Source organism: Salvelinus alpinus, chromosome 16 (genome assembly GCF_045679555.1).
Source record: "Salvelinus alpinus chromosome 16, SLU_Salpinus.1, whole genome shotgun sequence".
Taxonomy (NCBI): Eukaryota; Metazoa; Chordata; class Actinopteri; order Salmoniformes; family Salmonidae; genus Salvelinus; species Salvelinus alpinus.
In genome coordinates this window covers 1,701,530-1,773,618 of record NC_092101.1, presented here as the reverse complement: position 1 = coordinate 1,773,618, position 72,089 = coordinate 1,701,530, and the positions used below count along the sequence as shown (strand labels likewise).

At 42.5% G+C, this 72,089-nt stretch overlaps 1 protein-coding gene across 4 annotated transcripts; it reads right to left on the bottom strand.

Annotated features, from left to right (window-relative positions):
- Positions 1–14,715: 14,715 nt before the first annotated feature.
- On the bottom strand, positions 14,716–58,599 carry mcoln2 (mucolipin TRP cation channel 2). Of its 4 annotated transcripts, none has more exons than XM_071344469.1 (14): positions 58,467–58,599; positions 57,454–57,607; positions 56,799–56,972; positions 56,051–56,204; positions 54,817–54,895; positions 47,733–47,829; positions 47,522–47,621; positions 42,650–42,762; positions 39,158–39,307; positions 38,239–38,340; positions 37,775–37,897; positions 34,167–34,373; positions 29,726–29,865; positions 14,716–16,164 (listed from the first exon to the last, which is right to left on the bottom strand). In XM_071344469.1, the coding sequence occupies exons 2-14, from the start codon at positions 57,598–57,600 to the stop codon at positions 16,128–16,130; spliced, it is 1,623 nt and encodes a 540-aa protein (XP_071200570.1). In that variant the 5' UTR covers positions 57,601–57,607; positions 58,467–58,599; the 3' UTR covers positions 14,716–16,127. The 4 variants fall into 4 exon arrangements, with proteins under 4 accessions (XP_071200570.1, XP_071200568.1, XP_071200569.1 ...); XM_071344467.1 differs by having other exon boundaries at positions 58,337–58,487; XM_071344468.1 differs by lacking the exon at positions 58,467–58,599 and adding an exon at positions 57,797–57,907.
- Positions 58,600–72,089: the final 13,490 nt, after the last annotated feature.

The window sequence follows — 72,089 nt, the reverse complement described above, 5'->3', positions numbered from 1 at the left end:
TAGCCCAGTAGACTGATCTAGCGTCCATGACACTGAAGTAGTGTGCTCCCGCTAGCTTGTGTGTGATGCCATCTAGCGTCGGTAAAGGATAATGGGGGCGTTTGATAGCCTTGTTCAAGGGTCGAGACATACTCGGAGCTTGCCTGTGCGTGATTTCTCCACCACCACTAACGCGTTTACCCAGTCAGTCGGTTCTGTAACCTTGGTGACTTATGTCAGATTGCTCCATGCTCTCCAACTCTTTCTTCAGACGGCACGGAGAGCAAGCGGAATCTTTCTCGGTGGGTAGACCACAGGGGTTGCGTCTGGGTCAAGGTGAATGGTACATTCTCCTGGGAATAATCCTATTCCTGTAAAAACATCAGCAAACTCCTCCAGTACATTGTCTGTCTCTACTGGCGCTGTCACTGATAAAACTAGCTTGATGAGGTCCATGTCTAAACATGCTTTAAGACCTAGCACTGCAGGTGCTCTAGTGTCAACAACATAAAAGTCCAACATCATGTCACTTTCGTTGTATTTGCATTTGAAAGTGCATGTGCCTTTTACTGGGAGCTGTTCACCACCATAACCAGTCAGTCTGCGCGTGACCACCATAACCAGTCAGTCTGCGCGTGGTGGGCTGTAGCTCGCACTCAGATGTCAAGCTGCAGTATTATTCAGAGGAATAATGTTTACTTGTGTGTCTAGTTTGAACTTTAGCTTTGTGCCTTGTGTTCCTATCTCAATGTCAGCAAAGGCTTGCTCTGTCTCTGATATTTGACTTTTCTGTGTCACTGAATCAATAAACAGTTCATCAGTGTTTGACTCTTTGATTGACATTTCATCTTCACTCACTGTGTGTACTGTTTTTCCACGGTAAGCTCTGCACACTTTTGCAAAGTGATTCCATTTTCCACATTTATTACATTGTTTGCCTTTAGCTGGGCAATTTCCTTGTTCGCCATGCACTTTGTATCCACAATATCCACATGTTTTGGGGCGTTTTGAGTCTGTGTCGCTCTGTTTTGGAGTTATGTCTCTCTCCGTTCTAAAACACGCTCTCTGTGCACCGGAGGTGTGCTTTGATGTCTGCCTTACTGCGTGCACTGCTTGTTCACGTGATGCGCTCATGCTGACACGCGAAATGGTTTTCGTCTGAGCCTGTGCTAGCTCGTGAGATCTGGCTATGTCGATAGCTTTGTCCAGCGTTACCTCAGACCCAACATTCAAAAGTTTCTCTCTCACTCGCGGTGAGTGTATTCCAAATACAATACGGTCCCTGACCATCTCATCCTTGTTTGCATAATCACAGTCTTTCACAAGCAGACGCAGTTCTGTCACAAACTGTTCAAAAGACTCGCTAGCTCCCTGTACTTTCTCATGGAATTTGTACCTAGCGAATATCGTATTGGTCTTCGGCACAACATATGCTTCAAAACGATCGTAGTATGTTTTCAGTACCTTTGATTCAGCCTCGGTAAGTGTCCATGTGTTGTAAATATCTCTCCCTTTTTCACCGATCCAGAGGAGTAGGTAGCTGCACTTTTCCTCTTCTCCTTTTTCCTTCAGAGGACCCGTGAACATGAGCTCCACATGCTGTTTGTACTTACGCCATGCCATTCGACTCCCAGTCCATTCGAGGTGAAGGAACTCCAGAAAAATCCATCTTTTAAGACCTTTTACTCTGACACCATGTCTTGTTTTGCACGCTTTGTACAAAATAATAAAATGCAGTACTACAGGATATTTCTTAACGTAGCTCTTTATTAGCTAGCTATAACTGGCATGTTAACGTATCGCCAACCAGGATCAAACTGACCATCACCTAACCATTTGGGTGGTCTTAACCAATCATAGCACAGTATGATATGGCGGTAAAATGCATCCAATTACAATTCAGTATGTTTACACATATGAATATTACACTCTCCAGTGGGTGTATCAAAACATTCAAAGGCCATTTTCTCAAAAGTGTAGTTGCAAGTTCATGAACTTTCAAAGCAGAATTACTTTCCCATTGTACCTCAACTGTAGTGTATGATATACCATTTTCTAGCTCTGAGTCTCTACTATTATCCAATGTAAAAAACACAATTTCAATTTTTGCTACATAAGACCGATTCGAGCCGGTCGGTCCCATATGTCCTGAGCAAAATATTCAAGTCATTGCATAAAGTAAAAATAGTTATTTTTGTGTGACTAATAAGCCCAAGCTGTAGGCTAGGCCATGATAAACAGTATGTTATACAATATTTCAAATGTATATATAAAACAATAAATCACTACATTGGGGAAAATAAGTAGTGTGTACACCTTGTCACCAGTGTAAAATTCCAAATACACTTTGATGTGCTAAACTGTGTACGCGACCAATACACTTTGATTTGATCACTATTCGAAGCCCCCGTTGCCACAACAATTGAAGTTTAATTTAGAACAACTGACATACAATTCTTTTTTAAATATATAGTCTGCCACCTTGCATACATAATTCACAAATGTAAAAAAAAAAAAGTTTAAAAAAAAGAAATCATTGCAATTTATAGTATCCCATTCCAAACAGTGTTGAACATATCAATACTCTAGATATTAGTATCAAGAACACTAATGGCGAAGCAAAGGGAGCTAGAAAAGGTAGAGGAGCTAGAATAGAAAAGGAGGAAAGGAAAGGGAGATGGCAAGGAAAAGAAAGAAAGGGAGCTAGGATATTGTTGAAACTTTTTTTGTTGAAAGGTGAATGGCTTGCAATGTTTAGCAAATATTTTAATTGGAATTTTTACATTGAAAACAAGTTCATGCCAATAGAGGTAACAGATCCAGGCAAATAGTCCAAAACTGAGAGGTGACTCAAATTAAGCACTGGAGTAAATACTATGTAATTGATCCATCCTCAGTTCTCCTATCACAGCCATTAAACTCGAACTCTTCACAGAAGACACACGCTTTCTACACTTGTAAATACATACACAACAGGTGAAAAAAATCAAGTGTAAAAATGCTTAACGTGTGTGAAATTAAGAAGACAGGCGCTTTATTCACCTGTTCATGCAAAAAGGACATGCGGATGAATCAAGCGTAAAAATGTACCCCAAGCAATTAGAACACTTGAATTTTGTACTTTCAGACGCATGAAATTGTTCCACTGCACACATTTCGAATGCCTTTGTAGTAACGGACACAATTTCATGTGTCTGGAAAGTACCACGTTGTAACCCCTTCCGCGTCAATTTCCGGGAGTTTGACTTTGTTTGAGTCCCATCCTGTTGCGATGAATTGCTTACTCAGGGAGGGAGGATATGTTGCTAAATTTGGATTAAATTGTTAGAATTAGTAAATGCAATTACATAATGTAAATGCTAAAGCAAGGCGTTGGTGAGAAAAATGGAGGAAGAAATAAAAATGTGTGTTTCTACGTAGCATTACAACTACGAAGCTGATGCTGGCTAGCTAGCTTCTTTTCATGTGTATATATCATGGCTGGTTAGCTAGCTAGCAATAGAGTCTTCTGCCTAGCCTAGGCCTGGGCAATTATTTTCCGTGGAGGGCCACAGAATATATTTCTGCTTTCGCGGGCCAGAATCATATTGTGTATGATTATGTTGACAGATATATCTACTGTAAATCACGTCCAGATATGCTTCTTATTTTACTTTTTTACATGCAGAAATAAACCACATCCATGTTCTCCTTTTGTTACGTATTTTCATTATTAAACATGCAATGAACTAAACGAAGGGAAAAGTACACTATGCATTCAGCACCACGGACAGAACTCTTGTTAACGGGTATGCACAAAAACACAAGAAAGAGAGAGCTCAACATTACATTTAAACTACTCAACCAGTGTGAGGAGTGAAGTCTCTGATGGGCATTGACTAGAGCAGTGAAGTCAAGTATAGTTTCTGATGTCGCTATGTGCAGGATTGCTGAGAGGTGAGAGTCAGTAAGAGATGATCTGTGCCTTGACTTGTTATATTTCATCACTGAAAATGTCTGTTCACATACATAGGTTGACCCAAACAGTACAAACATCTTCTGAGGGTGACTCCTAATCTTTGGAAAGTTTTGTTCATCGAGAGAGGCAAAGAACCTCTGTGACATTGTTTTGAATACTTCACCAATCACTGCATCAGACTGAAGATCGATAAGCTCAAGTTGCAGGTGTCATTTTCCAAGTGTCATTTTCCAACACTTTGAGATCCTCAAAACGATGAGAAAACTCACCGTTCAAAGCATGCAGCAGTGATGTATACTTCTCCCACTGGTCATCTGATAGGGAACAGACTAGTAGTGTCGGAAGGTGGGTGAGATTGTTGGCTTCTACTTGGCGGGTCAGGAGGACTAATGTTCCCTTGAAGGCTTTGACAAGGCTGTACATCTGATGTGGAAAAAGGCTCTTCCCTTGTAGTTTGTAATTCAGTTCATTCATGAGGGCCATGATGTCCACGGTGAAGACAAAATCAGCCAACCACTGATTTTGTAGGGGAGATCTGCATGACCCGACACTGTCTCTTCCAACAGTGAGACAAACTGCCTGTGGTTTAAAGATTTTGCTCTTATGAAGTTTACCAATTTAGTGACTATATCCACAACATGGCTCATTTTCAGAACACATTTACAGAGCACCTCCTCCTGAATAATGCAATGCACGAAAATAATTTTCTGATCTGGGTACAGCTCAGCTACTTGATTTTGTATCCTTTTCAAAAGGCCAACGTTTTTTCCTGTCAAGTTTGGGCAACCATCAGTGGTCACACTAGATAACTTTTTGAAACTCAGTCCCAGCTTTGAAACACACTTATTAACCTCCTCCAATATATCTTTCCCAGTGGTTGTGCTCTTCACTGAAGCAAGCTTCTCTGTAATTTAAAGTCTGGGGTTATGCCTCGTAAGAATATCAACAACTGTGCCCTGTCACGTGCATCACTGCTCTCATCCAGGGCCAAGGAGAAAAAAGTGAAATCCTTTACCTTGTCTTTCAACTGTTGTTCCACATTGTCTGCAATGTCCTCAACACACCGTGTCACTGTTTGTCTTGAGCTCTCTTCAGCTCTTTCTTGTCGAGAGCAAAGTTTTGCTGCAGTCAATTAAACATTCTTTAATGAATTCACCCTCAGCAAATGGCTTGTGATGTTTAGCAATTTTGTGGGACAGTACATAGCTAGCTCTCGCAATTCTGTTGTTTGCTGAATGCAGTTTTGTGAAAAGTCCTTGCTGCTTTTGCAATTGAGAAAGCAAGTCTTTCGATGCACTTGCCCTCTGCTCAGAAGACATACAGTTGAAGTCGGAAGTTTACATACACTTATGTTGGAGTCATTAAAACCGGTTTTTAAACCATTCCACAAATTTCTTGTTAACAAACTATAGTTTTGGCAAGTCGGTTAGGACATCTACTTTGTGCATGACACAAGTAATTTTTCCAACAATTGTTTACAGGCAGATTATTTCACTGTATCACAATTCCGGTGGGTCAGACGTTTACACACACTAAAGTGACTGTGCCTTTAAACAGCTTGGAAAATTCCAGAAAATTATGTCATGGATTTAGAAGCTTCTGATAGGCTAATTGACATAATTTGAGTCAATCGGAGGTGTACCTGTGGATGTATTTCAAGGCCTACCTTCAAACTCAGTGCCTCTTTGTTTGACATCAAAAGAAAGACATCAAAGGAAAATCAAAAGAAATCAGCCAAGACCTCAGAAAAAAAGTTGTAGACCTCCACAAGTCTGGTTCATCCTTGGGAGCAATTTCCAAATGCCTGAAGGTACCACATTCATCTGTACAAACAATAGTACGCAAGTATAAACACCATGGGACCACGCAGCCATCATACTGCTTCAGGAAGGAGACGCGTTCTGTCTCCTAGAGATGAACGTACTTGTGCGAAAAGTGCAAATCAATCCAAGAACAACAGCAAAGGACCTTGTGAAGATGCTGGAGGAAACAGGCACAAAAGTATCTATATCCACAGTAAAACGAGTCCTATATCGACATAGCCTGAAAGGCCGCACAGCAAGGAGGAAGCCACTGCTCCAAAACCGTATTAAAAAAGCTAGACTACGGTTTGCAACTGCACATGGGGACAAATTTCGTGCTTTTTGGAGAAATGTCCTCTGGTCTGATGAAACAAAAATAGAACTGTTTGGCCATAATGACCATCGTTATTTGTAGGAAAAAGGGGGAGGCTTGCAAGTCGAAGAACACCATCCCAACCGTGAAGCACAGGGGTGGCAGCATTATGTTGTTGGTGTGCTTTGCTGCATGAGGGACTGGTGCACTTCACAAAATAGATGACATCATGAGGCAGGAAAATTATGTGGATATATTGAAGCAACATCTCAAGACATCAGTCAGGAAGTTAAAGCTTGGTCGCAAATGGGTCTTCCAAATGGACAATGACCCCAAGCATACTTCCAAAGTTGTGGCAAATAAAATCACATTTATTTATATAGCCCTTCTTACATCAGCTGATATCTCAAAGTGCTGTACAGAAACCCAGCCTAAAACCCCAAACAGCAAGCAATGCAGGTGTAGAAGCACGGTGGCTAGGAAAAACTCCCTAGAAAGGCCAAAACCTAGGAAGAAACCTAGAGAGGAACCAGGCTATGGGGGGTGGCCAGTCCTCTTCTGGCTGTGCTGGGTGGAGATTATAACAGAACATGGCCAAGATGTTCAAATGTTCATAAATGACCAGCATGGTCAAATAATAATAATCACAGTAGTTGTCGAGGGTGCAGCAAGTCAGCACCTCAGGAGTAAATGTCAGTTGGCTTTTCATAGCCGATCATTAAGAGTATCTCTACTGCTCCTCCTGTCTCTAGAGAATTGAAAACAGCAGGTCTGGGACAGGTAGCACGTCCGGTGAACAGGTCAGGGTTTCATAGCCGCAGGCAGAACAGTTGAAACTGGAGCAGCAGCACGGCCAGGTGGACTGGAGACAGCAAGGAGTCATCATGCCAGGTAGTCCTGAGGCATGGTCCTAGGGCTCAGGTCCTCCGAGAGCGAGAAAGAAAGAGTGAGAGAGAGAATTAGAAAGAGCATACTTAAATTCACACAGGACACCGGATAAGACAGGAGAAGTTCTCCAGATATAACAAACTGACCCTAGCCCCCTGACACAAACTACTGCAGCATAAATACTGGCTTAAGGACAACAAAGTCAAGGTATTGGAGTGGCCATTACAAAGCCCTGAACTCAGTCCTATTGAACATTTGTGTGCAGAACTGAAAAAGCATGTGCGAGCAAGGAGGCCTAAAATCCTGACTCAGTTACACAAGCTATGTCAGGAGGAATGGGCCAAAATTTTACCAACTTGTTGTGGGATGCTTGTGGAAGGCTACCCAAAACATTTGACCCAAGTTAAACAATTTAAAGGCAATGCTACCAAATACTAACTGAGTGTATGTAAACTTCTGACCCACTGGGAATGTGATGAAAGAAATAAAAGCTGAAATAAATCACTGTCTACTATTATTCTGACATTTCACATTCTTAAAATAAAGTGGTGATCCTAACTGACCTAAGACAGGGAATTTTTACTGGGATTAAATGTCAGGAATTGTGAAAAACTGAGTTTAAATGTATTTGGCGTATGTAAACTTCCGACTTCAACTGTATATAAATTGTTAGTCATAAAATATGATGTCTCTAGCTCTATCGATCTATGAGTAATTAGGAAATTCTCTCCTATAAACATCATTGTACTGTTTGGAAAAAATGTACAGTTGGTGACCGGTTAATGAGTGTCGGTTAGTCGGCAGCAAAATTTACAGACATTTGCATCCCGACATTACATCCAAAAAGTCGGATTTCGTAACCTAATACATCCAATAATAAGCACAGAGCTCTGTTGACATAGCAGTGCAGGTTTCTCATAATAACTTGAGGATTTTACATTTTGTGGTAGCCTTCTTCAAAGTTGTTTTCACAGCTCGCATCAATATAATTATGTTGACACGAGTAAAATGTAAAAGGCTGAAAATAAAAAGGTTGGTAAACGCTCAGTGCTCTGTTGACATTTCACAGAGATATGCTTGTTGTGAGAAATCTTCAAAAATGTACAGGAATTTCAAAATATGAAAACCGTATACTACAATATGAAAGTACTACATCCCATCTTACCTCTACATTGTTTGATTTCCTGCGGATTCGAGAAGATGACGAGAAAATGAGCCTGTCACTTAGCTGTTAATGAGTTAATGGAAGAGTTATGATCTTCAACTAAGCGATTTTGATCCGTAAAATGTACCTCAGGCCCAGTTTTTCAGAAGTGATCTGTTTCAGCTATCGGATAGGATTAAATTAATGCTTTTTCCATTCTATTTCTATGCATTTAATCCTATCCAATAAGGCTAAGAGAAATCCAGATAGATAACTGTAGATCAAACTGGGCCCTGAGGATTTAACTCTATAGGGAACTTTACGCAACATTGACCTCAGTGAGAAGGAGAAGACGAAAAATAAGAATGTTAAGTCAAGGGCCTATACCGGCCAATGGGGAAATAGGGCTAGCACAGGCTATATATCAGTTCAAGTTTCAAGTTCCAAAACTTGGTTTGGCCTTTTGGCATATTCAGTAACAGTGGCGATTTTAACATGAAAATATTGGTGAAGCAAACTCAACAAAGCTGATGACATGCAACAAAACCAGTACAACTGTCTACACATTGAATGCACTAATAACCAATCCCAAAAATGAGTTTTGAGCCACAAACACAAACGTTATAAGATTTGGGTTATCAGTTTATGGCTACTGTACTTCCCATATCTTTAGTTCTTATTGCATGGAAGACCACGGTAGTCGAGCATACTTTTAGAGTAAACTAGCTAGCTAGTAATCGGTCTACAATATTGAGATATTGCCTGCATGGGTCTGCCTGTCTGTTAAAAAGGGGCCCGTGAACAATATGCAACTTTTATAACATTATTCTCTTGCTTACATAACTAACCCTTCTTCTACATGTGGTTCCATGGGTATTACAGTCAGCCATCAAACATCAACAATAAGAGAGGTAGCCTTTGCACCTCATTTTCGAACACTTTGAAACACAGAAACTATGGATACAACTTCCTGTATGCTCATGCATTATTATAATTAATTTGCCCACCTCTAGAAATCCCTGCATTAGCATGTTTCTGTTTGCCGATACATCCTGGAAAAAATAAACCATATTACTGGCCTGCTAATGTGCCTGGACCTTGTAAGCTAAACTGCTGAGAAAAACCCCATAACTGATCCAAATGGTCGCCCAATCAGGCAGGCTAGATGCAGTTATTTCTAAATGAATATGCATTCAAAATGCCAGGCTTTTGAGCAGTTATTTAAATGACATTGGCTATTCACTGCAGTTTACAGCCTTAGGCTAGAATTTTGTACTCACTTGAAAACAATAATAGCATTCTTCATTAAATTGTGTTGTTGTAGCCTTGGTAGGATACATTTTTCTGTCCCTAAAAAAAACAGAATCATTAGGGTAGCTGTTCAAGCTGGTACCGGGGGACTGGGAGGAAGCACACTCAGTGTAGGCTACCTATGATTTCGTTGTCTGATTAAACAATCTTTTCCTTTCACTGTGTAAATTGACTTGATGTATTCACTGCAGGATTACGCCTGAGTTTATGAATTATGGGATAATATGCATACGCTTCGAATTTAGCCTATAGGCTACATCTCGTGCGAGTCTGTCTTTGTTCGGTTGCAAAATTACGCACCTGGCCTCTCTGCTGCCACAGTTATTCTCCTTAAATCTGGTAGAGTCTCAGGAAAAGCCAGACTGCAAAAGCTTGTTGGACACTTATACTGAACAAAAATAATAAATGCAACATGTAAAGTGTTGGTCCCATGTTTCATGAGCTGAAATTAAAGATCCCAGAAATGTTCCATATGCACAAAACGCTAATTTCTCTCAAATGTTGTGCACACATTTGTTTGCATCCCTGTTAGTGAGCATTTCTCCTTTCCCAAGATAACTCATCCACCTGACAGGTGTGGCATATCAAGAAGCTGATTAAACAGCATGATCATTACAGAGGTGCACCTTGTGTTGGGGACAATAAAAGGCCATTAAAATGTGCAGTTTTCACAATGCCATAGATGTCTCAAGTTTAGGGAACATGCAATTGGCATGCTGAATGCATGGATCTAATCTCTCTAAGCTGCCTCCAAAGTTGTTTTAGAGAATTTGGCAAAAAGTCCAACCGGCCTTACAACCCCAGACTACGTGTGACCACGCTAGCCCAGGACAAGGGCTGTGGCGGTCATTACATTTTCTCAGCAAGTGTTTGTCAAGCAAATAACTGGTGGTCTCACATTAATTGACCGTTAATGAACAATAAAACATTGTTTTATTGTTGGCTTCCACGCATCTCATGGCTTCCACGCATAGCCTACAAGTCACTGATGCAGACCTGAACATTTACATTTAATAAAGTCTAATAAATCCATGTAATATAGCTTACACCATCACAGTAAATACATTATTTATTTTAGACAGGTCTAAAGAAACATGATATGAATAAAATGTAGTCTATTTCAGAAGAACAGAATAGCACACTGAGTTGCCCTTATGTTAGGTCCTGATCTCGCTATGCCATATAGCTGTGGTCTACACGAGTTAATTTAGCAGAAAAGATTTGCTTAGGATTCCGTGGCAGTATTTTATCTTATTTTATAGTATGAAGAATACAATTGAACATTTGAATAAAATAGAAAGGATATTTTCTACAAACGATTTGAGGGAGTGTGCACATGCGGCTATTCTGTGTTGAGCGGTTAACAAAAGAAACAGGTCGTCCTATATGCTTAGAGTAATTTATGTAACTTAAGTTGCGATACAAATGTTGGGTTATATGTTTTAGATTTTGAATACCTTCTAAGGCTGCATGATGCGACTAATGATTATTTGAAAAAGTGCATGAAAGGCTTGAGCTCTGCTTTGTTTTTTTGTGCAGGCTGTACACACTTCAGTCGCTCATTCAACATTTGATACATTGAATTTCCCGGTTGTATGGCCGTAATGCCCCCCCCCAAAAAATCCATGCCTTTTAGCGGCCGTTGTGAATCGAACCAGGGTCTGTAGTGACGCCTCTAGCACCAAGATGCAGTGTCTTTTACCGATGCGCCACTCGGTAGCCCTTATGACCATCAACAGCATCAGAGCTTGGAGAAGCCTAATTACCATGACTCATGACCACTGGCGGTAATACAGTTACCTAAACAGCGCTACCCTGGACCTCTACATCCAGCTTTTTTTATACCCGTGGGAACTTTTGAGAAAAGCCACCTGGACTGCTGATGAAACTGTGGGTTTGCACAACAGAAGCATTTCTGCACAAACTCCCAGAAGCCGTGTCAGGGAAGCACATCTGCATGCTTGTCATCCTTACCAGAGTTTTGACCTGACTGCAGTTCGGCTTCGTAACCGACTTCAGTGGGCTCACCTTCGATGGCCACTGGCACACCGGAGAAGTGTGCTCTTTATGGATGAATCCCAGTTTCAACTGTACCGGGCAGACGGCGTGTATGGCGTTGTGTGGGTGAGTGGTTCGCTGATGTCAGCGTTGTGAACAGAGTGCCCCATGGTGGTGGTTGGGTGATGGTATGGGCAGGTATAAGCTACGGACCACAAACACAATTGCATTTTTATCAATGTCAATTTGAATACACAGAGATACCGTGATGAGATCCTGAGGCCCATTGTCGTGCCATTCATCCACCGCCATCACCTCATGTTCCAGCATGATAATGCACAGCCCCTTGTCGTAAGGATTTGTAGACAATGTCTGGAAGCTGATGTCCCAGTCCCCTCCAATATCCAGCAACTTTTAACAGCCATTGAAGAGGAGTGGGACAACAATCCGCAGGCCACATTCAGCAGCCCGATAAACGATGTGAAGGAGATGTGTCGCACTGCATGAGGCAAATGGTGGTCACACTAGATACTTACTGCTTTTCTGATCCACGCCCCTACCTTTTTAATGTGTCTGTGACCAACAGATGCATGTGTATTTCCAGTCATGTGAAATCCATATACAAGGGCCTAATGAATTTATGTCAAATCTTTGAAATTGTTGAATGTTGCATTTATATTTTTGTTCAGTGTACATCGCAGAAGACTGAAATATAACAAAACCGTTTCACATAGAAATAGCAGATTTTCAGGGCCTCCCGGGTGGCGCAGTGGTCTAGGGCACTGCATCGCAGCGCTAGCTGCGCCACCAGAGTCTCTGGGTTCGCGCCCAGGCTCTGTCGCCGCCGGCCGCGACCGGGAGGTCCGTGGGGCGACGCACAATTGGCCTAGCGTCGTCCGGGTTAGGGAGGGTTTGGCTGGTAGGGATATCCTTGTCTCATCGCGCTCCAGCGACTCCTGTGGCGGGCCAGGCGCAGTGCGTGCTAACCAAGGGGGCCAGGTGCACGGTGTTTCCTCCGACACATTGGTGCGGCTGGCTTCCGGGTAGGAGGCGCGCTGTGTTAAGAAGCAGTGCGGCTTGGTTGGGTTGTGCTTCGGAGGATGCATGGCTTTCGACCTTCGTCTCTCCCGAGCCCGTACGGGAGTTGTAGCGATGAGACAAGATAGTAATTACTAGCGATTGGATACCATGAAAATTGGGGAGAAAAGGGAGTAAAATGTATTTAAAGAAAAAAAAAGAAATAGCAGATTTTCAACAGGTAAAAAACATGTTTATTCATTCTGAAATGTTGAAACATTAACATTCCACCCATGAGGTGGTCGATTTGGTAATTTAAGGTCAGGAAAGGGTTTTTAATAAGAAGCGTGCAGTGGGATGCATTTGATCAGTCGATTGACTGGTGCAGGACGATAAACTTTCCTCTAGTGTGGACGCTCCAAACATTTTGTAGTTATGTAGCCTAAAGTGTATCATTATATTTATTGTTATAGGCTTGGTGGATGGTCCTTAACTCTGCCACAACACAACTAACGTATGTCTAGCTACGTAACATTAGTGAACTTGAATTAAAGAAATATAAAATGACACTTACACTTGTTCACTTGAATTTTATACACTCTTTCAAATCATTTACTCTGGCGAGTTTGCCACCCGTGTACTGCAGTAGGGAAATAAAGCGGAAGTCGAATCCATCACCTCCGTTGTTTGGCTGTGCCTGTAGCAACATTCAAAAATGAGGTGGATAGTATATTATGGCTAGCCTACTTAAAAACATGATCCACCACCAACCACTTGACTTGAATCGTCTTTTCCAGCATGCTTAATTTTAATGGATGGACAGTTTATGAGCACTGAGACGTTCTCTCTACATGTCCTTCATAACATTAAGTTAGAAAATCATTTGCTAGTGGATAGTTTAACTCGTCGACATGTTTTATCTAGCTAAGCTACCTAGCTTGAAGACGTGGTAACTGTGCGTGGTAAACCTAGTTATGAAGTTATCCCATCAGTCCAAACAATGTTACCGGGCATAAGAGGTTGACTTATCTGTGGCCAATGACAATGAGCCTTCTTGGGAGGCCACATCTACTACAGATAGAACAAAGAGCCAGATATTTTACCGGATGTTTAAATGTGAAGCATCCAGTTAGTGTTTCCACTCACTACCAAATATGGTGATGAGAGGAAGCCCAGTTGCCAGCAGTTGACAGCTCATTTTCTCATCGATGAAACATTTGATCGCCATACAGTTTTGTTTCCAAAACTAGAATCTGTAATAAAACAGTGTGGACTGTATTTGCCAAAGTTTCCAAAAATTACATTGTTTAGAAGGCATGCAAGGGGCAAATTCAATTATTGTACACATGCACTTCAGAATTGTATTATTCACATGCGCCGTATACAACAGGTGTAGACCTTACAGTGAAATACTTACTTACAAGCCCCTAACCAACAATGCAGTTTAAAAAATATGAATAAGAAATACAAGTAACAAGTAGTTAAGAGCAGCAGTAAAATAACACAGAGACTATATACAGGGGGTACCGGTACAGAGCCAATGTGCGGGGTGGGGGGGTTAATGCAAATAGTCTGGGTAGCCATTTGATTGGATGTTCAGGAGTCTTATGGCTTGGGGGTAGAAGCTGTTTACCTAGATCTAGACTTGGCGCTCCGGTACCACTTAACGTGCAGTAGCAGAGAGAACAGTATGACTAGGGTGGCTGGAGTTTGACAATTTTTAGGGCCTTCCACTGACACCACCTGGTATAGAGGTCATGGATGGCAGGAAATTTGGCCCCAGTGATGTACTGGGCCGTACACACTACCCTCTCTAGTTCCTTTGCGGTCGGAGGCCGAGCAGTTGCCATACCAGGCATTGATGCAACCAGTCAGGATGCTCTCGATGGTGCAACTGTTGAACCTTTTGAGGATCTGAGGACCCATGCCAAATCTTTTCAGTCTCCTGAGGGGGAATAGGTTTTGTTGTGCCCTCTTCACGACTGTCTTGGTGTGTTTGGACCATGTTAGTTTGTTGGTGATGTGGACACCAAGGAACTTGAAGCGCTCAACCCGCTCCACTACAGCCCCGTCGATGAGAATGGGGGCGTGTTCGGTCCGCCTTTTCCTGTAGTCCACAATCAACTCCTTTGTCTTGAACAGGTTGAGGGAGAGCTGTTGTCTTGGCACCACACGGAAATGTGCAAATAAATAGAATCTCACTAGCTCATGCTTGGCTCTGCCCACCTCCTTGCTTGTTCTACTGTCGTGGTAATTTCCTGTATTAATAAATGAAGAGGGTTTACAAACCACACACAAGTCAGAGTTATATTTTAAACTTCATCTTTAATTATATGAGCTTCACCATAGCCCTTTGACTCTCAGATCAATTCAGTGTCTATAAATGAGTTCTGAGAGTGCTTACAAAAGAATACTTAGTATCTTTTATAGCCAAGATACACCCCTCTCAACTCACATGACTAACCACAGATCTTAGGAACTTCACAAAGGGCCTTTTACTTGAGAGAGGAGTATCCCATAGCCAGATAGCATTAGCTATAAATTATCGTTCATTTTGCTCTCTAAGACGAGCTTCTAATCTCGTTCTTGGTACTTCATAGTACCAAAACATTACCTCATCCAATGGCATATATCAATTGTCAATTCTAGATACACCCATCTCAAATACAACCCCTCTTCTCCCCACTCCTGGACAAGCTCACTGAGGGGAGTGACTTGTGCACAGACATTGTGGAGCCAAGAGATAATTGGTTCCCCCTTAATCATCCCTTCACATGGTTTAACAGATACATTCACATATGAAGACAATGTTCCATTCTGTTCACATATGAAGACAATGTTCCATTCTGATAGTCTGCATATTACCAGACATGTAATTGACAAGCCTGACCTCTCCCCTCTCTGGGCCCCAAGTGACTTTTCCTTAGAGAAGAAAGGAAAATGAAACTGCCAACAGTATAGTCCAAAAATAGACATTCTAATGACAAGTATCTCACATAAGCATATTATGAAAGTAAATAAAACATCTTATTTATCTATGTTACCTAACTAATTCTGATTCAGCTACGACACTACCCACTATAATTAATTTGTTCCGATTGGAAACGACAAGCTCTGGTCTCTGTTTGCTTCTACTGTAAATCAATGGAGCACTGAAGATGGGCTTTTGCTGGCGACGTAGTCTCCCTATGAGTGACAGCACCCTGAGCCTGTTTTGCACCCTGAGCACCCTGAGCTTGTTTTGTTACGCCAATGTTTGTAAACAAAGTAAAACACTGTATAGCATCAAAACATAGTTAACTATAATTTTGATATCATGATGGTTAGTCCTTGCATACATAGCTCCCTCTATGAATTTGAGAGTTGTTACATTTCTCCAGGACCATTCCTCAGAGGTGGAGTGGCCACTTATTGTTTCAATTAATGATTCTAGCTTTTCAATATTTTCCTTCTCTTTGCTAATACAGAGCCGCTGGCTCTGAGCCAGCAGATATCGTACATGGCTTTTAGTTTAATGTTTAAAAGGCAATATAAAGAACTTTATTTGGCACTTATATTCCACATTTGCTCCCCTGTGGAAAATATATAAACTCTGCCTATAAAAACCTGCATGGTCCCAAATATTATTGAACAGTATTTCCATTTCTATTTCAGAGGTCCGGGTTCCCAATTTCCAGAATCATTCTCTTCTCCCAACATTCCCAGGTGTGGCTGCTGTCAGCTGATGAGTATGATGTCATCATTGCTTGGAGCCCTGAAACAGAACAATCCAGTCATAATCCCAAACAAAAAAAGTTGACGGTCATTCCAGCAAATCTTTTACTAGCTTCAATCACCCATAGGGAAAAACCACATTAGGCTACCCTTACATGTACAATGTTTTATAATTATCGACTTTGTCTCATTGAACAGAGGACAAGCAGTGTTTCCCTTACCAAAAATGCTTGACATGAGGGGAGCTCGAACCCATGGTTAATGAGCACTGTCATTTCAGGCAACTGCATTAGCTAAGTTTGCCACCAGGAAGTAATTATGTTGATGGTACGTCATGACATCTATATGACAAGTCCATATGGCTCTTCAGCTTTTATTTTTTTACAATGTACAATAAACTTGTTGCATTGACTGATTTTCTGTAAAAGCACATGGATGTGTGCACAACAGATGAGCAAAAGTGTAGGATTTTGACATATGAGAAAACGTGCCTTTTGAATTGTGTCTAACATTAGTAGCCTAGTCAAGGATGCATTATCATCATCACGCAATGTTGGCACTCTATACTTGAGACAGACCAAGAGGAACAAAAGTAAACCTTGAATTTTGAGGTTAAATATCCCTCTGGTGACCAAGGACCTATTTTAAGAAATGTAATTTGTTGGTGGATATAAAGTTTAAGATCTTTGATAAGCTGATGCAGAATTTGTTGTTACAGGAAATAATCATTGTCTGCTGGTGAGGTTGGCATAGGGCTAACACGTGGCAGGTTATCGGATGGGACCAACTACAATGTAGGTCCAGGTTAAACTGAAACTTTTTCTAATGTTCACAAGTATGGACCCTAGGTTGTCTGGTAAAACTTAAAGCTTTGTGTTTGCATTCCAAATGCCACGCTATTCCATTTGTAGTGCTATGTAGGGAATAACGTGGCACTATGTAGGGAATAGCGTGGCATTTGGATGTAGTCCCTGAAAGTTCGAATGTAGAACATTTTAAAAACACTCAAAAGTTTCTAAAACTGTTAAAATTATGTCTGTGAGTATAACAGAATTGATATGGCAGGCGAAACCCAGAGGACAAACCACCCCCCCCAACATTTTTTTTTTCAGCCTACCACTGTTTTCAATGGCTGTCACTTTTATTATAAGGTGAAATCCTCCCAGATTACAGTTCCTAGTGCTTCCACTAGATGTCAACAGTCTTTAGAAAGAGTTTTCTGTTTTTTGGAAAAATGAGCCAGGAATGGTCGTTTTTCTAGGTGGCTCCCATTTTGGCTGTAGTGTCTCCAAGCGCGTGGAAGGGAGCGCGTTCTTTGGTATTTTTCTCCGGTAAAGACAATAACAATTCTACGTCTTAAATTGTATCATTTATTTACGTATTTGGGTACCTAAGGTTTGATTATAAACATTGTTTGACTTGTTTGGAAAAGTTTATTAGTAACGTTTGGGATTCATTTATTTTTGCATTTTGATGGAGGGAAACTGGGTGGATTATTGACTGAAGCGTGCCAGCTAAACTGAGTTTTTATGGATATAAAGAAGGACATTATCGAACAAAAGGACCATTTGTGATGTATCTGGGACCTTTTGGAGTGCCAACAGAAGAAGATCAAAGGTAAGGCATTTTTTATATCGCTATTTCTGACTTTCGTGGCCACCTGCCTGGTTGAAATATGTTTTTCATGCTTTTGTATGCGGGGCGCTGTCCTCAGATAGATCCTTTTTGAAATCTGACACAGCGGCTGGATTAACACGAAGCTAAGCTTTATTTTGATGTATTACACTTGTCATTTTATGAAAGTTAAATATTTAGAATTCTGTAGTTAGAATTTTTCGCTCTGCAATTTCACCGGATGTTGGCCAGGTGGGACACTACCGTCCCACCTGCCCATAAGAAGTTTTAACTAGCAGCGATGAAGTGAAGAATGGTGACGAAAATCAACAGAACCGCTAACGGAAAGTCTACAAAGGCCCAGTCACAACAAGCAGCAGCTAGCGCCAGTTTGAGTACTGACAACACTTCAGACACCCAGCAACAAGATTCTGCCACGGCAATGAACAAATTCGAAGGCTGTAATAAAAACTATCAACGATCATTTTGACAGGCTCGAAACAAAGTTTGAGTCCCTAAAGACAGCACAGGTCGAACTGAAGAGCCGCATGGACACAGCCGATGAGGCTGTCTGACAATGACACCCGGATTGGAGGCCTGGAAACCACCTGCCCGCAGCTTTTTTTAAATTAAGGCGCTCCAAGCCCAGGTTCTCGACTTAGAAAGCAGGAGTTGCAGGCTGAACAGCAGACTTGTTTGCATTTGGGAGGACGAAGAACAAGGTAACCCACAGAGTTCGTGTCCAAGCTCATTCCCAAGCTGCTGGCCAATGACAACTTCCCAAAGCACTTCATTGACCGTACACACCACTCTCTGCAGGTGAAGCCCTCACTAGGTGCCAAGCCGTGCACCATAATAGCAAGGGTAAATCAAATTCAGGAAAAGGAGCTCATCAGCGAGCTATGGAATACAAAGGCCAAAAGGTTTTCATTTTCCCCGACGACACCATGGAGGTGAAGGCGCAGCAGCACGCATTCCAAGATGTCATGCAGACCATGAGAGAGGGGGAGGTGAAATACAGCCTGCGTTTCCCAGAAAAGCTGCATATTCATCACAACGGCATGACAAGAGTTTTCACCAAGCCCGAAGAGGCTGCAACCTACTCATCAAAACTACAACAAACCCTCTGCAAAGGTGAAATCACTCGCCACATATTTCTGGGATATTGACTGAGCAAACAGTGGATTTTATGTTGATTCATAAGCAGTAACGTATATTAATTTGTCTATTCTAGCTATCATGCCCGGCGGTCCTCATTTACATGAGAGAACAGTGCTTCATTTGGGGAAGCAGTGGGGAGGGGCGGGTTTCTCTGGTGTCTGTTACTGTGTTTGGTTGTTTTCTGTAGCCAGAAGTTTTATTTTCATTTGTACATGCTTAAGATGTTTTATTTGAAATCCTCTTGGATATAAATGTCAGGAAACGATCTCGGGAATCAGTCAGATGTTAAAGGTGTGCTTGTGCTTCTAGTTCCGACCATGCAATAATATCTAACAAGTAATCTAACCTAACAATTTCACAACTACCTTAAACACACACGTGTAAAGGAATGAATAAGAATATGTGCATAAAGATATATGAATGAGCGATGGCCGAACGGCATAGGCAAGATGCAGTAGACGGTATAGAGTACAGTATATACATATGAGAAGAGTAATGTTGGGTATGTAAACATTATATAACGTGGCATTGTTTAAAGTGGCTAGTGATACATTTATTACATCCATTTTTTAAATTATTAAAGTGGCTAGAGATGAGTTAGTATGTTGGCAGCAGCCACGCAATGTTAGCAATGGCTGTTTAACAGTCTGATGGCCTTGAGATAGAAGCTGTTTTTCAGTCTCTCGGTCCCCGTTTTGATACACCTGTACTGACCTCGCCTTCTGGATGATAGCGGGGTGAACAGGCAGTGGCCTGGGTGGTTGTTGTCCTTGACGATCTTTTTGGCCTTCATGTGACGTCGGGTGGTGTAGGTGTCCTGGAGGGCAGGTAGTCTGCCCCCGGTGATGCGTTGTGTAGACCTCACTACCCTCTGGAGAACCTTACGGTTGTGGGCGGAGTAGTTGCCGTACCAGGCGGTGATACAGCCCGACAGGATGCTCCCGATTGTGCATCTGTAAAAGTTTGAGTGTTTCTGGTGACAAGCCAAATTTCTTTAGCCTCCTGAGGTTGAAGAGGCGCTGCTGCGCCTTCTTCACCACGCTGTCTGTGTGGGTGGACCATTTCAGTTTGTGAGTGATGTGTACACCGAGGAACTTAAAACTTTCCACCTTCTTCACTACTGTCCCGTCGATGTGGATAGGGGGCTGCTCCCTCTGCTGTCTCCTGAAGTCCACGATCATCTCCTTTGTTTTGTTGACATTGAGTGTGAGGTTATTCTCCTGACACCGCACTCTGAGGGCCCTCACTTCCTCCCTGTAGGCCGTCTCGTCGTTGTTGGTAATCAAGCCTACCACTGTAGTGTCGTCTGCAAACTTGATGATTAAGTTGGAGGCGTGCATGGCCATGCAGTCATGGGTGAACAGGGAGTACAGGAGAGGGCTGAGAACGCACCCTTGTGGGGCCCCAGTGTTGAGGATCAGCGGGGTGATGTTGTTACCTACCCTCACCACCTGGGGGCGGCCTGTCAGGAAGTCCAGGACCCAGTTGCACAGGGCGGGCTCGAGACCCAGGGTCTCGAGCTTGATGGCGAGTTGAGGGTACTATGGTGTTAAATGCTGAGCTGTAGTCGATGAACAGCATTCTTACATAGGTATTCCTCTTATCCAGATAGGTTAGGGCAGTGTAATTGCGATTGCGTCGTCTGTGGACCTATTGGGGCGGTAAGAAAATTGGAGTGGGTTTAGGGTGTCAGGTAGGGTGGAGGTGATCAGGTCCTTGAATAGTCTCTCAAAGCACTTCATGATGACGGAAGTGAGTGCTACGGGGCGATAGTCATTTAGCTCAGTTACCTTAGCTTTCTTGGGAACAGGAACAATGGTGGCCCTCTTGAAGCATGTGGGAACAACCAACAGATAAGGATTGATTAAATATGTCCATAAACACTCCAGCCAGCTGGTCTGCGCATGCTCTGAGGACGCGGCTGGGGATGCCGTCTGGGCCGGCAGCCTTGCGAGGGTTAACACGTTTAAATGTTTTACTCAAGTTGGCTGCAGTGAAGGAGAGCCCGCAGGTTTAAGTTGCGGGCCGTGTCAGTGGCACTGTATTGTCCTCAAAGCGAGCAAAGTTGTTTGTTTGTGTAGGAGCAAGACATCGTTGTCCGCGACGGGGCTGGTTTTATAGTTTGTGATTGACTGTAGATCCTGCCACATACCTCTCGTGTGTGAGCCGTTGAATTGCGACTCTACTTTGTCTCTATACTTACGCTTAGCTTGTTTGATTGCCTTGTGGAGGGAATAGCTACACTATTTGTATTCGGTCATGTTTCCGGTCACCTTGCCCTGATTAAAAGCAGTGGTTTGCGCTTTCAGTTTTGCGCGAATGCTGCCATCAATCCACGGTTTCTGGTTGGGGAATGTTTTAATAGACGCTGTGGGTATAACATCACCGATGCACTTGCTAATAAACTCGGTCACCAAATCCGCGTATTCATCAATGTTATTGTCCGACACTATGCGGAACATATCCCAGTCCACGTGATCGAAGCAATCTTGGAGCGTGGAATCCGTTTGGTTGGACCAGCGTTGAACAGACCTGAGCACGGGCGCTTCCTGTTTAAGTTTCTGTCTATAGGCTGGGAGCAACAAAATGGAGTCGTGGTCAGATTTTCCAAAAGGAGGGCAGGGGAGGGCTTGTATGCTTCGCGGAAGTTAGAATAACAATGATCCAGAGTTTTGCCAGCCCGGGTCCGCAGTCGATATGCTGATAAAATTTAGGGAGCCTTGTTTTCAGATTAGCCTTGTTCAATTTCCCTGCTACAATAAATTTGTGGTTTCCAGTTTACATAGAGTCAAATTAAGTTCTTTCAGGGCCGTCGATGTGTCTGCTTGGGCGGGATATACACGACTGTGATTATGATCATAGAGAATTCTCTTGGTAGATAATGCGGTCTGCATTTGATTGGAAGGAATTCTAAGTCAGGTGAACAAAAGGACTTCAGTTCCTGTATGTTGTTATGATCACACCACGTCTCGTTAATCATAAGGCATACACCCCCGCACTTCTTCTTACCAGAGAGATGTTTGTTTCTGTCGGCGCGATGCGTGAAGAAGCCAGGTGGCTGTACCGACTCTATCCCGAGTGAGCCATGTTTCCGTTTAACAGAGAATGTTACAATCTCTGATGTCTCTCTGGAAGGCAACCCTTGCTCGGATTTCGTCCACCTTGTTGTCAAGAGACTGGACATTGGCGAGTAGTATGCTTGGGAGCGGTGCGCGATGTGCCCGTATACGGAGCCTGACCAGAAGACCGCGCCGTCTGCCCCTTCTGCGGCGCCGTTGTTTTGGGTCGCCGGGTGGGATCCGATCCATTGTCCTGGGTGGTGGACCAAATAGGGGATCCGCTTCGGGAAAGTCGTATTCCTGGTCGTAATGTTGGTGAGTTGACGTTGCTCTTATATCCAATAGTTCTTCCCGACTGTATGTAATATAACCTAATATTTCCTGGGGTAACAATGTAAGAAATAACACATAGATCAGTGACCCTGCACTCTTAGCCTTATAAGTCCACTTTTAACAGTTGGCATGACATGAGGTTACTGCGTAAGCTCCCACAGTCCATATCTCACTGATAACGCTTGTTGTTCATGTGATAACACAGCTCAGTGGAGTTACACAAGTGGCTATATGTATCAAGCATTTCAGAGTGCTGATCAAGGATCTAAAAGGCAAAACTTATCCTAAATCAGCACTCCTACTCGGAGATGTTTGATAAGGTACATAGAAATCAAAGCAAAAACTTGTATAATACAATTAAAATATGGTTTTCTGTCATCAGTGGATGAATGGGCAATATAAATGGATAATGGCGCATGTGACTTCACAAAACATTTCCACAATATTTCTTAATTAATCCTTTATGCACCATTTATCAAGCGTTGGTGCTTATGTTTGCGGGTTGATATGCATCTGATGCATATGCTATAGTGGACGCTCGGCAACATTGTCTAGCAGGTATTTATAGGCTGAAAGGCCACGCGAACCGCGTTAGTGTTGTTAGTGTTGTTTAAAAAGACTTCAGCACAATAAAGTGTTCACATGTATAAACAAGTGATTAAAAAGGGGGCAAACAAGATTTAAAAAGCATCTGTAAAAAAACAAAAAACACTTGGTAAATCTCAGAGCAATTGAGAAATCACTAAAACCTAAATCCAAATAGTCATTCAGGTGGGAGAATAAACTGTCAATGCATAAGAGAACCAACATAACTCTCCCCTCATCAAAGAGCTTGTAATCCTTCCAAATGTCAAAGGAGTGTTAGCATGTTAACTATATTTCCTCAAAACCTTTAGTGAAAACATGCATAAAAAGCACTTGTCTCAAATACATCATTACAGTTGTTGGTTAGCTAGCGAATTTGTCATTTTAGCATAGACGTGACAAGAGTCAAAACAAGACACGGTATTTAAGGCCGGGACTTTCGCTGTATCGATATTTTTTTCCATGCCAAAACTGACAACACGAATCAGACCAAACTCTTTCATCCTTAACCTGCTTGCATGTAAAATATAAATGTGACGCTGGATGACAACATTATGTTCTTTTCTAACATTAAGGCAGTTTGTTTCCTTGCCACAATACTAACGAGTATTGCGAGGCCCTACATAGTATCAATAACAAGACATGAGCTAAAAACGAGCCACCTATGATTCCCCACATGGAAGCATCTTGTCATTGTTGCTAGCTTTCTGACCATCTAGAATCATAACGCACATCATTCATGATGTTCTCAGCTAACCCGTCTATATGCAACACAGACAGACCTTGAACTGGCCATCTGTTGACCAGCACTAACTGTTGGTTTCCAAGCAAGTGCTGAGAGTGGCAGATACAAACAAGCCTCCCAATGAGTCAAACATGCTATACTGCAAATTAATCAAAACAGAGACCTTGAAATGGCCATTTGCTGACCAAAACTAGCTTTTGCATTCCAAGAGTCACAGATATGCTGCTGGGGTTTCACATTAAGGTTTCCATTGACCCAGGTGTATTCAACAAAAGCGATGTCAAAAAAAGAAAGAGAAGAAAAAAAGTGGCGTGTAATTGGAGCCGTTCGACAAGAGTGTCTAACTTCCTTTGTGAAAAATTGACACTTTTTTTTGGGGCCGAATACTTTTGAAGATAATGTTTCTTTGCAGAACAAGGAATGTCCTGACTTTCAAGAATGCCTGAATTGCTGCTCCTTAGTTTTTGGGTTGGCTGGCAATTTCACAACTACATGAGTGCAAGTTCCACCATGGCGATATGTTTACACATAATTATTCAAATATTAGTCAATTGTACTGTACTATTTATTTTTTTGGGGGGGGGATTTAGCCTAAAGATTCAGACCTTACGGTCACTGTAATTTCATCTTCCCTGTAAAGTCTTAACGGCAGGCTGCCATGATCAGGATGCCATTTAGCCAGCGAGAGATATGGCTCAGAAAACATAGCTCAATCCAGGGATGGGAGAGGGCACTGTACACCTAATTATCCCATTATCCAAAATAATACATAGAGAAGATTGAAATAATGCTAGTCTTTAATTGAACTGCCGTTTTCATCAGCATGCTGTCACGTTCTGACCATAGTTCTTGTGTGTTTTGCTTGTTTTAGTGTTGGTCAGGACGTCAGCTGGGTGGGCATTCTATGTTGTGTGTCTTGTTTGTCCGTTTCTATGTTTGGCCTAATATGATTCTCAATCAGAGGCAGATGTTTTGTGTTGTCTCTGATTGGGAATCATATATAGGTGGCTTGTTTTGTGTTGGGGATTGTGGGTGGTTGTTTCCTGTCTCTGTGTTTTCTCTGCACCAGATAGGGCTGTTTCGGTTTGCCACGTTTTGTTATTTTGTAATTGTTGTAAGTGTTCACAGTTTCGTTTGTAATTAAACATGTTGAACACGAGCTACGCTGCGTTTTAGTCCGATCCCTGTTATACCTCCTCTTCAGACGAAGAGGAGGAAGGCTGCCGTTACAGAACCACCCACCAATCTCGGACCAAGCAGCGTAGCATTGGGCAGCAGCGACAGCAGCAGCAGCGGCCCACTACACAGGACTCCTGGACATGGGAGGAAATTCTGGAGGGTAAAGGACACTGGGCTAACATTGGAGAATATCGCCGCTCTCGTGTAGAGATGGAGGCAGCTAAAGCCCAGGAGCGGTGGTATGAGGAGGCAGCACGGAAGCGTGGCTGGAAGCCCGAGAAGAAACCCCAAAAATGTCTTGGGGGGGGCTAAAGAGGAGTGTGGCGAAGTCAGATAGGAAACCTGCGCCCACTTCCTATGCTTACCGTGGAGAGCGGGAGTACGGGCAGACACCGTGTTATGCGGGAAAAGCGCACGGTGTCTCCTGTACGTGTGCTTAGCCCGGTGCGGTACATTCCAGCTCCACGTATCGGCCGGGCTAGAGTGGGCATCGAGCCAGGTGCCATGAAGCCGGCTCAACACATCTGGTCTCCAGTGCGTCTCCTCGGGCCGGTGTACATGGCACCAGCCTTACGTATGGTGTCCCCGGTTCGCCAACACAGCCCAGTGCGGGTTATTCCACCTCCCCGCATTGGTCGGGCTACGGGGAGCATTAAACCAGGTAAGGTTGGGCAGACTAGGTGCTTAAGAGCTCCTGTACGCCTTCACGGTCCGGTCTATCCGGCGCCACCTCCCCGCCCTAGCCCAGTACCACCAGTGCCTACACCACGCACCAGGCTTCCAGTGCGTCTCCAGAGCCCTGTTCCTCCTCCACGCACTCTCCCTGTGGTGCGTGTCTCCAGCCCAGTACCTCCAGTTCCAGCACCACGCACCAAGCCTACTGTGCGTATCCAGAGCCCTGTACGCACTGTTCCTTCTCCCCACACTCGCCCTGAGGTGGGTGCCCTCAGCCCGGTACCACCAGTGCCGGGACCACGCACCAGGCCTATAGTGCGCCTCGAGAGTCCAGTGTGCCCTGTTCCTGCTCCCCGCACTAGCCTTGAGGTGCGTGTCTCCAGTCCGGTACCACCAGTTCCGGCACCACGCACCAGGCCTACTGTGCGCCTCAGCAGGTCAGAGTCGGCCGTCTGTCCAACGCTGCCTGCACTGCCTGCCTGCCCAGCGCCGCCTGAGCTGCCTGCCTGTCCAGCGCCATCTGAGCTGCCTGCCTGCCCAGGGCCGTCGGAGCTGCCTGCCTGCCCAGCGCCGTCGGAGCTGCCTGCCTGCCCAGCGCCATCTGAGCTGCCTGCCTGCCCAGCGTCATCTGAGCTGCCTGCCTGCCCAGCGCCATCTGAGCTGCCCGCCTGCCCAGCGCCATCTGAGCCGCCCGTCTGTCCCGAGCCGTCAGAGCCGCCCGTCTGTCCCGAGCCATTAGAGCCGCCCGTCAGTCAGGAGCCGCCAGAGCCGCCCGCCAGTCAGGAGCCGCCAGAGCCGCCTGCCAGTCAGGAGCCGCCAGACCCGCCCGCCAGTCAGGAGCTGTCAGAGCCACCCGCCAGTCAGGAGCTGCCAGAGCCGCCCGCCAGTCAGGAGCTGCCAGAGCCGCTCGCCAGTCATGAGCCGCCCGCCAGTCATGAGCCGCCCTCCAGTCATGAGCTGCCCTCCAGTCATGAGCTGCCCTCCAGTCAGGCGCTGCCCCTCAGTCAGGCGCTGCCCCTCAGTCCGGAGCTGCCCCTCAGTCCGGAGCTGCCATTAGTCCGGAGCTGCCCCTCAGTCCGGAGCTGCCCCTCAGTCCGGAGCTGCCCCTCAGTCCAGAGCTGCCCTTCAGTCCGGAGCTACCTCTCTGTCCTGAGCTACCTCTCTGTCCTGAGCTGCCTCTCTGTCCTGAGCTACCTCTCTGTCCTGAGCTACCTCTCTGTCCTGAGCTGTCTCCTCAATCTAGTGGGGACCTTGGTGAAGATTCCTAGGCCAAGGTCGGGGGCGAGGGTCGCCACTCAAAGTACGCTAAGGAGGGGGACAAAGACAATGGTGGAGTGGTGGCCTCGTCCTGCGCCGGAGCCGCCACCGTGGACAGATGCCCACCCAGACCCTCCCCTTGAGTTTTAGGGGGTGCGTTCGGAGTCCGCACCTCAGGAGGAGGGTACTGTCACGTTCTGACCATAGTTCTTGTGTGTTTTGCTTGTTTTAGTGTTGGTCAGGACGTGAGCTGGGTGGGCATACTATGTTGTGTGTCTTGTTTGTCCGTTTCTATGTTTGGCCTAATGTGGTTCTCAATCAGAGGCAGATGTTTTGTGTTGTCTCTGATTGGGAATCATATATAGGTGGCTTGTTTTGTGTTGGGGATTGTGGGTGGTTGTTTCCTGTCTCTGTGTTTTCTCTGCACCAGATAGGGCTGTTTCGGTTTGCCACGTTTTGTTATTTTGTAAGTGTTCACAGTTTCGTTTGTAATTAAACATGTTGAACACGAGCTACGCTGCGTCTTGGTCCGATCCCTGTTACACCTCCTCTTCAGACGAAGAGGAGGAAGGCTGCCGTTACACATGCTAGCTAATGTTAAAGCAACCCATTGGATTCAACAACGCTTCCAGTAGTTACTCACGCCATCACTAGGCATCACATTTTTATGGAATCCAATATACAAGACACACCTATTTTTAACATGGCAGGTGAGCCAATTACTGAGCTGAAACACTTTTGTCAATTAACCACTTCCATCAACTGGACCAATAGAAATCAAGTAACACTTAATAATTAACACATGACTGCAATTGGTTGAAAATAATGGGAAATACAGTATCTAGAAACTGGAATGTTTGGTAAATTATTAAATAAAATAAGGAAATACGAACACAACTTGCTCTATAAATACTTAGAATAAATGCACTTCAAAATGAATTTATTTCGAGAACGCCACTCCTTCCACACGCACATACTGTCCACAGATTCAAACACATGCTTACTGCAAATAAACACAACAGAAGACACAGAGACCTTGAAATGGTCATCATTTGTTGACCAGCACGAGCTGTTGCTTTCCAGACATCATCAGTGAATCATATAGTGGCACACATATCTAGCCTGGTCCCTGATCTCTTTGTGCTGTTTAGAAAATTCCTATGGTCATTGTCACGCCAGTGTTTGGCAAGACCGCACACACAGATCTGGGACCAGGCTAACACATAGCCAGTATGACACTGGTTAATTTGACCTATTCCCTACATAGTGCACTAGTTTTTACCAGAGCCCTATGGGCCCTGGTCAAATGTAGTGCACTATATATGGAAAAGGGTGCCATTTGGGACTCAAACTCAATGCTGTTGTTTATCTCAGGGCACAGAGCAGCCAAAGGGTGAAGTCTCTTCCCAGCATATAACCCTTGGTTCCTCTGTAATCAGCACATCGCTGGGTGTGTCCACATTTCTCCCACCACTAATTTCATTTCTCAGGCCACAAAGGGCTAGGCTAAACCTCAGCGTGGTGGAAACTCCACATCGGCTGCGCTCTGCCCTAGATGACAGAGATTGATAGAAACTGTTTCGAAGGGAAATTACACATGCTTTTCACGTAAGAGCAGTCATGTGGGAGAGACAATGGTGATTGAAGTTGTTGCATATGGATGGAAAACTAACACTGAAAAATGTGTAGAAATGAACAGTCTTCCCAATCCCAACCAGGTTGTTATTGATTTGTTTTGGACTAACCAGCTAAATGGTTAAAGGCCCAACTCAGAGGAAGTTGCCGCACCTATTTTGAGTAATTCCCGTCCTAGAGCATTTAGGTTCCACCTCAAAGACTGACGCAGGCTGCTAATACATATTTGGCAATTGGAGGTGGGAACGTTGTGGTGATTTCCACGTGTAGCAGGGAAATATCAGCAAATAGGGTACTGACTGACAGCTGTCAGTGTAACTAGCTAGCATGCTAAACTTAGCTAGCTAATGAAAGTTGTGAGTACCACTTCAGTTAAGACAGGCATACTATAAATCAGGTGAAAATAATTTCAGAAAAAGACTACCAGCCTACCTATCAAAAAATGTGTCTCAGCTAAACCATGCATATACAAGCTATTGACATTTTGTGGGTTGACGTTTGTTTGACTCTTGCCGTTTGATCATTCCAGTGAAACTGTGTCGGATTCCAGACATCATTCATATTTGGACATGCACATGATCAAAAGGGGGTGCAAATCAATATTGGGAAGGTGTTCCTAATACTTTGGACATTCAGTGTATTCATTATCTAAATTGCGGCTGCAAATTCTTTATAGAAATAGAAAGAATATAAGCTCCGTTAATATCGATAACATAACTATTGAATCAATGGACGAGTAAATTTTGTCTGGCCCGGTGCCCCGGGTGGGTGTAGATTTCCTCATTAGGATCAATGGAATGGTCGAAAATGAGCAAACCACACCCAGGGCAGTGGGCCATGCGGAACGAATTTGCCTAAAATGGGGGTAGCGGGGTTCTAAAATGCAATCGTGTCACGCAATTTTACCACTCATAAAATTGTCATATTCTTTCTTTATTTCATATTCGTGAGAGTCTCATCTTTCCATAGAGGGGTCATAATAGTTTGTAAGCTAAACCGTTCGGACAACATACGTTTTCGGGATGTCTCATGGTCTGACACACACTGCTCTAGCTCTGCCACCTTTCAGCACAGATGAATGTCTCTGATGCGGAAACTGATATCTCTAGATGAAACTGACAAATTTTGATGGGGATGTTTATTATTCTAATTACATTTCTGAGGGGGCGCGGACATCGACTCTAGGGGATTAAATACAAATATTACATAGCCATACTATATGACATGTCATAATAACGTGCCATATACCTTAACAAACTATACTACCATCATCATAAAATGGAACTTTGCTTAAAATGAGATTGTCTGTTATACTAATTTTAATTATATGGGGTAATGCTATTTTAACGTTACTGTACCGTCTGCAACAGCACAGCGCTGGGTGTCCCATTCCAATCTCTGTGTCCATCTCGCTGCCCTCCTCACTGGGGGGGAAATCCTTCTGCTCTCTCAGGAACCTCTGCAGGTCTGTCATGGGGAAACCATTCTTCTGGTAGTTCTGTCGGTAGGGTAGAATAAAAGTACTATGAGACAACTGAATTCACATAGGGGGGAATTCCGACCCGAATTAAGCACGCATAAATGGAAAGAGCCTTCAGAAGGTATTCACACCCCTTGACTTTTTCCACATTTTGTTGTGTTACAGCCTGAATTTAAAATGGATTAAATTCAGATGTTTTATTATCACTGGCTTACACACAATACCCCATAATGTCGAAGAGGAATTATATATTTTTTTATGTTTACAAGTTAATTAAAAATGAAAAGCTGAAATGTCTTGAGTCAATAAGTATTTTACCCCTTTGTTATGGCAAGGTAAACAAGTCACATAATAAGTTGCATGGACTCACTATGTGTGCAATAATAGTTAAGCATGCATAAATGCTAAGTGTTTAAGTGTTTAACATAATTTTTTAATGACTACCTTATTTCTGTACCCCACACATACAATTATCTGTATGGTCTCAGTCGAGCAGTGAAATTCGAACAGATTCAACCACAAAGACCAGAGAGGTTTTCCAATACTTCACAAATAAGGGCACCTATTGGGAGATGGGTAAAAAAGCTGACTTGAAATATCCCTTTGAGCATGGTGAAGTTATCAATTACACTTAGGATGGTGTATCAACACACCCAGCCACTACAAAGAGAGGCATCCATCCTAACTCAGTTTCCGGAGAAGGAGGAACCCGCTCAGGGATTTCACCATGAGGCCAATGGTGACTTTTAAACAGTTACAGAGTTTAATGGCTGTGATAGGAGAAGAATGAGGATGGATCAACAACATTGTAGCTACTCCACAATACTAACCAAATTGACAGTGAAAATTATTCCAAAACATGCGTCCTGTTTGCAACAAGGCACTAAAGTAAAACTGCCCAAAAATTGCCAAAGGAATTTCCTTTATAACAAACATACAAATTGTTATGTTTGGGGCAAATCCAAAACAACACAATACTGAGTACTACTCTCCATATTTCCAAGCATAGTGGTGGCTGCATCATGTTATAGGTATGCTTGTCATCGTTAATGACTGTAGTTTTTCAGAATAAAAAGAAATGGAATGGAGCTAAGCAAAAGCAAAATCCTAGAGGGAAACCTGGTTCAGTCTGCTTTCCACCAGACAGTGTGTCACGACTTGACTGTCACGTTCTGACCTTTATTTCCTTTGTTTTGTCTTTATTTAGTATGGTCAGGGTGTGAGTTGGGGTGGGCAATCTATGTTTGTATTTCTATGTTTTGCTATTTCTGTGTTTGGCCTGATATGGTTCTCAATCAGAGGCAGCTGTCAATCGTTGTCCCTGATTGGGAACCATATTTAGGTAGCCTGTTTTGTGTTGGGTTTTGTGGGTGGTTGTTTTCAGTCTTTGTGTGTCTGCACCAGATAGAACTGTTTCGGTTGTCACTTTTGTTGTTTTCTATTTGGAAGTGTTCAGTTTATTGTCTTTAATTAAACATTATGGACACTTACCACACTGCGCTTTGGTCCTCTCCTTCTTCCACCGAAGAAAACCGGTACATTGACCTTAGAGATCCTTTTTATGTCTCTATTTTGGTTTGGTCAGGGCGTGAGTTGGGGTGGGCATTCTATGTTTTGTGTTCTATGTTTTTTATTTCTGTGTGTTTGGCCGGGTGTGGTTCTCAATCAGAGGCAGCTGTCCATCGTTGTCTCTAATTGAGAACCATACTTAGGTAGCCTTTTCCCACCTGTGTTTTATGGGTAGTTGTTTTCTGTCTTTGTGTCTGTACCAGACAGAACTGTTTCGTGTTGTTCGATTTTTGTTTATCACTTTGTTATTTTTGTCATAGTGTTCACTTCTCATTAAAAGGCATGAACACTTACCACGCTGCGTTTTGGTCTCCTCCCTTAGACGATCTTTACACAGTGGGAGATTAATTCACCTTTCAGCAGGACAATAACCTAAAACACAAGGCCAAATATACACTGGAGTTCCTTACCAAGACAACATTGAATTTTCCTGAGTGGCCTAGTTACAGTTTTGACTTAAATTGGCTTGAAAATCTATATTAAGCCATGAAAATGGCTGTCTAGCAATGATCAAAACCAACTTGGCAGAGCTTTAAGGATTTAAAAAAGAATAATGTGCAAATATGGTACAATCCAGGTGTGCAAAGCTCTTAGAGACTTAACCAGAAAGACTCGCAGCTGTAATTACTGCCAAAGGTGATTATAACATGTATTGACTCAGGCTGTTGAATACGTATCTAATCAAGATACAGTACATTAGTGTTCTATTTTTTTACAAATGTTCACATTTTTTCTTCCACTTTGACATTAGAGTATTTTTTGTAGATCGTTGAGAAAAATGACAATTAAATCCACTTTAATCCCACTTTGTAACACAAAATGTGGAAAAAGTCAAGAGGTGTGAATACTTTCTGAAGGCACTAATTGCTCTTCATAAACTTCTCTGTTTACATGCATTCTGATCTTGAACTTAAAGCAAGCATGCTATTCACCCTCTATTTGTTCGGGGTGAAGATCAAAGAAATGAAGGTGTTGCGTAGGCGTGTCTACAGATACGTTGTATTCTGACCTCGACTTAATTGCCTCATAATTTGACCACCTTCATGCACAATGAAACGATAAGATCGAGCAATCTGGGGTTCCAAGTGGAACTGCATCCCTGCAATTTACAACACTGCAATTTACAACTCAATAAGATCTACGTAAATGAGCAAGTCACTTGGATAAGGGAATTGTAAATATATATGACAATTGTTTAGATCTATTTTGCATTATGATCGCCAGAGACAAATGTGAGACAAACCCGTCACACGGCAGCAAACTGAAGCCTGTCAACATATCACCAAGTTTATGAAATGCTGGCCCTAAAATTTGGAGACCCAAACTATATGCTTCTGTAGCCTACATGCAAATGACAGTATAGCCCCAAACCTGCCGAGTTGATTAATGCTAGAATCTTTCAATTATATGCCCAGACTTTTCACTGCATTTTGAAAAATTGGTGTCGATAAAAAGGTGTTCCTAATTTTTCGTACACAGTGTACTTAGCAGTTTCAATCTGGATGCTGGCGCACGGTTCACGGCGACTCGACCATTGTCACAGTTCCATGATTAGTGAGGATTATTAGGGTAGATTTATAGGACTACTGTTCAACCCATATTGTACACTTCTCACCTTCCAATATTTCAATGATATGGCAACCTTCAGGATGAATCAAACCACCATTCTTGATTCATCAATATATTTTGAACATAAATGTTCTCCAAACCCTTTTATTTTTTTCAAAAATACTTTCCTAACCCTAAATAATATACAAGATCAGAGTATTTTTAAATCTACCAATTACCGCTGAAAAGAATACAAATATGTGTGTATTTACATGGCTATCTTTCATTGATCCCTAATATTCCGAATCATTCTCTTCATATATTCTAGTGAGTCTCGACAAAATTAGAATTAAAAGGTATACCACATTTAAAGGGGTGGCTTTAGATGCATGTACGGAAATCCCTATTGAATGAAAACTCCACGAGAAAATCTGTTGGCCATCAAGTGGGAGGGTTTTCAGCTGTTTAATAAAATGTGTCCTTCGCGGGCAAGGGAAACACGCCTGCAAAGCCAGTTATGCATATGCATAAGGTAAGTCTGAATACCAACTACTGAAAAGTGCATAGGAAAGGCGTGCGTGGGAAAGGCGGACATTTACTAAGTCTGAATTGGGCCCATAGAAAGAACATTAAAGGATGAATAACAAATAATGTCATACTGGACAAAATCTCCAATTCCAATTTCCGATTCCAATTCCATTGCTCATTAACACATGAAAGGGTCCTCAGTTGATTAATCTTTCAACGTATATTGTTGTTTCTCTCATTACACATAATGTATAATATTTGTTCATGTACTATTTTGTTTTGAAGGGGCACTGATGACTAAATTCAATATCTTTTAATTAATTATGTGTAATAATGTGCCTGGGCCCCCTCATTTTCACTAGACATTAAAACATATCTGATATGGACCGTTTACATATGTAACCCTCCTCAAATCTCAATAAGCTGTTTTTGGACGATAGTTATGGATTTGGGGTGGTATAGTCTGGGATATAGACCTGATACCTGGGTCTGTGGGTCATGATCATCAGGCCACACCTTAGAAAAATGTTTCAGAATGTTTTGCAACGGATAACAAAGTGAGCGTTCCTAATTGGGCACGTTCAGATAGTACCTCCCCATTTCACTCCATTTCAGATCATTTTCTTACGTTTTGTGCCAACTGAACACAAACCAGCAAATGTATGAGTGAGTACCTTGATGGTGTCGTAGGCGTCTGTGATGAGGGCGATGAAGAGCGAGAGCACCATATAGATGAAGAGGGAGATGAAGGAGTAGAGGTAGACGCGGCTGAACAGCCACACCAGGCTGTTTTTGTCCTTCAGCTGTGCAAAGGTGGTGTACATGTCGTCGCCGTTGACCAGCGAGAACAGGCTCTCGGCCACCCGACTCAGGCCCTCAAACTGAGATGGAGTGAGAAGAAGAGAAGGGTGAAGGGGCAGGAGAAAGAAAGCAAGAGATGACAGAGGGAAGGGGACCGAGTAGAGAGGGGAGAGAGACAGGCGTAGACAATGAGAGAGAGGAGCAGAGAGATGGACAGAGAGAAACATGGGAGAGAGATTGCAAAAAGAGAGAGGAGAGAGAAAGAGTGAGTGAGGGAGAGAGAGGAAAGAGTGCACACATCCCACAAACACAGTCAGATTCAGGGGGAGACATCACTACAAACAAAGAGCGATAGCATCTAAGCACAGCCCACTCAGACAGACGGTATAGATCCTAGGTAGGGTAGGGGACGTGTGGGAGGGCAGCTCTGTAACATCCCTTGTTTATTGCAAATGGTAAACAATGTCTAAATGAGTTGATGTTATGGTAACTTCCCTGGCTGCAGTGTATGGTTGCATCCCGAAAGGCACCCCATTTCCTACATAATGCACTGCTTTTGACCAGGGCCCATAGGGAGTCAAAAGTAGTGCACTATATAGGGAATAGGATGCCATTTGGGACACACACCCATGTTGTAAGTATGAGTGAACATCTTGTTGCAACAGACACCAGAGTTGAATACTGAGGTGATCAAGGATAGTCTGAATCATAGAGATAATACAATATCTATTAACGATATCTATCTATCTGAACAGCCTCTCTGCAATGTACCCGTGCAGTGAGGACAGTTTGGTGCCATTTTTACACATATTGGGCAACATTTTCCTCTTGCAAACACGAACGCACTATAAGTAAACGCACCGCCACATTTTAAATAATGGGAGATCTGATACTGCAGCTCTTGATTGCATTGCGTGTACTAAAACTATGCTAAAACTCTGTTTAAAACAAACTTCCTCCTTACAGAAAAGTTACAACAAATATTATAATTTCACTCATGCCATCATTCAGAAAACTCTTAAAGTATGAGAGGAAAATGTCAAACTAATGAAGACAAAATAGGGTCACACCTTATTTGGACTGCGTACAAGTACACAGATGTTCTATCTTAATTTGACCATTTTCTAGATCTGCAGCAACAGGAAATGTGAACTATTATGTGGATTATAATTAAATGGACATTTTTGTAGAGGTTGATACATTTTTTGATAGGATAAATCAAGTCTCTCATTTTAATGTGGAAATTACAAACATTCAAAGCCTTTTTAAATACTACAATTTGCATTTCCTGCATTGCAGGAAAATTCTCTGCGACAACAGAGTGATCAAATTAAGATAGTAAACCTGTAAGGGAAACACTGTATTTGGATAGTCCCCAAACTATACGAAACAGAAATATAAATGCAACATGTAAAGAGTTGATCCCATGTTTTCATAAGCTGAAATAAAAGATCCCAGAAATTGTCCAAGCTTATTTATCTCAAATTTTGAGCACAAATGTGTTTACATCCTTATTAGTGAGCATTTATCATTGGCCAAGATAATCCATCCATCAGACAGGTGTGGCATATAAAAAAAGCTGATTAAACAGCGTGGTCATTACATAGGTGCACCTTGTGCTGGGGACAATAAAAGGCCACTCTAAAATGTGCAATTTTGTCACAGATGTCTCAAGTTGAGGGAGCGTGCAATTGGCATGCTGACTTCAGGAATGTCCACCAGAGCTGTTGCCAGAGAATTGAATGTTCATTTCTCAACCATAAGTCACCTCCAACATCATTTTAGAGAATTTGGCAGTATGTCCAACCAGCCTCCTAACCGCAGACCACGTGTAACCACGCCAGCCCAGGACCTCCACATCCGCTTTCTTCACCTGTGGGATTGTCTGAGACCAGCATCCCGGACAGCTGAGGAAACTGAGGAGTATTCGGACTGGTTGAAACAGAGAAACTCATTCTCAATGGCTGGGCCTGACTCCCCCGTGGGTGAGCCTGGCCCCCAAGTGGGTAGGCTTCCCAGGCCCACTCATGGCTGCACCCTTGCCAATTCATGTGAAATCCATAGATTTGGGTCAAATACATTTATTTCAATTGACTGATTTCCTTATAAGATCTGTAACTCAGTAAAATCGTTGCATGTTGGTTCGATCCCGGCTGTGTTGCAGCCGGCCGCGACCAGGAGACCCATGATGCGGTGCACAATTGGCCCAGCGTCGTCCGGGTTAGGGGAGGGTTTGGCCGGCCAGGATGGTCTTGTCCCATCGCGCTCTAGCAACTCTTGTGGCGGAACGGGTGCATGCACACTGACACGGTCGCCAGTTGTACAGTGTTTCCTTCAACACATTGGTGCGGCTGGCTTTCGGGTTAAGCGAGCAGTGTGTCAAGAAGCAGTGTGGCTTGGCAGGGTTGTGTTTCGGAAGACGCATGGCTCTTGACCTTCGCCTCTCCCGAGTCCGTACGGGAGTTGCAGCGATGGGACAAGACTGTAACTACGAATTGGATATCACGAAATCGGGGAGAAAAAGGGGTAAAAAAATGTAATAAATAAAAACAAACATATATATAAATGTATGGTTCTGTTGCGTTTATATTTTTGTTCACTATACTAACTACTGTGTCAATTTACCCCAACCCTAAACCTAATCCCCTGAACCTAACCCTAATCCCAGCAAAGTGTTAATTGGAAATTGCTTTTGATAGTTTGAACATGTGTAGACCAACTACAGGAGACAATCCAACTAAAGTGTGGCTGTGTAGTTTGACGCGGGTTAAAGTTAGTTTGAGGATTCTGCAGTCCACCATGTGAGCTCTTGTTTACTATTGCGATGTTTCTCGACTTCCGTCAATTATTTTTCTTATAAACCAGCGATCACTTTAGACACTTGGGCCCTTCCTTGCTAGCATTAATGATTCAGGCATTATGTGTGTGCCTCATAATGGTGCAACACTGACTAGACAAGCAACAACAAGCAGCAAAATGTATAGATGCTGCCATCTTGTGGTTGTAAATGGATAACAATACATCAAATTGTTAGGTGACAGTGTAAACATGTTCCGTTTCAGGCCATTGCAAAACCACACCAGGCCACATGAAGCCTATTTATATCGCCAGTGCTTGAATTGGGTCGGTACACACAGAGGACTATCACTTTAAGTTGTGTACAGTTAAGGAAATGGTTCTAAAATATGAAGCCTGGTATTTTTTATTTAATTAGGCAAGTCAGTTTTAAGAACACATTCTTATTTACAATGACGGCCTACCCCAGCCAAACCTTCACCTAACCCAGAAGACGCTGGGTCAATTGTGCTCTGACCTATGGGACTCCCGATCATGGACGGTTGTGATACAGCCCAGGCTCGAACCAGGGTCTGTAGTGACGGCTCTAGCACTGCGGTGCAGTGCCTTAGACCGCTGCGCCACTCGGGAGTCCCTATTCTGTAGAATTAAAATGAGTATCAGCATTGCCATTCCCAGTCAGTACCTTTTCATGGTAAGGGCCAAGTACGATCCAGCCACAAAAGGTGTACCCCAGGTAGATCATGCCAGCACAGCAACAGAAGCGGATCACCTTGGGGAAGGCAGTCTTCATAGTCAGGATGAGCACCTGGAACACACACGCATGTGCACAGGCATGTGCACACACACACACACACACACACACACACACACACACACACACACACACACACACACACACACACACACACACACACACACACACACACACACACACACTGTAAAACCTGTGTTGAATCAGTGTTTAAGATAGTGTTCCTTAAGTTGATGAATCACTCTTATTGCCACATCCTTGTTTTTAACCACTTTCATTATGTATAGATTTTTAAATGGTCTTTTCCAATGTATTTTTTATGTAAGTCTGAGTTTGCATGTGGCCAAACAGGACACGTCTATTCCAACTGGATAATTATCTTTGATCAAACTTACATTGTACTTTTGGAAGTAGCCCAGGTACCTGATCACTCCCACCCACACCATCAGCGTAGAAGTCCCCAGAAAGATGCTGCACACATCATAGCTGGTAAGACTCTAGAAGGGAGAGAGGAGTTCATTTTCCTTATGCCAACTGGGGGTAAATGGTTAACATGCAAGTCATAAAGATCTGACTCGAAAGTCACTCAGGTTAGAGTAAATAGTCTTTGGGAGTTTTACAATGTCTTGATTCAACCATCTTGTTACAAAGTCCAAGCCCAGTCGAACGAAACAGACGGAGGCCCAGCTAAAATAGATAGTCAAAAAGATGTATTCACGAGAACGTTCTAAAGTCAAGAATACAAAACAATTCATTTTATACTGACTTCTCACGCCCACACATTCACACAACCATACACACACACACACACACACACACACACACACACACACACACACACACACACACACACACACACACACACACACACACACACACACACACACACACACACACACACACACACACACACACACACACACACATATCCTGCTACCCAGCCGACAGAGATCAGTGACCTTGTTCTTTACACGTACTCCCTGTTCTCTCCCAATCTCTAGTCAGGTCGGCACCGAGCTCAGACAGTCTGTGTTTATAATACCATAAAGACATATTGTCTTTACCCTAATTCTGACTAGGACTACACATTTATTGATTATGATGTTATACATTCTAATCACTTCCATACAATTATATGTTTCAGGGCGGAATATTCCAATCATTCAATTAACAGATACTTCTCCCCTAACAGATAGATAATCTTCCTATGATTAGACATGTTCCTATTAAATGTAGGAAAGAAAGAGATGTCTGGTGAATGTGTGTCAGCTGAAACTCTTTCAAGGAGTTTGAAACATTTGAGTTGAGAATTACCTTTGCTTGTATTTCCATCTTCAATATGGATCCTACTATGGCCATAGCGTCACTGACGATCACCAAAACATACCAGCCGTTTAAAAACTCCTTTTGGTCAGTCTCACACACCTTGTGATTATAATTCTCACGGAAGAACCTGGAAAATCTCTGGAATAAAGGGGGATAAATTCATCAGGCCAGGAATTGAAAGATCATTGTATACTGTAATAAACCACACAAATGGTTATAAAAGCCCATCATGAAGTTTACACAAAACTGGCAACATGTCACAAGCAAGTTCATGTAACTTTTTACCGCATTTATAATGAATACTATAGGATGCACATTGTCATGGTGAAATTGTGAGTGACACTTCTGGAGACTCAGACACAGAAAGAGACCGAGGGCTCTGTTTTCGTCTGGCGCTAAGGAGGCACAAGTGTTAAAACGCACGTTAGTTACAAATTTCGTCATGTAAAAACTGGCTCAATGGCATTTTACCCCCTTCACGCCAATTTCGGCAATTTACCTACCTAACATCAGCTCGCTTGTGCTGAGGCGGAAGGGGTGGCAATATTTGAGGTGTTCTTGAAAGGGAATTTCACCCTGGGGGAATCTGGGCTTGTTTTCATCACGTTCAAGGTATTTTAGGTCAGCGAGATGTGTTTTACACATCATTGCCTAGGAGGAAGGCAGGTCTGGGCTTTGCGCACTAAATGATACACCCTATGACGGCTTCTGGTGTAATGATGGGGGGAGATCCGAAAATAAATGTAGTCCTGCTTTGTGGAATTTCACGAAGTCTCAATGTGATACTTATCGCGCTATACGTTTTTGTGCATGTATATGGCTGTCCTTGTTTGATAGAGCCATTAAACGTCTTTCAGTGATGTTCCTATCAGCAGATGCATTGCTAAATATACAAGCTGACACATTTGAACTCCTGGGGAGCGGAGCCTCATGCTCTGGCCCTCTCCCTCCTCCAAGGCGGCCTTTTTTAAAAAGGGAGGCGGACACTAACACAATACTTTGGGCAAAACTGAAAGAACTTACCAGACCATAATGGCTTCAAGGGATTCCAATCATCAACATGAATTTGAGAATGGAGCATTTTTTTTTTTACTACATTGTGACATTCATCCATAGATGTTTCATCCAGAATATAGCGAAGAGGATTCGAAACAAAGAGTTGGATTTAGCTAGAAGATAGGCTACAGAAGACACCAGGACCAAGAGGGTAGATAACAAGGCTATGGAGGCTAAGTAGACTCGAGGTTGTAACTGCTGCCAAAGGTGCTTCAACAAAGTACTGAGCACACTGCTGCTACTCACTGTTGATTATCTATGCATAGTTACTTTACCCCCATCTACATGTACAAATGACCTCGAACTAACCTGTAACCCTGCACATTGACTCTGTACCGCTACCCCCTGTATATAACCTTGTTATTTTATTGTGCTACTTTTTATTTAATTTTTTACTTTAGTTTATTTAGTAAATATTTTCTTAACTCTATTTCTTGAACTGCATTGTTGGTTAAGGGCTTGTAAGTAAGCAGTTTACAGTAAGGTATACACCTGTTTGATTTGGAACATTTGACAAATAACATTTAATTAGATTTTGATTTGATTTCACTAAAAGGGTCTTAATACTTATGTAAATGTGATATTTCAGTTTCTTTTATATACATTTTCAAAAATGTCTAAACCAGTTTTTGCTTTGTCATTATGGGATATTGTGTGTAGATTGATAATGGGGATAATAACTATTGAGTCCATTTTAGAATAAGGCTGTAACGTAACAAAATGTGCAAAAAGTCAAGGGGTCTGAATACTTTCCAAATGCACTGTACATAAGTATTCAGACCCTTTACTTAGTACTTTATTGAAGCACCTGGAGATAAGTTGGAGTGGAAATGCTGTGTGGGAGATAGAATGATGGTCAAAGATGAGGCTGATACCGTGCAGGTCTTTGTACCCATGCATATACACACACACACACTCATTCAAATACACGCATACACGGACACACACACACACACACGTAATAGTGCCAGACATGCACTCAAACATATACAGTTGGCATTGCTGTTATGATTTTAGTTGTCCTTGATGTCCCTTGTTTTGTTTTGCATTGTTGTTTGCTGTTTGTTCTGTCTTTTTCTTTTTTCTCTTTAGTTCATTTTCTTGGTTGTTGGTGCATTGAGGGGTTTTTGGGGGTGGGGAATGTAATTAATTGTCTTTAAAAAAAATATATCATTTTTTTGGGGGGGTCAACAGAAGTTAGAAATAACACAATAAATATTCACTTACCTTTGATGATCTTCATCAGAAGGCACTTCCAGGAATCCCAGTTCGACAATAAATGACTGATTTGTTCCATAAAGTTCCATAAAGTCCATCATTTATGTCCAAATAGCCACTTGTTGTTAGCGTGTTCAGCCCAGTAATCCATCTTCATGAGGCGCGAGCACTTCGTCCAGACAAAATCTCGAAAAAATTCCGTTACAGGTCATAGAAACAAGTCAACCGATGTATGGAATCAATCTTTAGGATGTTTTAACATAAAACATCAATAAGCTTCCAGCCGGAGAATTCCTATGTCTGAAGAAAAGCACTGGAATGAGAGCTGACTGTCGGGAGTGCGCATCACGAGCCTGAGACACTCTGCCAGACCACTGACTCAAACAGGTCTCATGAGCCCCTCCTTTATAGTAGAATCCCCAAACCAGTTTCTAAAGATGGTTGACATCTAGTGGAAGCCATAGGAAGTGCAACTTGACTCCATAGACACTGTGTATTCGGTAGGCCAAGTTTTGAAAAACTACAAACCTCAGATATCCCACTTCCTGGTTGGATTTTTCTCAGGTTTTCGCATGCCATATGAGTTCTGTTATACTCACATACATCATTCAAACAGTTTTAGAAACGTCAGAGTGTTTTCTATCCAATGCTAATAATAATATGCATATATTAACAACTGGGACTGAGGGGCAGGCAGTTTACTCTGGGCACCTCTGGGCACCTTTTCATCCAAGCTACTCAATACTGCGCCTGCAGCCATAAGAAGTTAAGCGAAGATAGGACTGGCCTACATATATTTTGTTATTTTGTTTCTGTAGGCTATTTAACAAACTAGGCCATAATGGACTATTGTAATTGGAGTTGATTACAACACAATACATAAAAGACTGTAAATACACAACTTGAAGCAACCACATATTTAGCCATGGAACACATTCTGATTGGCCAGTGAGGGGTCCAGAACACCTACAATTTGGTTTTTGAGCCAAAAGGGATCCCTCTAAATGGAGATAAATATTGTCCAGAAATGACATCGCACCCATGAGCAAAGCGTATATTGTTTAGCTAAAACACAAGTTGGGTTTTATGAGACAAGAAATTCACATCATACATGTGTATTAACCATACAGCCAACATTGGCCTTTCAAGCCGAAATGTGATGTATATAATTAGCAACTAAACTTCCATAATGTATCATTAACTGACCTGCAGTAATTTGACTGCCAGAACGATGGAGCGTGTGCATAGCACGGCCGAGGTCAGGCAAACCAGTATGACAAAGCCATCAAACACCAGAAGGTAGTGTGTGTTCTTCTGAGCTGAAACAGATAAAGACACCTGGGTTACATAACTCTTCCCATGTGCTTTGAGGCTTTTGACATAGTGTCACAGTGTCAACATTGGAAGTCTTCAGTATTGGTTGTTTAGAGAAGAAACATTATGGTTGGATTTGGACTTATTTGAGACTTAGTTCAAATACAGTACATATGTCAAATTATACTCAAAAGTACATTTTACAGTCATTTAGCAAACACTCCTGAGCAACTTACCAACGTTCCTCTACTAGCAAAAGCTAGTAAGGCAGGCTAAACTAGAAAAGTACATTTCCTGAAGAAAATATGATGTGCATGCTAGCTTGTGATGGATTGATTGATTGAATAGCCTTAAAATGTGGAAGTTGGTTTGGTGTTATAGTTGACAAAGTCTAAGAATTTGATGTTAGGATAGCCTGAACATGAGGAAATATGTTTAGGATCTCTAGCTTGAAAGGATCAAGACTTACTGTTGGTGGGAAATTGTATGCTAATTTATGCAATGAACATGTGAAAGGTGGTTTGGTGTCTCTAGCTTGAACGGAAGACGAGTTACTTTTATTCAGTTATTTTATGCAAGTGTATTACAATTTGTATAGTTGTTGAAATCTTTTGAAGATTTAGAATTTTTGATAGCCTGAACATGTAAAAATTGGTTTGGTGTATCTAGCTTGAACAGATCAATAGTTACTGTTGGCGAGTCATTTTATGCTAATTTCGTTACATTTGTATAGTTGTTACAGTTAAGATTTTTAAGTTAGGATAGCCTGAACATGTGATCTAGCTTGAATGGTTCAACAGTTACTGTTGGTTAAAAATTGTATGCTGATTTACGCAAATTCCATAGTTATTGTTGATAAAATTGTATAAGAATTTGAATTTAGGATAGCCTGAATATGTGACGGTTGGGTTTTTGGCTCTACAGTAGCTTAAACAGTTCAAGAATTTCTATTGATGAGTTATTTATGCAAATGCATGTACATTTGTGTTTTTTGTTCTTGTAAACATTTAAGTATTTGAAGTTAGGATAGCCTGAACATGTGAAAGTTGGTTTGGTGTATAGCTTGAATGGATCAAGAGTTACTGTTGGTGGCTTACTTTACAAACATGTATTACAAATTATATAGTTGTAGTTGTTGAAAGTTTAATAATTTGAAGTTAGGATTGGCATAACATGTGAAAGGCGGTTTGGAGTCTAGCTTGAACGGATCAAGAGTTACTGTTGGTTTAGTATAGGCTGAACATGTAAAGGTTGGTTTGGTGGCATAAACTTGAAGGATCAACAGTTACTGACGGTGAGTTATTTTTGTAAAAGTATGTACATTTATATATTTATAGTTCATTTATATAATAAAAGTTACGTTTACGTTAGGATAGGCTGAACATGAGAATCTTGATTTAGTGTCTCTAGCTTGAAAGGGAAGAAGTTACTTTTAGTGGGTTATTTTATGCAAATACATTCAAATCTGTATAGTTCTATTTGTTGAAAGTTTTGAAGAATTTGAAGTTAGGATAGTATAAACATGAGAAAATTGGTTCGGAGTCCCTAGCTTGAACGAATAAAGAGTTACTGTGGGTTGGTCATTGTATGCTATTTTGTGCAAGTGCGCTATAGTTGATCAAAGTGAATAATTTAAAGTTAGGATATCCTGAACATGACAAAGCTAGTTCGGTGCTTATAGCTGGAACGGTTCAATAATTACTGTTTGTAGTTTTTTTATTCAAATCTAAGCAATTTCATATAGTTATAGTTGATAAAAGTTTGTAATAATTTGATGTTAGGATAGCTGGAACATGAGGAAGTTGGTTGAGTATCTATAGCTAGAATGGTTTAATTAAGAGTTACTGTTAGTGACTTAGTTTATGCAAATGTTTATAGTTATGTCTTAACTCCCGGGTGGCGCAGTGGTCTAGGGCACTAGCTGTGCCACCAGAGTCTCTGGGTTCGCGCCCAGGCTGGGCTGGGTTCGCGCCCAGGCTCTGTCGCAGCCGGCCGCAACCGGGAGATCCGTGGGGCGATGCACAATTGGCATAGCGTCGTCTGGGTTAGGGAGGGTTTGGCCGGTAGGGAGGGTTTGGCCGGTAGGGATATCCTTGTCTCAGTATGTAAAAAAAAAAAAAAAATGTAATAAAATGTATGCATGTAAGTCGCTCTGGATAAGAGCGTCTGCTAAATGACTAAAATGTTAACGTTTTTTAGATATGGGAGTTAGGATAGCCTGAACATGAAGTGAGTTTAGTATGTCTAGCTTGAACTGATCAAGAGTTACTGTTGGTGAGAAATTGTATGCTAATTTATGCAAATGAGGGAGTTATAGTTGATAAAAGGATATACAAATGTGAAGTTAGGAAAGCCTGAACATGTGATGGTTGCTTTGGTGTCTATCTTGAACGGTTCAATAGTTACTGTTGGCAAGTAATTGTATGCTAATTTATTCAAATTTGTATAGTTATATTTGTTTAAAAAAAATACGAATTTGAAAATAGGATAGCAGTTCAACAGTTACTGTTGGTGATAAATTGTATGCTAATTTATGCAATTTGCTTAGATATAGTTGATAAAAGTGTATAACAATTTTAAGTTAGGATAGCCTGAACATGTGAAAGTTGGTTTTGTGTCTCTAGCTTGAACGGATCAAGAATTACGGATCAAGAATTACTGTTGGTGTGTTATTTGATGCTAATTTGAAGTTGTCATTTTTGAAAGTTTTTTAAGAATTTGAAGTTACATGTGAACCTGAACATGTGGAATTTTGGTGCCTATAATGTAGCTTGAACTTTTCAATAATTATTGTTTGTAGTTTCTTTATGCAAATTCATGCAATTTCATATAGTTATAGTTGATAAAAGTTTAAGAATGAGGAAGCTGGTTTAGTATCTCTAGCTTGAACGGTTTAAGAGTTAGGGTTGGTGATGTATTTTATGAAAATGTATATAATAATAGTTGATAACAGTTTAATAACTTGAAATTAGGATAGCCTGAAAATGAGAAAGTTGGTTTGGTGTGTCTAGCTTAAACGGTTCAATAGTTACTGTTAGCGAGTTATGTTATGCCAACATATGTATACTCACCAAAAATATAAACGCAACATTCAAAAATGTCAAAGATTTTACTGAGTTGGAGTTCATATAAGGAAATGAGTCAATTTAAATGAACGCTTTAGGCCCTAATCTTTGATTTTCATTTGACTGGGCAGGAGTGCAGCCATGGGTGGGCCTTGGGAGGCATAGGCGCAGCCAATCAGCATTATTTCTTTCCCCCAGAAAAGGGGCTTTATTACAGACAGAAATAGTCCAACTCAATCATCTTGGCTAAGAAGAATTTTTTTATTTTATTTATTTTTTATTTCACCTTTATTTAACCAGGTAGGCTAGTTGAGAACAAGTTCTCATTTGCAACTGCGACCTGGCCAAGATAAAGCATAGCAGTGTGAACAGACAACACAGAGTTACACATGGAGTAAACAATAAACAAGTCAATAAACAAATGCTCACTAAACAAATTTGTTCAGAAAATTTGAGAGAAATAAGCTTTTTGTTCGTATGGAAAATTTCTGGGATTTTTTATTTCAGCTCATGAAACATAGGACCAAAACTTTACATGTTGCTTTTATATTTTTGTTCAGTGTAGTTATAACAGCCTCCACTCTTGCTGAGGGGACTTTCTTCCATTCAGCCACAAGAGCATTACTGAGGTCGGGCACTGGTGATTAGGCCTGGCTCGCAGTTGGCGTTCCAATTCATCCCAAAGGCGTTCAATGAGGTTAAGGTCAGGGCTCTGTGCAGGCCAGTCAAGTTCTTCCACACCGATCTCGGCAAACCATTTCTGTATGGACCTCGCTTTGTGCACGGGGGCATTGTCATGCTGAAACAGGAAATGGCCTTCCCAAAACTGTTTCCACAAAGTTGGAAGCGCAGAATCGTCTAGAATGCCATTGTATGCTGTAGCGTTATGTCCCTTCACTGGACCTAAGGGGCCCAGCCTGAACCATGAAAAACCACCCCAGACCATTATTCCTCCTCCACCAAACTTTACCGTTGGCACTATGAATACGAGCAAGTATTCTCAGCTGTCCCGAGTCCACCTGGTCGCGCTGCTGCTCCAGTTTCACCTGTCCAGAGTCTTTGGACTCGGCGGTCACAGTCTGTGAGCTTATGTGGCCTACCACTTCGCGGCTGAGCTATTGTTGATCCTAGATGTTTCCACTTCACAATAACAGCACTTACAGTTGACTGGAGCAGCTCTAGCAGGGCAGAAAGTCACTCAGGTCTTCAATAAGGCCATTCTATTGCCAATGTTTGTCTATGGAGATTGCATGGCTGGGTGCTCGAGTTTATACACCTGTCAGCAACGGGTGTGGCTGAAATAGACGAATATACTCATTTGAAGGGGTGTCCACATACTTTTGTATATATGGTGTAAGTCTATGGCACTTTTATTTCCATTGAAATGTATTGTCAGCTCATTTAAATGTTGCTGTAGTACAAAAAGTATACAATATCAAAAATAAGTTGGGTCGATCTGCACATTTGGAAGTTGGTTTCATGTTAATAGCTTAAGTCGTTTAAGTGCTGGAACGAGCGGAATAAATCAAATAATTATAATAATATGAGTAAGAAAACTGGAGTCGTGCATTTGTTTGCATGTACACCTACTTAACGGCACCTCAAGTATTTGAACATACTGCGTTTATTTAATTACCCAGGACAATTAATCCTGATGAACAAATTGGTTTCTTAATAACTCAAACTTAACTATACTTACCAGTCCCTGAAATCTTCCAGTTTTTGCACGCGCTGCTCAGTGCGTCAATGTCGAGGAAGACTTTTATCTTTCCGCTGTGACACTGGTTATCAAATGTGATCTGGAGAAAGAGACAACTGAAAACAGATTACAAAATGGTCTAACAGTACCAACAGCGCTCCGTGGGCATGATGATGGGGTTACATGTTTAAACACAACAAAGGAAACTTACCGTCACAAAAAATACATAACAGTCGGGTAACTCATGTGAGCGCACTGTTTGCAGGTTGATTCCTTTAAGTTGAAACGTGATCTTGATATCAACAAGCCTGAAAGGAAAACATGCCAACGTTAATAAGAAATCAATCCCCAAATGATCCAAGTACCCCTCGCTGCGGCACAAGGAACGGGTCAAGGTTGGCGGGGTCGGCCCACCACACATTTTCCTTGGTTGAGATGCATTTTCATTCCACCACGCTCGACACAACGTAGCCTGCATGGTGATACATCAGCAGGTACATGTAAAGCCTCAATCACATTACCCATAAGCCAGCGGTTCCCAAACTATGGATTGTGACCCCAAATGGGGTTGCCGAATTTGAAAATGGGGTTGCTGGAGAATTAATCATATGGAAATCAGTCAATTGAAATAAATTAATTAGGCCCTAATCTATGGATTTCACAAACAGGGGTGCAGCCATAAGCCCACCCACTTGGAAGCTAGGCCCACCCACTGGGGAGCTAGGCCCAGCCTATCAGAATGAGTTTTTCCCCACGCTTTATTAAAGAGAGAAATACTCTTCAGCAACCCCCCCCCCCCCCCCCCCCACCCATCATTGTAATTTGGTTAACCTTAAAAATCAAAATTATTCAAATATAAAAGAAACCAGAGCGTGCCCTTAGATCATGGAAAAATTATTCCCATGCTGATTGACTAGGCCCACTACGCCATGAAACCACACACTATTACAGACTTTGATATTACTGGCCACAATTGATATGGTGAAAACAATGTGTGGGGAGGCAGAGGCATAGAAACTCACATCATTATCTTTGTCAGATAATACTGTTAAACAAAGAATTTATGCTATTACTAGTAATCAAGAGGAAACTGACTGAACTCAAACTCCCCAGTTTATGTTCTCCAAAGGGACGTTAGCTGTGAGGGCCGACACCCCCACACACCGACACCCCCACACACCGACACCTCCACACACCGACACCTCCACACAGTTCTGTCTCACGATTCCCGAGAATGAAACTGCACAGGGGATGTGCAGAAAAACAGATTCTACATAGGATCGGATGGTGGGCTTTTGCACAGATGGGGCTCCATCTATCTCCTTCTGCCATAAGGTCGCATTGTATGATACACCGAGAGCAACTGGTGGCAAAAGATCGAAGCACAGAACTCAGAGATATACTGCAGCAGGTAACTTCGATTGTAAACTACATCAAACCACATTCACTGCGCCCAAGCCTGTTTGCAAAACTACATGGAGATATGGGATCAGAGCATGATAATGTTCTATTTCACACTGAGGCTTTTCGCTTTGAGAGAGGAACTTTGTCATTCACAATGGATGTAGCATTCAAATGTTTTTCCCCCCACCTTTATTTAACCAGGTAGGCCAGTTTAAAACAAGTTCTCATTTACAACTGTGACCTGGCCAAGATAAAGCAAAGCAGTGCGACAAAAACACAGAGTTACACATGGGATAAACAAACGTACAGTCAATAACAATAGAAACATCTGTATACAGTGTGTGCAAATTAAGTAAGGAGGTAAGGCAATAAATAGGCTAATAGTGGCGAAGTAATTACAATTTAGCAATTTACATGCTAAATTGATATATGTGCAGATGAGAATGTGCAAGTAGAAATACTGGTGTGCAAAAAAGCAGAAAAACTAAAACAAATAGGGGATTAGGTAGGTAGTTGGTTGGATGGGCTATGTACAGGTGCAGTGATCAGTAAGCTGCTCTGACAGCTGATGCTTAAAGTTAGTGAGGGAGATATAAGTCTCCAGCTTCAGTGATTTTTGCAATTCGTTCCAGTCATTGGCAACAGAGAGCTGGAAGGAAAGGCGGCCAAAGGAGGTGTTGGCTTTGGGGATGACCAGTGAAATATACCTGCTGGAGCGTGTGCTGCGGGTGAGTGTTGCTATGGCGACTAGTGAGCTGAGATAAGGCAGAGCTTTACCTAGCAAAGACTTAGATGACCTGGAGCCAGTGGGTTTAGCGATGAATATTTAGCGAGGGCCAGCCAACGAGAGCATACAGGTCGCAGTGGTGGGTAGTATATGGGGCTTTGGTGACAAAACGGATGGCACTGTGATAGACTGCATCCAATTTGCTGAGTAGAGTGTTGGAGGATATTTTGTAAATGACTAAGGATCGGTAGGATAGTCAGTTTTACGAGGGTATGTTTGGCAGCATGAGTAAAGGATGCTTTGTTGCGAAATAGGAAGCCAATTCTAGATTTAATTTTGGATTGGAGATGCTTAATGTGAGTCTGGAAGGAGAGTTTACAGTCCAACCAGACACCTAGGTACAGGTAGTTGTCCACATATTCTAAGTCAGAACCGTCCAGAGTAGTGATGCTGGAATGGCAGGCAGGTGCGGGCAGAGATCAGTTGACGAGCATGCATTTCATTTTACTAGCATTTAAGAGCAGTTTGAGGCCACGGAAGGAGTGTTGTATGGCGTTGAAGGTCGTTTGGAGGTTTGCTAACAGTGTCCAAAGAAGGGCCAGATGTATACAGAATGGTGTCGTCTGCGTAGAGGTGGATCAGAGAATAACCAGCAGCAAGAGCAACATCATTGATGTAAACAGAGAAGAGAGTCGTCCTGAGAATTGAACCCTCTGGCACCCCCATAGAGACTGCCAGAGAGACTGCCAGCTGCTGTGGGGGTTGCAGAGCTGTTGGCAGGGGTAGTCAGGTGGAAAGCATGGCCAGCCGTAGAGAAATACTTATTGAAATTCGATTATCGTGGATTTATCAGTGGTGACAGTGTTTCCTAGTCTTAGTGCAGTGGGCAGCTGGGAGGAGGTGCTCTTATTCTCCATGGACTTTACAGTGTCCCAAAACTTTTTGGAATTAGTGCTGCAGGATGCAAATTTCTGTTTGAAAAAGCTAGCCTTTGCTTTCCTAACTGACTGTGTGTATTGGTTCCTAACTTCCCTGAAAAGTTGCATATCGTGGGGACTATTCAATGTTAGTGCAGGATGCCACAGGGTGTTTTTGTGCTGGTTAAGGGCAGTCAAGTCCGGAGTGAACCAAGGGCTATATCTGTTCTTAGTTCAATTTCTTTTGAAAGGGGCACGCTTATTTAAGATGGTGGGGAAAGCACTTCTAAAGAACAACCAGGTATCCTCTACTGATGGGATGAGGTCAATATCCTTCCAGGATACCTGGGCCAGGTCGATTACAAAGGCCAGCTCGCAGAAGTGTTTTAGGGAACATTTGACAGTGATGAGGGGTGGTCGTTTGACCACGGACCCATAACGGACGCAGGCAATGAGGCAGTGATCGCTGAGATCCTGGTTGGAAACAGCAGAGGTGTATTTAGAGGGCAAGTTGGTCAGGATGATATCTATGAGGGTGCCCATGTTTACGGATTTGGGGTTGTACCTGGTAGGTTCCTTTATAATTTGTGTGAGATTGAGGGTATCTAGCTTAGATTGTAGGATGGTCGGGGTGTTAATCATATCCCAATTTATGTCACCTAGCAGTACGAACTCTGATGATAGATGGGGGGCAATCAATTCACATATGGTGTCCAGGGCACAGCTGGGAGCTGAGGGGTGTCTATAACAAGCGGCAACAGTGAAGGACTTATTTCTGGAGAGATGGATCTTTAAAAGTAGAAGCTCGAACTGTTTGGGCATAGACCTGCATAGTATGACAGAACTCTGCAGGCTATCTCTACAGTATATTGCAATTCCTCCCCCTTTTACATTTTCCGTCAAGACAAATGCTATTGGGGATGGAAATGTCACAATTTTTGGTGGACTTCCTATGCCAGGATTCAGACACAGCTAGGACATTAGGGTTGGCGGAGTGTGCTCAAGCAGTGAATTAATGAAACTGTTACATTGCCTATGTAACATACATATTTGAGAAATTGAACGAACTAAACGTAAGACGCAGGGGAAATACAAAAACATTCTACAGATGAGTAACCGAATCAGTGGATTCAGAGGAAATAATTCCATGCCCCCTTCCCTTGGGTGTGCACGTTTCTAACAGAAAACAGCATCAGTAAGTGTCCCATACGAGTGGTCTTGTCATTAGCGTGTCTGCCCTGAGATTGGAAGGTTCAATCCCTGGCCGAGTCATACGAAAGTGGGACCTGGATAGTTGCCGTTTGGCACTCAGCATTGAGATAGATTGAGGGTAAGGCCCTGCGATAGACTAGTGTCCTGTTCAGGGCGTGTACTTGTACATCAAGCTGCCTCATGCTACAGAAACAGGACATAGGCTTCTGCTCAATGAGCCGTTCCGGTTCGCACAATCCAAGGCTCGTGCAAGGCTACTTACTTACAAGTGATGACTGCTCACCTCCAACGCTTGGAAGATTACTTTGAGAAATACTTCCCAATCCATGTGACTGTGATCCTGGTTCAGTTGACATGCCGTAAGTTAAATCGAACAGCTGATTTAGCTATCATGTGTCGGGTCACTACGGAGGAGTTTTGGTTCCTGATGTCATGGTTCCATTCCACTACCGACCCCTAGCACTTTGAAAGGCTGATCATGGTTCACATCAACACCATCATCCCAGAAACTCACTACAAACCTGCCAAGAGAGGGCCGCCCATCAAAACTCACGGACCAGGCAAGGAGGGCTTAATCAGATGCAACAAAGAGACCAAAGATACCCCTGAAGGAGCTGCAAAGCGCCACAGCGGAGATTGGAGCATCTGTCCATAGGACCACTTTAAGCCATACACTCCACAGAGCTGGGTTTTACAGAAGAGTGGCCAGAAAAACGCCATTGTTTAAAGAAAAAAATAAGCAAACACATTTAGTGTTCACCAAAAGGTATGTGGGAGACTCCCCAAACATGAAGAAGGTACTCTGGTCAGATTAATCTAAAATTTAGCTTTTTGGCCATCAAGGAAAAGACTGTCTGGCGCAAACCCAACACCTCTCATCACCCCAAGAACACCATCCCCACAGGGAATCCAATTGAGAAAATGTGGTATGACTTAAATATTGCTGTACACCATTGGAACTCATCCAACTTGAAGGAGCTGGAGCAGTTTTGCCTTGAAGAATGGGCAAAAATCCCAGTGGCTAGATGTGCCAAGTTTATAGAGACATACCCCAAGAGACTTGCAGCTGTAATTGCTGCAAAAGGTGGCTCTACAAAGTATTGACTTTGGGGGGTGAATAGTTATGCACGTTCAAGTTCAGTTCTTTTTGTCTCATTTCTGGTTTGTTTCACAATAAAAAATATTTTGTGTCTTCAAAGTGGTAAGCATGTTGTGTAAATCAAATGATGCTAACCCCCCCCAAAAAAACTATTTTAATTCCAGGTTGTGTGGCAACAAAATAGATAAAATGCCAAGGGGGTGAAAACTTTCGCAAAGCCACTGTAGCAAAATCTTCTCTCCACCCCATGTCAAAATGTATAGAATTGCAGCCAACTAGCTTTAATACTGCAACATTTTCTCTATGTGTTCTAAAACTAAAAAAATAATGATTCACTCTCAAGACAGGTGATGCTAAAAATGCAAAGTGGTGGGGAACGCTCATTTCGGTATGCAGACTTGTGGCTTCCACCCCCATCGAAGTTGCCCATCTCTGACTTAGAACCAAACTCCAATGTAAAGCTCAAAAAGTAGCCTACGATTATGTTAGATCGTGAAATGCACATTCAAAAACATTTTTACCTTGACAAATTAGTAGATCACCTGCAAAAAATGTGTCATTTATATTTCACGCACTGCAAAAATTAGAGTGGACCAGAATGTATGTGCTCTCCCCACTAATTATTGTTTCTGCAGTGATAATCGTTGTTTTGAGCTCCAAAATCAGTAGTAGCACTATGCAAATCAGGGAGTCAAATGCGGGAGCTACTTGGTTATGAATGCAGCATAACAGGGCCGTATTCAGAAGGAGGAAGGACACATTGTTCAACGTTGAGAGAAATATTTGATGTAGAACAAATATGCCTCTGATTCTAAGGTAGCAACGTACATGCCCTGCCCACCTGCGGATGTCTTTTTAAGCCATCCATTTCCTATTTGAAGGGTGCAAAATCTACTTGTCACTTACATCTCACTGGATTGAATGGTTTCATTTTATTCCTGCGACTCTTATTCTTGTGCCTATTGTTTTTTCCCGTTAACGTTACAACCACGAAAATGTCTGTAATGACCTGTCGAACACACTCTGTTAATGGCTGAAATGGGCTCAATCGAATACATTGTCTTTTCGTTGCATCTGTATGAACACTGAAGCTTTTTATTATTTAACACATCTCGACACTTATGTCACAAGAAATAACATTATTTTGATGGGTGTTCATTTTTTGTGGAATTGAAAAAGTAATCTTGGAATACAGTTGAAACGTTTACAAATTAAATGCGCTGAAATGAAAACAACTTCCGAAAATGAACACCTGGATTACAGTCATATTAGGTCTGATCTTGCAAACAATGTAAAGTATGTATAGATAGGTGTAAACTAGAGCCAAGCATGTTCATTTTTAATCCGAGGGTATCCTGCTATTGACACACTTGTTGAATTATGCAACAGAACTTGACAACAGTAATAATGAGGCAGTCTAGACAGCACAGGTGCAGGTAGGCCTAGAGAGAGCAAGTTTTTTGGTTGTTGCAGCCCTGTTCCACAGCGCAATGTTAATTTAGTCATATATGCAAATACACCCATTGTATTTATGCAAGTGAGGCATATACATTTTTTTTTAAACAAAATATTTAAAAATGACCTATAAGAAAATATATATATATAAAGCCTTAACAATTTTGATGACTGTTGCTATTCTAAGGAGTCATGTCTGTTCATGGACCTTCCTATTTGCAATGTTAAGAAATTATTTTTGTACTGGACTTGCCCAGGCGAACCCAATGAGCTATATGAACTCGGCTCTGCCCATTTCTTGTCTGTCTGGAACACTGAGGTATGAACAGTTAGGAAAGCCTCCGCAAATGAAAACAAATGGAGGGCAGGCCGACACCAACCGGTTCCGTGTGCCGCGGCGAGGAGCTTTTCCAATGATCAGGGTTGTGTTCATTAGGCTTAAGAAACACTCACTTGTCCAATAAGAAACATGTTACTGTACCTGTAAAATTCCAGATTGAAAAAAGACACATTTTCTGCTTTCCACTGGCTCACGTTTGTTGGATCATGTGTCATACAATCTGCAAAAGATGAAAAGATTGGAACAACTAATTAAACCATATGTAGGCCAAATTAAGTTGTTCAGTTTCAACTGTTCTGCCTGCGGCTATGGAACCCTGACCTGTTCACCGGACGTGCTACCTGTCCCAGACCTGCTGTTTTCAACTCTCTAGAGACTTCAGGAGCGGTAGAGATACTCTTAATGATCGGCTATGAAAAGCCAACTGACATTTACTCCTGAGGTGCTGACTTGCTGCACCCTCGACCACTACTGTGATTATTATTATTTGACCATGCTGATCATTTATGAACATTTGAACATCTTGGCCATGTTCTGTTATAATCTCCACCCAGCACAGCCAGAAGAGGACTGGCCACCCCTCATAGCCTGGTTCCTCTCTAGGTTTCTTCCTAGGTTTTGGCCTTTCTAGGGAGTTTTTCCTAGCCACCGTGCTTCTACACCTGCATTGCTTGCTGTTTGGGGTTTTAGGCTGGGTTTCTGTACAGCACTTTGAGATATCAGCTGATGTCAGAAGGGCTATATAAATGCATTTGATTTGATTTGATTTTGATTCACACTCTTAGACAATGAAGGTTTAACAAGTGAATGGTGTGGTCGGATACCGGTCATTAAAAAATGTATGCGAGTAGACGGCTGATTGGCCAGCTCAGGATGACATCATCCTCTATGAGGAAATAGCAAGCATTTTTTAAACAGCCTGTTTGAAGTTTGATGTGGGGGGTTGAAGTGCTTTTCTCCAATTTATACTTTGGCCACAAATACGAGTATAGGATGAGTCAACAACATTATTTGGGTATGAGTTAACAGAATATTCTCTTTCAAAGTAAGATTTTCACTGGACAGTTACTTTAAAAATGCAACATTTTCTCTCAGGCTCATGTCAAAATTTGTAGAGTAGCAGAAAATTAGCAACATATTATCTCATAGAATAATATTATAAAACGGCAAATGTTTCTCTTCCCCATGGCAAAATGCAGGAAGTTAACCTTTATTATAATTTTTTTTAAATACCCCTCCATATACCCCTGAAAATAGGTATAATAAGTCATGTCAAACTATGTAGAATTGCAGGAAATATGCTTTAAAATGTCACTGTCTACTGTTCATCCTCCCAAATATCTACGCCACAATTTCGCCCTTGGAGTCCACTGACCTTTTTCTAACTGAGCATCAATGTCGTAGGCCTCGTCCGAGGGTTCCACATTGCCTCTCTTGTAGTACTCCTTACAGATGACCAGAGGTAACAGTTTCCCATCCTCCTCAGCGTAACTGATAGGCCCCACAGAGAGGCGCCCCAACTGGCGGTACTGCAGGAAACAGAACGCCATTCAAACACAAGTGCGTTTTGCTCATTACCAGCTACTGTATGTAACGCTATGTGTATGAGTCATAACCTCTAATGAAATGGTGCACCAGCACCATAAACAAAAAAGGACAATCATACTCATAAAACAGTAAAAGGTGGCCTGGCTGGTCTAGCAGTAATGTCGCAGCCTGCAGCACACGTCTACGGTATCGGCGAAGGTAAAATCTGAGCTGCTGCCCTTTGACACGACCTCTCTCTGTTTTTCCCCACTGTCACCCTATATCTCTATAATAAAAAAAAGTATTTAAGAGTGAAATGCTTATGTGTGCAGCATTAGGCTATAACCATGACTCAATATTGATAACCCAGGGGAAAATTGCCTGAACAGTGGCAGAAACCAATTTACTCTGCAAAAATACAGGAATGATTATGAAACCGATGACAAGCAAGGGAGAAAGCGTCGGTAAGAAAGAGAATGGGGATAGAGTAAAAGAGACAGGGGAAAGAGAAGGACAGTCGGGAGACTTGTTTAGATACTAGATCTGCACTCCTACTCTGAGATGCTTTATTATGAATATGGGCCCTGGAGACTTGCCTGATCCAGCACATAGAACAGACTGTCATAGACGGCTTGTTGGGAGAAAAGAGCTACACTGTAATCGTCCTCATCAACTCCGCTATAGTCCTTGAGGAACAGGTTCTTGAAGGTCATGGCATTCTCCTCCTTGTAGGAAACCACAAGCTGGTTGTTCAGTCCAAACAAGATAAGCTTGGTGGGAGAAGAAAAACAGATTTTAAAGGGATAGTATGATGCAACACACATCCGTTTTTTCCTCTGTACTGAAAAGTGCTTTATCATGAAAACTTAATTGCTGACATGCACAATTTTGGGGAATTGTATTAACAATGAACTAATGAACAAAATACTAAAACAGCCTAATCTGGGCATTTGCCTTTCATATCACAACCATATCAAATTGTTTTATCACCAAATCAGTGTAAATTCAACTAATGAGTTGTGAGAGTAAAAAAAATCCATAAGGGTTGATAGCATTCTTAAGCCTTGGTGCCTGTCTGTTACTTTCTGCTCTACCGCCAACTCCTTATGCCATGCCAAACCAATTCCATAAGGAGTTGACAAGACAGCGAGCAGAAACAGACTGACACCCAGAATAGCCATTCTTAGCAATTACCTTTGATAATTCCTAAAAAGAGAGAACAGTTCTAATGATACACTTCTCAGACTATACCTGGGATGTGATCATGACGATTTTCAGGATCTGCACCCCCAGTTTCCATGGTAACTGGCGTCTGGCCCTGTATTTCTCACAAGGGCTCATGAAGTAGTATTTTAGATCATCGCGAAGAATTTCCTCCTTGATTATGCCTTGGCTCATTGTGGAACTAAAAGAAACAACCCAATTCTCATTATTATTAGGCTAAATATGTTTTAAATGTTATTATAGCAACTAAAATGATTGGGAACAACTTGAGGTAAAAACTATCAACTTCAACTCAAATGAATATGATTGAATGAATGAAAATGAATATGACATCTTCATCACATTACTTTTGGACAAGAAAATGACTTACAGGAAGACAAGATAAAACATATAATCTATTTTCTGACAAGTTCCTTTAAGTGTTATCCCATTTGAAAAGGGGAAGGACACACGAGTTCAAATTGAAAGAGAAGTAACCGTTTGAATAAGCAATTTCAGTCAGTTTAGGAAAAAAAGGCTATTTTTCCACCAGATGTGTTTCCGTAAATGCACAAATAAATGTACTGTAGCACTCCCTGTACTGAACACTCCTTGTATTGAACAGTGACTGCAGTCATGTGGGGAAAAGTCCAAGGTTAACTCACTGCACTGAAAATATTTGCACTAGTGTTGACTAGTATGAAGCTTTCGTTGTAACAACGTGAGGTGTTTTGTAAGTCATTTCAGCATATTGTTTTGTAGTCGTACGGTGTAATTTTACAGCTAAGACATAAATTCACTGCACTTAAGTTGAATGACATTTTCTACCAACGTCATGTTAGGCTTATTGATATTGAGAGTTCCTGAATGTCTCAACTCGTATTAAAAGTTCAAAAATTATATTTGACAACTTCTTGTAAGAACTACTCACCCAAGCGGCCCAACTGACTCACTCCCGTCACGATACTGGACTAACAATTCCATAATGATAAGATATGATTGATTTGTTAATTATCATATCACAGAGCAGCATAATATAAGTTACAATGTGTGTCACTCACATGAATCGCTGCTGGTGGACTACACACAGGCATCAGATATCCAATCCAAAGTTGAATTCAGCCAGTTGATACTGTAGTGTATTGTACTGTGATTTGCCAAGCACCTCAACTCCTCCACAGAGTTGAGCGCAGACTAGAGTTAATCACATACCAATGACTGACTCATTGGTGTTGTAAGATTGGCAAATCAGCGCAAATTTTCATGTGCCAATTGAATCTCAACAAGGAAACAGTCGGTAGTTGTATTTGATTAACATTTTATAAAAAAGTATAGATTTCAGCAAACAAAGAAAGGCATGCAACAGAGGAAAAACAGATACACGGTAAAGGTTTAAGAAACAAAAATGGTATGTATCGACGCATAGAGACTCTGAGTCGGGGGTTCATTTAAAAAAAAATAGTCTGCGCTTACCTCCGTGGAGGAGTTTAGGTACTTGGCAATACTGTGATTTGATTCTCATGCAGCAACACTTACAAGGTGGCTTCTCTGAACATACCTGTAGTGCATTTAGCTGCTTAAATATAGTTAACAGTTTAAAAAAACAAAACACTTGATTGGTGGCACATTTATCCGGAAATGTTCGAAATACAGGACAAAGAGAGTTGATAAGCCAACCTTTAACAGCCCATCATGAAATAAATCATGATTTTGAATGTAACACGAAGAATAATAAAATATTTTAATGTCAAATAATGATTTCCTTTCAGCAGTAGAAACAATAGAGATGACTTGTGACATTATGATTTTGAATGTAACACGATCCTGGACTTCCTGACGGGCCACACCCAGGTGGTAAGAGTAGGCAACACGTCTGCCACGCTGATCCTTAACACTGGGGCCCCTCAGGCGTGTGTACCTAGTCCCCTGCTGTATTCCGTGTTCACCCACGACTGCCTGGCCAAACACGACTCCAACACCACCATTAAGTTTCCTGGCGACACAACAGCGGTAGGCCTGATCACCGACAATGATGAGACGGCGTATAGGGCTGGCAGTGTGGTGCCAGGACAACAACCTCTCCCTCAATGTGAGCAAGACTAAAGAGCTGATCATGGACTACAGGAAAAGGCGAGCCGAACAGGCCCGCATTAACATCGCTGGGGCTGTAGTGGAGCGGGTCGAGTGTTAAGTTCCTTGGTGTCCACATCACCAACGAACTGTCATGGTCCAAACATACCAAGACAGTCGTGAAGAGGGCACAACAAAACCCTTTCCCCCTAAGGAGACTGAAAATATTTGGCATGGGCCCCCAGATCCTCAAAAGGTTCTACAGCTGCACCAGAGAGCATCCTGACCGGTTGCATCACCGCCTGGTATGGCAACTGCTCGGCATCTGACCATAAGGCGCTACAGAGGGTAATGCGAACGGCCCAGTACATCACTGGGGCCAAGCTTCCTGCCATCCACGACCTATATAATAGGCGGTGTCAGAGGAAAGCCTATAAAATTGTCAGAGACTCCAGTAACCCAAGTTATAGACCGTTTTCTCTACTACCGCATGGCAAGAGGTACCAGAGTGCCAAGTCTAGGACCAAGAGGCTCCTCAACAGTTTCTACCCCCAAGCCATAAGACTGCTGAAAAATTAACAAAATCGCCACCGGACAATTTACATTAACCCCCCTCTGTTGTACACTGCTGCTTATTATATATGCATAGTCATCCCCACCTACATGTACAAATTACCTCAAATAACCTGTACATTGACTCGGTACCGGTGCCCCCTGTATATAACCTCATTACTTTTATGGGTAAATATTTTCTTAACTCTTCTTGAACTGCACTTTTGGTTAGTTCCCTAAATAATGAACTAGAGTCGACCACAGCCCATATGAGTAGAACCCTATCTAGTGAATAGTGTGCCATTTTGGACAAAGCCTAATAAATCAAATGGAAAAAGACTACATTTTGAGGATCAATTGTATTGTAATTAAGCATTTCACAGTAAAATCTACACTTGTAATCGGCGCGTGTGACAAATAAAGTTTGATTTTATTATTTGCGCTGTCTAATACCTCAAAACACACGGATTTCCTCTCATCCCTTGCCGATAGACAAATTACCTATATATTTTGCTCTGTTTACAATGACAAAAACTACGTTGGCTCAGTCTCTTGTACAGGCAACTCAAAACTTCAACTCAAAACGTCCCGTGTGGCTCAGTTGGTAGAGCATGGCGCTTGCAACGCCAGGGTTGTGGGTTCGATTCCCACGGGGGGCCAGTACAAAAAAAGTATGAATGTATGTACTTGTAAGTCGCTCTGGATAAGAGCGTCTGCTAAATGACGTAAATGTAAATACTGCCCTGAACTGGATGAAGTATTTTGCTCTTCTGATGACTTCTCCAGCATCTGTTAAAAACTTCTTGCCACTATAGGGGGTGCTGTTTCGCATTAGCATAATTTGCTCTACAGATTAAACTGCCTAGTACTCAATTCTTGCTCGTACAATATGCATATTATTGTTATTATTGGATAGAAAACACTCTCTAGTTTCTATAGCCGTTTGAATTATGTCTCTGAGTGGAACAGAACTCATTCTACAGCACTTTTCCTGATAGGGAGTGAGATTTCAGAAATGTTGGCCTCTGGTCCCAGGTCAGTTTTAAAGTCCCTGTAAATCCTATGAGGATACAAACACTGCCCACGCCTTCCTCTAGATGTCAGTAAGTGGTGACAATTTGAATGGAGTCGATTGCGCAATCAGGGCCTGTATAAAACAGCACAAGGCGGAAGTGGATTTCTTTTCCTGCTGCGCCTGACGCACGAAGGACGTTGGACTGGATCTCTTTCCAAGCTTTGGTTTAGCCACTTATATATCGCCGGTCATGTTTTTACTCGTTATAGGTGTTAAAGACATCATAAGGTAGTTAATTTAAACCGTTTTATAGCAATTTATATCCGTTTAGTGCGATTTTGAGGCAATTCTTGGTGATGCACTTTGAAGCTTTGGGCACGTTTCCAGTACCGGTCGAACGTTAGTGGGCATTTCGACGGACAAGAGGACATCTTTCGACCAAAAGAAGATTAGACCCAAGAAAGGATACATTGCCCAAGATTCTGATGGAAGATCACCTCATAGTAAGAAATATTTAAGATGATAAATCGTTGTTCTGTCAATTTTTTTAACGCATATTCCGCCATTTTCTTTGGTATAGCTTCGCTTGGCGAACCCTGTATTGCACAGTAAGGATAATTTTAGAAATGTAATTCAGCGATTGCATTAAGAACTAATTTGTCTTTCGATAGCTGTCCAACTTATATTTTTTTAGTCAAGTTTATGAATAGTTAATCATGAGACAAGATCACTGTCAAATATGGCGCCTGACATTTTCAGGCTAGTTTTGCTAGTATTGTCATTGTATAACCACGTTTTTTTTGTGGCTAAATATGCACATTTTCGAACAAACTCTATATGTATGTTGTAATATGATGTTACAGGAGTGTCATCGGAAGAATTCTGAGAAGGTTAGTGAAAAAATTAATATATTTTGGCGATGATTACGTTATCGCTCTCTTTGGCTTGAATCGATGCTCTGGTAACGTTTGCACATGTGGTATGCTAATATAACGATTTATTGTGTTTTCGCTGTAAAACACTTAGAACATCTGAAATATTGTCTGAATTCACAAGATCTGTGTCTTTCCATTGCTGTGAGCTGTGTATTTTTAAGAAATGTTTTATGATTAGTAATTAGGTAATACACGTTGCTCTGTGTATTTATTCTAGTCGAGTTGTGATGGTGGGTGCAATTGTAAACTATGATTTATACCTGAAATATGCACATTTTTCTAACAAAACCTATCCTATACAATAAATATGTTATCAGACTGTCATCTGATGAGGTTTTTTCTTGGTTAGTGGCTATCAATATCTTTATTTGGCCGAATTGGTGATAGCACCTGATGGAGTAAGAAACTGATGGAGTTAGAAAAGTGGTGTCTTTTGCTAACGTGGTTAGCTAATAGATTTACATATTTTGTCTTCCCTGTAAAACATTTAAAAAATCTGAAATGGTGGCTTTATTCACAAGATCTGTATCTTTCATTTGGTGTCTTGGACTTGTGATTTAATGATATTTAGATGCTACTATTTAATTGTGACGCTATGCTAGCGATGCTAATCAGTGTGGGGGGGGGGGGGGGGGTGGGGGGTGATCCCGGATACGGGGTTGAGGTTCGGTAAAGGTTAACCTCACGAGGGTAGGGGACAGCATTCGGAATCTTGGATGAAAAGCGTGCCCAAACTAAACTGCCTACTACTCAGGCCCAGAAGATAGAATATGCATATAATTGGTAGATTTGGATAGAAAACACTCCTGTTTACAACATAGCACTGAAGTAATACTGCAACAAATGTGGCAAAGCAATTTACTTTGTCCTGAATACAAAGTGTTATGTTGGGGCAAATCCAATACATTACTGAGTACCAATCTCCATATTTTCAAGCATAGCGGTGGCTGCATCATGTTATGGGTATGCTTGTAATTGTTAACGTGTTACGGCTAGATGTTCCGCTAGCGGAACCCCTCGACAACATCCGGTGAAATGGCAGAGCGCCAAATTCAAATTACTATAAATATTAAACTTTCATGAAATGACACATGCAATACACCAAAGCAAAACTACACTTGTTGTTAATCCAGCCAATGTGTCAGATTTCAAAAAGGCTTTACGGCGAAAGCAAACCATGCGATTATCTGAGGATAGCACCCCACAAAACAAACACATGACATTCATATTTCAACCCGCCAGGGGCGACACAAAACGCATAAATAATTATATAATTAATGCCTTTCCTTTGAAGATCTTCTTTTGTTGGCACTCCAATATGTCTCATAAACATCACAAATGGTCCTTTTGTTCAATTAATTCCGTCGTTATATCTCCAAAATGTCCATTTATTTGGCACGTTTGATCCAACACTGGTTCCAACTTGCGCAACATGACTACAAAATATCTAATAAATTACCTGTAAACTTGTTCCAAACATTAAAAAAAAATCCTAATACAACTTTAGGTATTTTCTAATGTAAATAATCGATAAAATGTAAGACGGGATAAACTGTGTTCAATAGCGGATAAAAACAAAGTGGAGCAAAGTGGAGCGAGCGCCAAACAAACACTACACTCGACCCTCGTTCTGAACTGCCCTACTTCATTTCTCAAAGGAAAAACATCAACCAATTTCTAAAGACTTGACATCCAGTGGAAGCGATAGGAACTGCAAGCGCCACAGAAATCTACATACTCATAGAAAACCCATTGAAAAGAGAGTGACGTCAGTTATTTTTTCCTGGATGGATTTTTCTTCAAGTTTTCGCCTGCCATATCAGCTCTGTTATACTCACAGACATTATTCAAACAGTTTTAGAAACTTTAGTGTTTTCTATCTAAATCTACCAATTATATGTATATCCTAGCTTCTGGGCCTGAGTAGCAGGCAGTTTACTTTGTCCACGCTTTTCATCCGGACGTGAAAATACTGCCCCCTAGCCTGAAGAGGTTGTTAAGGACTTGGGAGTTTTTCCAGGATAACAAATTCATGGATTTGGGCTAAGCACGAGCAAAATCCTTGTGAAAAACCTGGTTGTCGGCTTTCCATCAGACACTGGGAGATGAAGTCACCTTTCAGCAGGACAATAATCTAAAACAAGGCTAAATACACTGGAGTTGCATACCAAGATGACATTGAATGTTCCTGAGTAGCCTCGTTACAGTTTTGACTTAAATTGGCTTAAATCTATTGCAAGACTTGAAAATGACCAACCAACTTGAGATTTAAGAATTTCAAAAACAATATTGTGCAAATATTGTACAATCCAGGTGTGCAAAGCTTTTAGAGACTTACCCAGAAAGACACAGTTGTAATCTGTTAGGCGGAGCGACACAGGGGAAACCAAGAGCAGACTCAGATGAGGAAACAGGGATGAATGAACCAAGATATTTATTGTAACACAGGGAGATATGGAGTGCAGATCTGGGGAAGCTCGGATGAGTTGTAGAAAACCAGATGGAGACTGAGGTTGGAGTGAGCTGGGTAGAACCGGGTAAACAGGTCCGGAGGGGAATCCAAGGTAGTGGTGGTGAGCTAAATCCAGAACAGGGTAGTAGGGTGTTGAGATGTGGAACGGGAGACAGGCACCAGAGACAGAGCGGTAAAACTGCAATGAGAGGATAAACAGCGTCAGGTAGGGAAACAGGCACCGCAGCGTAACAGGATCTTGAATAATAATAAATAGCTAGAAGCATGAGCTGTCTGAGCAGAGATTATGATCTGGCAGAGTGGAAGCGGCAGGACTGAGTATTTGTAGAGGTCTTGAATATGGAACGAGTTGTAGCTGGTAGGCATCTGCTCTGACTCCAGCACACCTGTCTCCAACCACACAATCACACAGAGAGGGGGAGAGAGAGAGAGAGAGTGTGTACTGGGGGAGTAACTGCAGGTCAAGAAGACACCGGATGACCACAAGAGGGCGTAGCAGGAGTAGATGTGACAATACACCTCCCCCCCCCCCCTCCCCCTACAGACACCACCTGGCGCGCGACCCAGTAAGGTATGAAAATCCTGTAAGAGGGAGGGATCCAGAATGTGATGACGGGGAACCCAGCAGCGCTCCTCAGGCCCATATCCCTCCCAGTAACCAGATACTGCCAACCATGGCGGCGCACATCCAAAAGCCGCCGGATGGTGAGACAGGATGGTCGTCAATGGCCTGGAGTGTAGACTGGGGTTGATGCACATTGACGGTTAGCTTGGGATTGGGTCCTGGCAGAGGCACGAAGAGCAGCCTGGGCCCTCCTCCAGGTGCGATGACAACAGCTCATGTGGAAAAAATTAAAATAAAAAATTCGGTCAATAATAGTGAGGATGACTGAGTTACTGTTCGATGGGGGAAGGCCAGTGACAAAGTCCAGAGCTATGTGTGACCAGGGGCGACTGGGTATGGGAAGAGGGCGAAGCACACCGGATGTAGGTTTGGTGGAGGTTTTGTTCCGGGCACAGACCGAGCAGGATGAGATTAATTCCCGAGCGTCTTTCTCCATGGTGGGCCACCAAAATTGCTGACGCAGGAAGGCGACAGTCTGGTTCATGCCAGGGTGACAGGTGAGCTGGGTAGAATGGGCCCACTGAAGAACTTCAGAACAAACTGAATCTGGCACAAACAGAGCCTTACAAGGTACGTTTCTTGGATCAAGCTTGTTCAACGGAGCCTGACGAACACGGGACTCTCCCAGGAGACACCAGCAACGATGCAGGACGATGGCATAATGTTTTCTGGCTCGGAACCTGTGTTGTCTGCGGTGAACTGACGGGAGGGGGCATCAGGCTTGATATTCTTAGGTCCGGGGCGATATGTGAGTGTGAAGTTGAATCTTCCGAAAAAGAATGCTCACCTGGCCTGCCGAGAGTTCAGACGTTTGGCGGTCTGGATGTAGGCTAGATTGTTTTGTGATCCGTCCACACAATGAAGGGAAGGACCAAACCCTCTAACCAGTGACGCCACTCCTCAAGAGCCAGCTTAACAACCAGGAGTTCCTGGTTACCTATGTCAAAATGTCTCTCTGCAGGTGAGAGCTTGCGGGACAAGGCACAAGGATGGAGCTTCTGATCCGAGGGAGAACGTTGAGACAGGTTTCATCTGCACCGGTGTCGGAAGCGTCCACCTCGAGAACGAACTGGAATTCAGGGTCTGGATGGGCAAGGATTGGAGCGGAAGTGAAGCGGTGCTTGAGGTCCCGGAACGCTGCCTCAGGGGACCAGTGGAATGGAGTGGTGGTGAGAGGAGCTGCCAAACGACTGTAGTTTACTTAAATGTAAATGTAAATGTAGTCACAGATGAAACATCTACAAAAATTGGCAAACCCCAGGAAACGCTGTTGCTGCTTCAGATTTGCGGGCCCAGGCCACTCTGTGACTGCTCTAACCTTGGCAGGGTCAATTCGTAGCTGTCCTTGAGCAGTGATGTAACCCAAGAAGTACACAGGAACCATGAAACTCACATTTCTCAGTCTTAACAAACAGCTTATTCTCCAACAGCCTTTGGGGAACGTGTTGCTTGTGAGCCTCAAGGTCCTTCGAAAAAATAAGAATGTCATCCACATAGACAAAAACAAAACGCCCAATGACATCCCTCAGGACGTCATTAACCAGGCTCTGAAAAACAGCAGTGGCATTAGTGAGACCAAAAGGCATGACCAAATACTCAATGTCCAAGTGGTGTGTTGAACGCCACTTTCCACTCGTCCCCCTCTGATGCGAACAAGGTGGTAGGCATTCAGGAGGTCAAGTTTAGTAAACACTGTGGCACCATGGAGGGAGGCAAAAGCAGCACTGTGGCAAGGGATACTTGTTCCTGACAGTGATACTATTCAACCCACGGAAGTCTATGCATGGCCTCAGTGACCCATCCTCTTTCTTGACAAAAAAAAACCAAGCTCCCACCGGAGAGGAAGAAGGCCTGACATGTCCGACAGCCAGGGTATCCTGGATGTATTCCTCCATAGCCTCTTGCTCGGGGCGAGAGAGGTTATACAACCTGCTACTAGGGAGAAGAGCTCCAGGCTGCAGCTTGATAGCGCAGTCTTACGGCAGAGGTGGGGTGTGGTGCTTACTAAATATAGGAGCTAGACCGTGATTCTCTGGAGGAACAGAAGACAGGTCTGGGGGTTCTGGAATTGACTGGGGTGCGGACAAGGCAGGTGGAAGTGCAGAATGTAGACGATTGGAATGACAAAATGTACTCCAAGTAGTTACCCTCCCGGTGGACCAGTCAATCTGTGGGTTGTGTATCTTTAACCATGGATGACCCAGATCCAGGGGAGAGTAAGGACAGTCGATATGTGGAAACTGATCTTTTCCTGGTGATTTCCAGAGAGACGCAGGATAACAGGAACAGTTCTCTCAAAAACACGGAAGAGTTGCTTTCCATTGAGAGTGTTGGCATCGAGAGGTGAATCGAAAGAAACAGTGTCCAGACCCAACTGGTTAATGACCCCTCGGTCCAGGAAGCTCTTGTCGGCACCTGAATCGATGAGAGCAGACAGAGGAGCCTGGCTCTGCCACACAAGGATGGCCTCAAGCAAGGCCCCCTCTTTTGCTGGACACAGGGAACAAGTGGAGACCAGGTGACCAACCTGGCCACAATATAAACAGCTCCTAGTACTGATACGCCGCTGCCTCTCCTCTGGAGATAGACGGGTCCGGCTGAGCTGCATGGGTTCAGGATTAGAACCTGCCTGGAGATGTGATGCAGTCAGAGAAGGAGAGCAAGGCACTGAAGCAGATGTTATGGGACATGCAACCCTACCTACTCTCTCCCTCCGACGCTTACGGAGATGGTTGTCAATGCGGATAGTGAGAGAAATTAGTTCGTCAAGTCCAACAGGCACCTCTCTGGACAACAACTCGTCTTTGAGGGTCTCAGTGAGTGCGTTTTGGAATGCTCCCTGAAGGGCCTCCTCATTCTAGCTGCTCTCTGTGTCGAGGGTGCGGAACTCACATGCTATTTCAGCCATACTCTGGGAGCCTTGACGAAGGGACAGAAGTCGTTAAGCGGTATCCTTTCCACGGACCGGGTGGTCGAAGACCTTCCTCATCTCCTCCGTGAATCTACCGTAGGAGAAGCAGATAGGTGACTGAATCTTGGCTCGTTCACTAGCACTAGGGCTGTTGCTCAAATACTAGTGAGGATTGCACAAGAAAGTCTCTGCAAGTGCCAAGATTACCATTGTAGCGCTCGGGAGTCGGAACAAAAGTAACAAAAGTAATTACACATGTGGAATGACCGCCATCAAGCTGATTTGTAATTACATATCCTTGTTCCACTTGTGTAATAACCTATAGCACTAAACCGCTATTACAGTGTAATTACATAGTATGTACATAGTAATTACATTTACATATACATTTAAGTCATTTAGCAGACGCTCTTATCCAGAGCGACTTACAAATTGGTGCATTCACCTTATGATATCCAGTGGAACAGCCACTTTACAATAGTGTACATACATGTAACTACTATGCTATAAATACATGTATTACTATTTAGTATTATTATTATTATTTGAAGGACACTTAAGGTAAAGTGTTACCAATGTGGTAAATGTAACATGTAATTGATACATTTTTTTTTTTAAATCAACAAAATGTGTATATGTATATAAACTTCTGACTTCAACTGTAAATTAAATTATACAAAACCCCTAAAAATCTATTTTAATTCCAGATTGTAAAGCAACAAAATAGGGAAAATGCCAAGGGGGGTGAATACTTTCGCAAGCCATTGTATGTATGTGTGTCGGATGATGGTGTGTTCCAGACATGGATGCTCTCACATAGAAAGCAGTTTGACTAAAGCTGCTTTTCCTTTAGGGAACTTTACAGTCACCTCTCATGGCAGACCTTGTGGATCTGCTGCCATGGGTTTGGGTTTTCTGTTTGACTAAAGTACTAAGTGGACGTGGAGCCAGGCCATTTAGGATCTTGAATACAAGACATGCCTCTGTGTATTGCACAAGATTTTCCCAACTCAGGAACTCATGCTTTCTGAGGATGTAACAGTAATGATGGCAATTTGGCTTTCTATCAAGCACTTTGAGAGCCTGTTTGTAGACAGACTGAATGGGTTTTAATGTTGTACAGCAAGCTTGGGCACAACTAGTCAAGCAGTATGTTAAGTGGGGGAGTATCATAGCATTGAAGTACAGTTTTGCTGCCTCTGTAGTCAAACAATTGTGTATGTATCGGAAATTAGCTAGGTTGATTTTGGTTATTTGAGTTACCTTTTTCTCTTGCTTTTTAAAAGAGAGGTTGGAATCAAGTATGATGCCAAGGTACCTAAAATCCGACACCAACTGGATCTTCTCCCCTGACACATAGACATCTGGCGTAGTAGCATAAGTTGCCCTATTTGTGACTAACATGCAGGCTGAACAGCAGTGGCCCCAGTATTGACCCTTGGTGCACGCCTACATCATAGCTGAGAGTGGGCGACATCTCATTGCTCACTCTGACACACTGGGTTCTGCTCTCAAGGTATGATTTCATCCATCTCAAGACATTGGGGGAAAAGTTTAATTTGGACAGTTTTGTGATGAGAACCTCATGGTTAACAGTATCAAAGACGTTCCTTAGGTCTAGAAACACATCCCCAACAATGCCCCTTTTGTCCATCTTGGACTTCACATTTTCCAAAGAAAGCATTTGGCCATTTCTGTGAAGGGGCTGTTGTTGAAGTGGGCAATCAGTTGCTCTGCTACACACTTTTCAGCAACCTTCAACACCACAGGTAGTATACTAATGGGCCTGTAGTTACTCACATCAGCAGGGTCACCTGATTTAAAGATCTGTGTTATTCCAGACTATTGCTAACACCACCAATAGATGTGTTGGTGACCTTAGTAATGGGGCCAGTGAGTGACTCTCTGTAGAGTCCAGCCCAAACACATATTTGGCTTTAGAGTTCTTTAGTGAGCTAATCACCTTGTTCACCTTTGACTCAGAAACCTCCCTTATGTATGGATGAACATTGCTAGACAGGTCAAATAGGTTCACTGTAGTCATTTACTGAGTCAAACTCCTTTTAGGCCAGAGGAATGTGCCTTTCCTGAGTGACCAAAGTTATTATTATTTTGAGACTGTTATGTTTGTGGGATATTTTATTTTGAATAATATAAGAAAAGCAAATGGACACCTTTGTTTTGAAGTTACTTACTGCTTCCAATGTTTTAAGGGTTTATGCAAAGTGTATTTCACAATTCTGACTTTTACATGAATCCTTTGTATTGGTGTAGACTTGACTGACAGATGAGACAAAGGAGAAATCCAATGTTTCTCTGGTAGGGATGACCTACCTTGCACCCCTAACAAACCATCACCTCAATTCAAGTCAAAACCGTTACACTACACATGTAGTTAAGACTAAGCATGTCACCATGTTGAGTCCCAAATGGCACCTTATTCCCTATGTAGCGCACAACTTCACATACTACCCTTGTGGGCCCTGATCAAAAGTAGTGCACTACATAAGGGATAGGGTGCCATTTTAAGATGCATATGAATAACTATACTGTAGCACATGGGCTCAAATGACACTCATCACAGCCATAGACAAAGGGAAACTCGAGATACTACTGACAACACAATGTGGAAAAAGAGCACACTGTCTAAATCCAACCATTAGATGTCCCTCTTGCTCCATTAAAATGACCCAGGCCAAGCCCCAATCAGCATGCCCAGGCCCAGCTCTGCTTCACTTTCTAGCCAATTTTCTTTTGCTGATATAGTTACAGTATAAATGGATGCATTTTCATTTGTGTGACTACAAGAGCCTCCAGGATTTATTTGAACTCACACAGGTGGGGGAAAGAAAGCACTCTTAAATGCATGGTGTTAGAGCTCTGCTACCTGACCCGAGCCCAACGGGCCCCGACATTATACATTGGGTTAGGACCGGGTAGGGCCTGTTTTTTCATCAATAACTAGGGTATGGGTAGAGCTCGGGTATCACGAAATTGATCACAAACATATTGAAGCTGAGGTCATGCTCTGCTGCGCACTGAGAACATAACATGGTTTCAGAAGTGCTTCAACTTGATCAAATATAAGACAGGAGAGATTTTCACAGGAAATAATGACGTTCCTTAAGTTATGTCGGTTTAAAGTTATTTCAGATTTTGGGCAAGGCCAGGCTATAAATTTGGCAGAAGCAATCGGGCCTGGGTATGGTAGGGCCTGAATGTCGTGGGTAGGGTTCGGGCTTAAAATTCATGCTTGTGAAGGGCTCTGCATAGCATGCTTTCAAGGCCGTGCTACTCTGTAATTCCCGTTTCCTGGCTGGACACTGGCTCGACAAGGCGTGATACAGTATCTGCTAGTCGATACTGCCGACTACTGGAAACAAGCTGCATTGTCCATTCCTGAAGTCTTGCTCTCCTGGCTGCCTGTTTAGGAGAATGTTAAACCTGGCGAACGAGCTGAATGAAGACAGTTCATCGAATTGGGCTTTTATATTTGGGCATTTCTGTATGCATTCTTCACAAGGGAACGGTTCTGAGCAGTGTGTCTACTCTCAAGGTTAGAATTGGACTTGTGTGAAAAGATCTGGAACCATATCTATCAAACGTCTCAGAGTAGGAGGGCTGGATTTAGGATCAGTTTTGCATTTTAGATTGCAATTAGTAAGACTACATAGACGGGGAAGACCTGATCTTAGAGCAGCACTCTTACTCTGAGAGGTTTGATACGTATGGTCAATGGTTTTACTTTGAACCTGGGTGTTGCATCCTGAGTTGCCTCTGCCGTTTTGACTTACATTATCAGAAAAAAGCTGATCAGATAATTAACACCCCAAACCACTGAACTTCGGAGAGTGTCTGTCTCTCTGTCTTCCCTCGAGGTATGCCACGGTGCTCACTTTATGTGGCCTGCTCTGCTGGTTGGCACTCTCCACTCATTACCTCTACTTGGGGCATCAGCGTTGGGGTGCCCAGCCCGTATACTCCCAGCAAAGGGAGCCAACATGGCGGCACGTACCTCCCCTCTATCACCAACACCCGGGGTAGACCTTCCAGGATACCACAGATCAAAGTTTGCCACCCCAGTTTCTTTGAGCTATCTAACG

Excerpts from the sequence above, each read along its gene's own strand:
- mcoln2 (XM_071344467.1), bottom strand. The coding sequence starts at position 58,389 with ATGGAATTGTTAGTCCAGTATCGTGACGGGAGTGAGTCAGTTGGGCCG. Across the intron at positions 56,205-56,798 it reads TGTTCTATGTGCTGGATCAG|TACCGCCAGTTGGGGCGCCT; the intron begins GCAAGTCTCCAG and ends TGTTTCCTGCAG. Across the intron at positions 34,374-37,774 it reads TTGGCCCTTACCATGAAAAG|TTTGAGGGCCTGAGTCGGGT; the intron begins GTACTGACTGGG and ends ACTCCATCTCAG.